The sequence below is a fragment of the Protopterus annectens genome, chromosome 5.part0, assembly GCF_019279795.1.
Source record: "Protopterus annectens isolate FY-2018-M chromosome 5.part0, PAN1.0, whole genome shotgun sequence".
NCBI classification, from domain to species: Eukaryota; Metazoa; Chordata; order Ceratodontiformes; family Protopteridae; genus Protopterus; species Protopterus annectens.
Genome location: NC_056735.1, coordinates 1,114,975,999 through 1,115,048,087, shown reverse-complemented (window position 1 = coordinate 1,115,048,087; position 72,089 = coordinate 1,114,975,999).

The window sequence follows — 72,089 nt, the reverse complement described above, 5'->3', positions numbered from 1 at the left end:
ATGGGAGTCAGTCAAATGAGTTGTCAGTCAAATGAAATTTAGGTCAACTGGGTGTCGGTCAAATGGCTGTCAGTCAAATGAGTTTTAGATGACGTGAAGTAGAGCCATCTGAAAATGTACTGTTTCTGTAGATAGATGATGCAAAGGCATTCCTCTCAACAACATGGCTAACATCTAGAAAGTGAGTAGATTGAAATCTGAAGTTGTGAGTAAATCTTAAGAAGGTTGTTGTGTCTTGGATGAACTATGTAAAATAAGTCATACGTTTTTGGAGAGGGGCTTCCAAAAAGTCTTATTAACTGATGCCCAAATACAGGTTGTTAGGGACAGGGGAGTCAAATAGAAGTTGACTACATTGTTGAGTCAAAAGTACTACTATTTGTGTAAGCTCACCTGGTTGACTCACTGGGAAATCTAAATTCCCACTCTTCATGTTAACTCCACATTCCTAGAGATTCTAAACTAATTAGCCCCAGTCAAAACAATGAGTCCATGAAGTCCATTGATTTATGGATGAAAGTGCTTAACCAGTTTTAATGCTCAGTTGGAATAAAGTGTGTTTTCATATAAGCAGCTCCTGAGGAATTTGTACACACAGTGTATTTGACTTTTTCATAAGTGTTCTTACTAAAAGATTGGGATAAAGCTTGCAAAACCTGGCAACAACACAAAACACCCAAAACTGGGCAAACCTTTTACGAACTTAGAAATAAGGCAAAAAAAAAAGCAGGTCAAGATGGACAAACAAAATCACTATATTTCCTTACAAAGGAAACACAATAACAATGCATAGAAACTCTGGGCTGCAGTGAACAACATCCTCCAGCCAAGAAAAGCCACTACACCACCACCAAACATCGAATGCACAGACCTTGACATAGCCTCCAACTTCAACAGCTATTTTACCTCTTCCATACTGAAACTCATAAATGATATAACTTCCATAACCCACCCAAAATCCACAAAATCCCAAACAAACTCTACCCCCTTCTCACTCAAACCAGTACCAACATCAATCATTCAAAAACTCTTAGCAAAACTCAAACCAACCACCCTCACTGCCGACAATCTACCAGCTGAACACCTCTAAACTGCATCTAAGCCCATTGCCTATCCCATCTCCCCACTAATAAATAGATCTATTACTGAACACACTGTTCCTTCCTTGTGGAAAACCTCATATATCATCCCCCTCCACAAGGGCAGCCCCTGTATTAACCTTTCCAACTATCTACCCATTGCAATCCTATCACCCCTGTCAAAGATTCTAGAAAGGTGTATCCATCACCAGCTCCTCACCCACCTACTATCCAACAACCTACTCTCCAAAACCCAACACAGATTTAGACCATCCCATAGCACCACCACTGCTCTAATTAACTTCTCCAATACCATAAACTCTTACAGGAACCAAGGGAAACTTGTCTCTGCTGCCTTCCTAGACTTATCCAAGGCATTCAACACAGTTTCTCATAATAAACTCTTAGCCTGCCTCTCCAAACTTAACCTCAACAATTTCACCCTGCACTAGTTCAGCAGTTACATAAACAACCGCTCACAGTCTGCCAAATGGGTCAGCTTCTTATCCCCCCCACTCCCTGTTACATATGGCATACCCCAAGGCTCGATCCTAGGCCCCCTTCTCTTTAATATATTTACAAACCAACTCCGCTTAGCAACCACAAAAGCTGACATAGTCCAAAACGCTGATGATACGACCCTAATCTGCTCTTCATCCATCTTCTACAAATCAAAGCCCAAGAATCCTTCAATGAGATAGAGAACTGGCTAAATAAATACCAACTGATACTAAACCCAAAAAAACACAACTAATGCTATTCCACCCAACAAAGCCCAATGACCTCGCCTTCTCCATTCACTCAGCCAACAACACCCTCATCCCCCCAGTATCAGAGGCCAAACTATTAGGGGTTACAATCAACCAGCAACTTAAATACAATAAACATATATCCCAAATTATCTTTAAAGTCCACAAAAAGCTAGGATGCCTCTATCACAGCAAACAGTTTCTAACCTCCAAGTCCAGAACTGCCATAGCTAGAACCCATCTCTTATCAACATTACTTTATGCTTCTCCAGTTCTAACAAATCTTAATAAAACTGACCTGAACAAACTTTCCATGTTGCAACAAGATAGCTAGGTTTGCAGCCAATGCTAAATCACACTCTCATCACTTCGCAGCCAATGCTAAATCACACTCCCATCACTGCTAATCCCTACATAAACTACACTGGTTAGAATTTCCAAACTTACTAAGCTACCACCAACTCAATATAACTCATCAAATACTATACCATCCTAATAAAACCCCTGCCCTAACAGGCATTCTAAATGTCTACAACTCCAACAGGGAACTACGATCCAGTAACAAAGCCCTGATTGAAGTTAATCCGTGTAAGAAAAGCTCTGGAGAATTTCTATTCTCCCATGAGGTTGCAAAAGCATCGAATACCCTGCCTCCTGACATCAAGTTACAAAATTTCACATCCACATTCAAAGACCTCCTTAAATCACACCTTTACACAAACCCCCTTTGCAACTGCAATGACCCCCCCAAACCCTCACCCCATTGTAGGCAGGTAATACCCTGAGGCCTCTGATGCATACTTTGCACTGTCATTTTGCTCCACCCATGTGCACTGTATATTTTGTAAATATTGTAAATATGTGCTTACTTAGAAAACCTTATGTACACATATTGTACTTAGGCTTACGCCACTATAAGACCTGTGATCACATATCTGTACTATGAGCTTATATTGCTTTTAACTGTTTTGACTTTTTTAAAGTGTTAGCATTCTACATGTTATCCTAAACTGTTCTTATCACTTAAATGAACTTGCCTCTAATTTGTTAGCTCTCTTTTGAATGTTAGCATCCTACAACATACTATCCTAACTGTTCTTATCATTCAAAGTATGTAAACATCTTCTAAATGCATTTGCCTTTAATTATTAGCCTTCTTTTTAATATGTTAGCATACCTCAACATTTTATAGGGTCTATATCATAATCGCGAAAGTTTAATAGTTCGAATGCATAAAGATTGAACTTTATTCATCGAACTATTAATCAATCAAAAGCCTAGAAAATATTTCTAAAAAAAACAAAAAAAAAACTAAAGGGTGTAGGCAAGGAGACAAGCCCCCCCTGCAGCCCCCACACCCCCAGCTACTTAAATATACCAACTCCAAGACTGCACTACATTGAAGTAAGCAGAAATCTCCCCTTATGGAGATTTCCGTTTAAACATTCGATGTTCTGCGCTTTCGCTATTCTCGTGTCGACAATATCGTATTTAATATTGTCAGACTTCGAGATAATGATATAGACCCCATGTTATACTAACTGCTCTTATTCATTAATTACCATGTATTGTGCTGAAAATGGACAGTAGCTGTCCAGTCGGATTGCCCTGGTAAAACAAATGTTAAATAAATAAATACATTTTTACTGTAAAAACATTTATCGTAAGTCCTCATTTCAATAATATAAGCACAGAGGTGATAATGGCAACAGAACAAAGGTGAATGATTCAAGGTCAAACAAAGCAATATCTCCAAAAATCAGTTAAGGAAATTTCCACTAGTGACCTCTTTCCATCCTCTATAAAGTGCACTTTGACAGTGTTTAAGTCAGACTTCTGCAGTGGCACTAGTACATTTTATGGCAACTAGATTTTATACCTAGATAGTATGGTGTTTGAATTCAACCTCCATCAACTGGTGTGTATGTCTGTGAATTGGTTGAATATTAATTACGGTCATTATATGATGTTTTGAATCTGTTGTCTTTTGACTCCCACTCAGGAGAACCTTTTACATAGCCCCCTGAATCCAACATCCCCTTTTCCACAGAACATCCTTTCTGCAGAACACTGAAAATGTCATAATCTCAAAGAAACATGAAGTTTTTCCTCTCCATGACCCTCTACAGACCATCTCCAGAGCACTGGATGTGTGATTGCTAATTCACTCATAGGGTGGTGCCATGTGCCATATGGACAGAGGCAGTCTGTAATAAAATCAGACACGTGCACATACCCCTACTATCTTCCCTCAGCTAGAGATAGTGATTTGGGTTAAATGGGATAATAATGGCTAGGTTTGTATGGGCTCTTGGCTGTTAGCCTAGTGATCTCCTATGACCCTATGAACATTGCACATGTTAATGTGTGGAAATACTGTAGTCCAATAACAGTGTATTATAATTTGGGATGCTCTCTGCTGCTATTTGGTTACCTGTTCCTTTCATAACGGCTGTAGTAATATGTCTCCTGAGAACTGGGGATATGGGATGATGCCATGTATAATGTTTCCTTTCAAAGGCATGTGCTCTGATAGTGGAGTATATCCACATTCTATGCAGTTCTGATTCAACCATCACAGTGACAGCTGCAGTATGGCACAGCTGTGCATGTGTATACTTAGCATCTGGAAATGTTATCTGACATACAGCAATATAACATCATAGTGATTACATAAGCACATACACCTGGGTTCATCAACATGTTGTAATGCTGTTATATACACAAGCATGTGAAATTTTGAGATTCACGTGCAATGTTGGCAAATTCATTCTATGCACTGTTGTGTTGCTGTTCACAAGGATTATACAGGTGTTCCCCAGCAGCACTGTGTAACTGTCAGCATTTGTGTCATTAACTGTTCTGCATGAACCTCAACCACCTCAGTGGTAATGTGTGCACATACGGTGTCAGGCCCCTTACCCATGCATTTCCACTGATAAACATATAGGCATATGATGTACAACTGGTATAATGATGAAAAATAGGTAGAGTTGTACAACTATGTTAACAGTTCCACTGTGTCGCATGTGATTCATACTCAAAATTTTATTTGGAATTGATGTACAGCTTAAAGTCCAATTGTAGCATAGGTACAGCTATATATAGTGTGACTGAATGATGGACGTACCACTACATCACATCAGCATTACCTCTTGATAAAACTCCAAGTTCCACCAGTAAAAAATAACCAATAACACAGGGCTTGAATGACTTAATTAATATTAAATGTTTTTTTAACTAATAGAAAATTAATGATTCAATAATTGTTTTATTAAGGTGTTATAGGTTCATAGGTAGGTACTAGGCTATTGGCCCTAGGGCCTAAATAAGCCTAGCCAAATGATACCCTGGATTTTGCCACCTAAGAAAATTATTTTCCTGTGTCCCTGTCAAGCAGAGCTACAGAAGTGATCCCTAGGGTGAATTTCCTATCTCCCATCCAATCATCAAGATTTTTCTTGAAGAGTGCTAATGGGGAGCATTGTTTGATATAGATAGGTAGTTTGTTCCAGAGTATGGGAAGTCTCTGAGATAGAAATCTATCCCTCCAGCATGTTCTGTTTATTGTGGTGACAAGGTTTAGGTCCCTAGAGCATGTGGCTCGGAGGGATTGGGATTTCTTTACATGGAGCATGTCCAACAGCTCTGGGTTTGACATAGCTTTGTATGTTAGGCAGAGCTTGCCTATTAGTAGGCGATATGCGACAGAGTAAAGCTGGAGTTTTTTGAGACAGTCTGCGTAGGGCATCTGTTTGAGGCCGGTACTCCTCTTTGTGAGGTATTTCTGTGGTGTTTCCGGTTGTAGATGTCTTGTGAGGTTAATAGATTTATTGGTTTTTAAAGTATTTATAAGTGGAATTTTGTATGAGCTTTGCATTTCTAATGAAGTCTACGGATGAAAGCATTGATGTGTTTACGCTCAAGTGGTGCAGTTCATCTTTTGATACAGCCTCATCCTCCAGTTTGTTGTGTTATTACTTCTTGATAGTTGGATGAACATATATGAGTGTATGTTAGGATTTCATGGCAGTATAACATTTTCACTGGCAATGTCAGGGAGACTGTGATCATGTGGCACATGTGTTGAAGTCTGACATGTACTTCTAAAGAGTGCTCCACGTACTGTTTGGTATGTATATAATATCACAGGGACAACTTTCTTGATCATTGACATTTGGTTTGCATTGTTGTAATTTCTGTGCATATGGGCATACATAGCTGATGCATTACCATAAATCTCACATACTGCTGTACCATTCATTATCATGAATCACTTCTTAATTCACACATCAATTTCTGATGCATCAGACAATATCCATTGCTATGACAGGAGGCTTGCTATTACATGCGGCAGATGCATGCAATGCACAGATGTGTGTAGTGATTCCACTCATAATAGTGTGGTGTTTGTATGTGTTGTTATCTGTATGGCCGATACCTATGTCAAGCAGAGATGCTTTAGTCAAGTGTATCACATTTGGCAAAGTGAGCTCCCACATATGGTAGGCCACACAGAACTATTCTCTGGGATGCATACCCATTAGGATTTGACAGTACAGATTTCCCTTCTACTAGATGCATCTGTGATACATCTTTCTGTGATGCACTGAGTAAATACACAGCTCACTGACAACATTGATGGTATGGGTTTGATTTTTGTGGGGGGGGGTGTGGCTTATTCATACCTCTCAAATCAACAGGATTACCCTTGATTTTAACTCCAGGTATAACACTTTCCCCCTTAACCCCCGCCAAAAAGTGGTCAGTTTTGTGGAAGGGATGGTGAATTCCTCTTAATAAATACTGACAGTCATTACATTTGTACACGTCTGTTACTGCAGAACATATATAATAAGTTACAATTGCATACTATGTCAATGCCGCAGGTTAATGGTCATAATATTTTAAGAGTCCACGATTGTGCCTGTTTCTTTCTACATTTATCCAGGAGTCTATTTCTATGTGTCCCTGATTGATTGAGAGCTATGATGATATGTCAGTCACATTCAAGGAAGTCATTTTTTGACATGTAACCTTGTGTGGCCATCACATATATACTATTATGTGTGTTTATATGATAATATATTTGCTCAAAAGGTGTAAACAGCAGTAGGCACTATGCTATCTACATATACGTATAATGTTATGCTACTGTCTTGTCTTGGAAGTGTACATACATTGATATATCCTATTTTGGGGACATTTCCATATTTACCTTGCCGTCTTCCTCTTTATTCATTCCTATCATTCATGTCTGTGCACATTTTCATCAGCACACTTTCCCTGCCTAGTGTACCTTTCCTTGTAGTTGCCATTACTGTTTACCCTCCCCCTCCATTATTTAATTGTGAAATAATTGTTTTAGTGTACATTGTACTCAGTGCACTTTTTTTGCTGTGTTGTTACTGCTGTTATTGCTGTATTTTGCCCATAAGCAAACATGAATACTTTTTCTTTCTGTGCTTGTGCTGGTCTACACAGTTTCCTGGCCAGCAACACTTTTGCTGGTTATGAAACCTTACATGTATTCGTGTAAGCATAATGAACACAATGAATATGTAATTAGCACTGCTGCTCATCCCACTAACATGTAAACTCCATGTAGGCTTCACGAGAGGTCTACACAGAGCTTATTGAATCTCCAAGGTTGTCTCCAATGTTTCTAAAATGTCTAAACATGCTTTAAAGAATGCCTTGGAAGGAGATGATACTGTTTGTAGAAATGCAGTGACATCTGTGGTGATAAGACGGTATGCTTGGTTGCACAGTCAAAACTTTTCTGATGAGTTAAAAATGAGATTATGAATGCTCCACTGGATTCTGATTGTGTATTTGGTACAGTAGCTAATCAGATTCATAAACAGTGGCAGGACAGAGGTAAACTGATGCAAGGGGTGTATAAGATGTTCCATATTCCCAAGTTTCCCTCCATTAAGCAGGATAATTTTTGGCAGCCTAACACACAGAAGTCTGAGCCAATCAAAAGAAGGCACCAAAGGGAAACCACAGGATGATAATTCCACCAAGCCTAACAAGAGGGTTCATTTCTCAAAAAGGATAACCCTACTTCCAACCTTTGACTATGCCAAGGTGTGTCATCATCTTTCTCAAATCCCCTATGGGTGCACCATCCCAAAAGTTAAATCTCAGCAAGACAGCCTGGCCATCAGTAGTTTTTGACAAAAGTGTGCCCAACATCCAACATTGTTGGCAGAGGTTAAAGGTGGCAATGTAAGGAACATCCACCTTGGCTCAAGAGGGGGTCCCCTTCACCCACTGGATCAGACTTTGTTATTCCCCTATACTCTAGCAGATGCTGGACCCATGGGCCATAGATCCAGTCCTTCCTTCAGAAAGGATGAAAGGTTTCTGATCCAGAATTTTCCTGGTTCCCAAAAAGCTGCTGTGGAGATTGGTGTTGGATGTATCCTTTCTTAATAGCTTTATCAAGGTCCCCAGGTTCAAGATGCTCTCCCTGCAGAGAGTGCTTCCTGTTTTGCCAGACCACTGCTTCATGGTGATCCTGGAAGGATGCAAATCACCATATGCCCATTGCTCATCAGTTCAGGAGATATCTGTAATTTATTCAACATTGCCCTTTGGGTTATCTACTGTACTTGAGTGTTCAGCAAATGCCTTGCTCCCTTAAGGGCCCACTGTTGGACTCTTGGCATCTTTCCTTACTTGGACAGCTTGTTGATCTGTGCAGAGTCTGCATCCAGGTGTTTGGAATTGTCAGAGAGGGTCTTGACCTTGCTCTTCCAGTTAGTAGTTTAGTTAAACCTTCAGAACTTGTACCTCATGCCCTCACAAAGACTTGTATACCTGGGGTGCTTAATCAACTCTGACAAAAGAATGGCCTTTCTCCCTAAAGAATCCTTATTATCCTAAATTATCCTTGCTGATATTTTTTCTTACAAGTTTCCTGCTTCTCATGGCCCAGCCCTCTTCATTCTCCCTTGGTATGCTCAGGCTCACTCTGCTCCCCTACCCTACCCCCATTCCCACCCACCCACCCCGATTTGATTTATACCCTCTACACCACACCCACTACTCGGCATGGTCCAATAACTACCCTCTCCCAATTAACATCAACAAACTTCCACACCCATTCCTCAATTCATCACACTTCTCATACCACAACCTAACCTACCTAACTTTAACTTAGCTACTTTACACATTCACTAACTATAGATTACTTTACATAACTTACTGTACTGTACACTTAAATTTAGTAGTTAGATCTACACAATTTAACTCCACCAACTATAACATCCCTCATTTCTCTAACAAAGCTACAACATGCTGCTCTTTCACACTCACACTTTTAACTCCTACTTTACTAACATACATCACCGCATATCACCACACTACTCTAATAAACAGCTCCTCACCATGGCACAAATGCTACACATGCTGAACATTCCACTTCACTCAAACATTACATACACCTAGGTCTCTTTCACTTAGCAAGCTACCACCACATTCTACTAAAAACCTCACCATACCAGCACTCACAAAAAACATCCATACTATACAATACGTTGTTGTTGTTGTCTTTTGGCTTTTCCCGGTTAGGGGTCGCCACAGCGGAACTCCAGTCCACTAATGATTGGCAGTAGATTTTCACGAATGCCGAGGTGCCAGCTCAATGTTCAACCTTCAATGAAGGCATGCCCATTTACGCATGTCTTTCGAATGCCCACCCAACCGCAGGGAGGACATGCAGACTCCATACAAAAGGCACTCCCTGCACTCCAGCTGAGAATGAAACGGGAGAACCTCTTGCTGTGAGGCAACAATGCTACCGATGCACCACCATGGATCCGTACTATACAATACGTACCACATCAAAATCATTAAACTAATTTTACATATTGCCTCTAGACTGTCACTCTGTGGAGACATACACCCAAACCCTGGACCTATAAATCCTTATATGAGCCTTCCCAATACAAATACACCTAATAGTCCCACATGCTTCCCCAGAAATACTACTGGTCTATTAATACTAAACATTAATATTAGAAGTATCTCAAACAAAGTCCATGACCTCCATACTAATCTTTCCCTATACTCTCCAGATATAGTACTTCTAACTGAAACATGGCTAAAACCTAACATCTCCAATACTGAGATTACTGCCCCAGGTTACACTTTACTACGCAAAGACCATTTGAACAAAAAAGAAGGTGGTGTCACAATATTATTTAAAGGCCAACTAAATGTCACAACATTAGACATATCAACTCTTGATCTAGGTACCACAAAAATCTTACTAACCTACAAATTAACACTAGAAAGACTATCAATTTAATTGGTTGCTACTTTCCACCTGGTAATAATATATCATCCCTTGAGTTCTTACTCAACTAGGCATCTAAGACACTTCTTCAGGAAACCATAATTTTAGGGGACTTCAACAGTGACTGGACAACATGCAACTCACCTATACCCACCTCTCATATAAACCTCCATGGATTCTCTCAGCTCGTCCAGACTCCTACTAGAATAGATAAAGCAGCAAACAGATAGTCCATCCTAGACTGGATACTGTCAAACAAACCATCACAGATAACTCTGTCTGGCAGCCTACATGACAGCATGAGTGACCACTTACCTACCTATACAATTAGAAATCATCCATCTGTAGAAAAACCTACCACCTATAAACAAATATGTAATAAAAATAATTTTATCCCATCAAAATTCCTTTCAGCACTGACAGCTTGTAATTGGAATCCCATCAAGCAGCTCATCCTTAATGAAGCTGTGATGTACTTCAATCCCACTTTCTTAAACATAGTAAATTGCCATGCTCCACCTAGAACCATTAGAATTAAAGCTAACTATGCACTCTGGCTGACCAAAGAAACCAGATCTCTGCTTCATGCAAGGGATAAAGCTTGGTCTAACTGGAATAAACCAAAAACAATTAACTCAAAACAATCATACCTAGAACTTAGAAACAAAGCCAAAAAAATGCTTATAACAGACAAAATAAACTATCACAACATACAAATTAAATATCAACATAATCCAAGAAAGTTCTGGACAGCTACTAATTAGGTTCTTCAACCAGGAACAAATAAAACCCCTCCCCCTGCTACTACAGACACCTTAAATAATATTGCCACCCAATTTAACAAATTCATTGCTGAATCCATTCTCACACTAGCATACTCTCAAAACTCCCCCAACCACAATGAGACACACATTAACCTTAATAATGAAAATAGCTTTACCTTTCAACTCATCCCTATAAACCAGATTAAAAAACTATTCAAAAGACTAAAACCAACTACACTTGCCGCAGATGGAATCCCAGCTGAATTCTTAAAAATAGTCACTGACGTAATAGCATATCCAGTAGCCATCCTCATCAATTCCTCTATCTCTGAAAGGTTAGTCCCTGACCTCTGGAAAATCTCCCATAATATCCCCTTAATAAAGGGGGCAACTCAGAATAACTAATTACCGTCCCATAGCCATACTGTCAACCTCTCTCTAAAATACTAGAAAGGTGTATTCACATACAAATTATGGAACACCTCAGAACAAAGAAACTGCTCACTAACACTCAACATGGTTTCAGGCCTTCCCATAGCACAACCACTGCACTCATGTCATTCACTCACTTAGTTAATGGACACAGAAATTATGATAAATATGTATCAGCCATCTTCCTGGACCTTTCCAAAGCGTTCGGTATGGTTAATCATAACACATTTTTAAAAGGTCTATCAGAATGCAGTCTTAGCTAAAACATTGTAGCATGGTTTCACAGTTACCTAACAGGTATACAGCAGGCAGTTAAATGGCACTAGGAACTATCTCCTCTGCTCCCAGTAACAATAGGAGTTCCCCAAGGTTCTATCCTCAGACCCCTGTTTACTATATTTACCTCAGTCATCCAGTATGCAGACAATTCTACATTAGTTTGTGGCTCCTCTTCACTCCATGAACTATACCAACAAACCCAAGCCTCCTTTCTCTCTGTCAAATCTTGGCTCACTGACCACTAGCTAATACTGAACCCAAACAAAACACAGCTTGTCATCTTCCAACCCACACAGCATACTAATTCTTACCTCTCATTCAACATCATATCCATTAACAAGACTATAATAGCTCATGTTACCGACACAACGTTTTTTGGTGTTGTGATTGACTCAAACATGAAATGTGATCTCCATCTCTCTCTTACCATAAAGAAGGGACACTACTGCATGTACACATCTTATCTCTGCACTACTATATGCTTCTCCAATCCTAACCAACCTTCAAAAATCTGACCTAACCAAATTAAAAGCCTGCTACAACAAAATTGCCAAATTTGCTACCAACACTCTACAGGTCAAACCACTGTCTAGCTCTCAAAAAAGCTCAACTGGCTAGAATTTCCTCATCCACTACTATATAATCAACTTACCCTGACACACAGAATTCTATATCATCCTGAAAAAAAACCCTCACTGAGACCTGACACTTCCATACGCTTGTACCAGAAAACTCCACTCCACTAACAAATTTCTCCTCAAAGTAATTAAAGATAACAATACAGCAGGTTCATCCCTTTACTCTAGCACTACAGCAAAACATTGGAACAAATCTCCCCCAATCACAGCTACAACTTCTATACTTGAATTTAAAAAGTCCTTAAAATCACATTTGTTGAACTCAAGGCCCTGCAAATGTGACAGTACAGGCTAATACTAAGACTCTCCCTTCCTTTTCTCTATCTTCTTTCATGTGACCATCAGTTATACTTTCACCCCACTTCTCTCCTCACATTTCTTATATAATTACATCTATCCATCTCTTATCCTTGTTTACCCTTTGGCAGCTGTTAGAATGTAAAAGATACTTTATAATGAAACTAAGATTGCTAATTGTTGATCCTATTATATACATTTTGTTATATGATAAATGCTACTACTCATAATTTGTACTTGACTGTGTGAACTAAGTTGTAAACTATTATTATTTATGTAAATGTTATTTGTGGAGCTTTTCTCCCCATGCCTCCTCTGAAAAAGGACCCATGTCCAGTCAGACTTTCCCGGTAACCAAATGTAAAATAAATAGATAAATTAATTAATTAATAATAAAGACAAGGTCCTGTCTTACCAGATTGTGTTTCAGGAATTCTCCAGTAGGAACTTCATGTTGGCAAAAGAATTCCTAAAAATTCTAGGACTTATGGCATCAATGATTCTTTTGATTTCATAGGCCCATCTCCACATATGGAAAATTCAGTGGTTTGTCTGGAATTCCTGGAACCAGTGCCTACATTCCCTGGAATCTCAGTTATTGATGCAAGACTTATAGTGGCAGAGAGCACAGTTGAGTATCAATCCAGGTCTAACATTCTTCTTGCCTGTTCAGGCACAATCTAGCCAGACAGATTCATCAGACATCACTTGGGGACCTGTGCCAATGAGAGTGCAAGTACAGGCCAAATGAAGGCCCAAGGACACAGAGTAGCACATCAATATCATGGAAATGTTGGCAGTAATTCATGCCTTGAAAGTCCTTCACCATCTATGGACTGTGGGTCCTCCTCTGGTAATTAAGGACAACACTACAATGATGTGATACCTCAACTAACAAGGGGATACAAGGTCATATGCTCTGTGCTGCTTTAACAGTGATAGCCTGGAAGCTGGCTTACAGCATTCTCTGACTCTTCAAGCATCATCTGAGCAAAATGTCACAGCAGGCAGACTAAGCAGATCCTGGGCAGACCCACACAAGTGGCAGCTCAAGGCAATGGTGATCCAAGATCTAGTCCAGGGGTGGGGAATGCCTCAAATAAATCTGTTCACCTCCTTTTAAAATGTACATAAGGAGAAATTCTGTTCCAGACATCCTTGCAGCCAAGTTTGTATGCAGTTCCACCCTTTCCATTGATTCACAGGGTATTTCTGAAGGTTCAGAAAGAAATACCAAAGATCCTTGTGGTGACCCAGTACTGGCCCAGGCAATCTTACTTCTCCCTTCTAATGCTATTGGTCAAGGGCAATTACCACAGACTTTCTCACACTCTGGATTTGCTCTCACAGTCTCAGTGGTAACTGGTTCACTTCCGTTTGGAGCAACAGTGACTAAGAGGCTGGATGATTCAGTCTTGACTTCATTTTGGCACTTGTGTCACATGGATGTCTGCCAAGTATTAATGGAGATCAGAAAACCTGCTACTAGAAAATCTTATGTTTACAAATTGTTGAGGTTTTCCAAGTGGTGCCTAAATGGGAATAGAGATTCCCTCGAGGTTAACATCCCTGTGGTCTTGAAATATTTGTGTGAGCTACTTCAGGATAGCTTATCATATGCATCCATTAAGGTGCCATCTCTGCTCGTCTGCTAATGGATCCCCTTTTCTCTTCTTCTCTTTTGGTAAAACAGTTCATGAGTGTTGCATATGAAGCCCCTTTGCAAGCAAATTCCTCTTTTGTGGGATCTCAAGTACATTCTGGAAAAATTGACCTTACCACCTTTTAAACCTGAAACTCAAGCTGATCTGAAAGTTTTAATGTGGAAAACTATTTTGCTTATTTCTCTGACATCTGCAGGTTTTGAGCTGCAAGCTCTCATGGTAGGACAACCTTACTTGATTTTCCACAAGGATAGGGTTGTGTTACTCACTAATCCCTCTTTCATGCCAAAAATGATCTCAGCATTTACCTTCATTCATCTATTAACCTCCCTGTGTTCTAACCAGAATCTAAGAATAAGGGAGACAGGATACGTCATACATTGGATGTGCATTGCCAGCTCAGGTGCTACCTTGATAGAACAAAATCCTTCAGGAAGGCTGAAAGGCTTTTTATTTCCCACTTAGGGTCAAAGAAGGCTCAATCTATCTTCAAGCAAACCATTTCACATTGATTGTCCTCTGGTGTTTTTTTTTTTTTTTTTTTTGTTACACCCACCATGGCAAGGCTCTTATAGGCAAGGTAAAGGTGCATTCCACTGGGGCCTTTTCCTCTTCAGTAGCTTATTGGAAAGGAATGGACTCTAGAAGTATTCTAGAAGCAGCAACTTGGTCATCTGTCCATACTTTTATGAAGCACTACAAGCCGGAAGCCTTTTCCAAATCAAGATCAGGCTTCGCTAGGACCATTCTCTAGGAGCGACTGGACCCATATACTTCCTGCTCCCAGGCTGGGTAAGTTTTGAGAGTTTATACCTGCTTGCACAGAATGCTACAGTGCTCATCGTTTAGTCTAAAAAAGATTCTTCTTTTTAAACTATAGCAAACTGCTTGATACAAATGTAGTAAACAATTACTACAGTTTATACCCTGCCTGCATGCAGTGCTATGGTACTCATAATTTAGTTAAAAATGTCTTCCTTTTAAACTGTAGGAAACTGCTTTCTAGAATTGTAGAAAACAATTGCTACACTTTATACCCTGCATGGATGGAGTGCTATGGTGCTCATACATTAGTTTTAAAAAACAAAAAGTCTTCTGTTTTAATTGTAGAAAACTTACTTGCTACAAATGTAGCAAACAGTTGCTACAGTTTATACCCTGCCTCCACAGAGCACTACAGCTCTCAAATTTTAGTTAAAAAACAAGAATATATATTTTTTTACAAGTAAAACCAGGAACCAATACAGGATAAAATCCAGAAAAACTTAAAGCACAAATAAATACCATTCAGAGAACATCACCTGACTCAGTTTAACTAATAAAAAAAATCTTACAATAAAAAGTGTAAATTAATTAAAGCTGCATTCTACAGAAAATGCATATTCTAAAAAAACACACAATAACATATGAACACCTTACAGTTCTAAACAAACACAAAAAAAATAAAAAAAAAACTGTAAGGCAGTTAATTTAAACATGTTGAAGCTTAAAAAATACTAAATTTTGGTTTAATTAAGTTTAACTAAACTACATAAGACCACAATTTTAGAAGTTTGCTCAGACTAAGACTGTCATTGAGACCTGGGAAAGTGAGAGCATTTAATCTGATTTGCCAACATAGTTCCTTAAATTCAAGGAGATCTTCCCATGGTCCCTCTCTAGGATCTTGGGGATATTTTCAACCACCAAAAACTTAAACTCATGGTTGGGATTTTTTTCCACCTGCTTAAATAAAACACTGTTGGAATTATGATTTTTAACATCCCTCCCATGTTCATAGATTCTCTCTTTTAGTCGCCTCTTAGTTTTCCCGATGTAAAAACTTTTACATTTTGTGCAAAGGGCAGCATAAACAACTCCTTGTGTATTACAGGAGAATCTCCCTGATGGTCTAATAACAGTGTGGTTGTTATGGGTTAAGTTGTTGACGTCACTTTCCAACAAATTCTTAATGGTGGCCCCTCTTCTAAAAATTAAATGGGGTTCATTTGCCACCTTCTCCAAAAAACCCTCTTTTCTAAAAAAAAATCCACCAATTTTTCTTTAAAATATTATAAATACCCTGATGATCTGCTGAAAATCTACTAATAAAGGAACAGGAATATTCCTTATTATTGCTTCTTTGAAAGGTAGAATGGATACTAAAGTTGGGGTCCAGATCCGCATTTAGTAAGGGCTTGAAAATACTTTCAACCCTCTTTTTGCAAACTTCATTGTACACATTCTCAACCAAATTAATAGGGTACTCCCTAGAAATAAGCATTTGCTTCATTGTAAGTGGAACTCTTCATCCCTACTGACCATCCTTGAGATTCTCACATATTTAACTTTAACTGGACAATTTTTGATGTGTGTTGGATGGTTACTTTGGTAATGAAGGAGACTGTTACAGTAGGTAGGTTTTCTATAAAGACTACTCACAAATTGTGAATGCTCCACATCCTTCTTAAGCTGTACATCTAAATAATTAGTGTCATGCAGTCTATGTGAGTGGGTAAACTTTAAATACTCGGTAGTACCATTTAAGTAAACTAAAAATTCATCTACATCATTACTGTCCCCATTCCACAAAAAAAACAAAAAAAAAACAAATCATCTATGTAACGTAAATACAGATTCCACTTGTTAGAAAAGGAAGATGTAAAAATGAACTTTCTTTCCCACATTAGCATAATGATGTTAGCAAAAATGGGGGCACAAGAGCCTCCCACGGCAGCCCCTGTTTTCTGTACAAAATACTGTCCTTCAAAAAAAGACAAAATTGTATTTTAAAATAATTTCCATAAGTGTCACCAATACTGCCACTTGATCATTGCTAAATACCTGGCTTTCATAAAGAAATTCCTCAAACCATTCAATCCCTACTGAATGTGGGATAACATTAAAAAGGTTGATCATGTCAACAGTGAGGAAGGATGTTCTATTGTCACAGGGAAGTTTGTTTAGTTTACTTAAGAACTGCCAGGAATCACCATTTAAGACATTGTTGAGTATGAAATCAATATATTTCCATAAAGAATGGGTCTTGGATCCATGTGCACTCACTATTGGTCTCATGGGTGGGTTATTCCTATCTAGGATATTTAGTAAAAAGAAAATTAGCTAGACCTACATCAGTTTGTCTTTGGTCCTGCATGTCTTTCAAAAATAAATCTATTTTATGATAAGAAATGTTGACAAAGTTTATAGAAACTTCTTCATAAACCACCCCATCAAGAAGTAAAACATTCATTCTATTGTTGTATTCCTGTTTAGTCATTATTACAACCCCACCCCCTTTATCCGGCTTCATAACTCAAATAGATTTATCCTGACAACGTTTCTTTAACAGAATATTTTCGTTCCTTGACAGATTAAAAATAACATCTTCAGATTTGTGTTTGAGTAAAGCCCTGAATTTAAATTCACACATACTTTCAAAAAATACTAAAAAGTTAGAAAGGGGAGGGTTAATAAACTCCTTTTGCGTAACACATTGCTACTTTCAACATTTGGCAAACATTTACAAATAACACATTCCAAAAGGATGCAAATTCAGTGTCTACTATATTGTCATCTCTTCTCAGAACAGGTCTCTTCTCAGAACAGGTAACACTATAGTCAGGACTAGCCTAAGGCCAACTATATCTATTTGGTTCAATATGGACCCCCTCCCACTGGGGTCCCCACATTAGGCTTTGACAAGGTTATTATGCCTTATGTGGTTCACAAGTCTTTCCTAAGAGATATTACAGCAAAGTACAAGGCATTTTTGTACTTGCTGGCTTGCTTCTGCAGTAGCTATGAGTCTCTTCATAGAATAGACTACATTTCCTATCATACACTGTACTAGTGACTTCTCTAGAATTATCAATATTACAGTTTCACATCACTTGTATGGTTTAAAAGTGTTAATTGGTTATTATACCATAGTAATCAGCTACTACTGATAAGTGCTTAACAGGATTGTTTTTAATTTAAACATCTTTATTGAATTATCACTTGTGACAGGCAAATTTACATTTATATAAAAGTAATTAAACTGTATTAACACATCTGCGTTTATAAACATTATACTTCACATATAGTGCTATATAGTGTCGACCCTAAGTGACATTACATAAATTATTCAACTCCTGCCCTTTTTGATTTTTGTTTTGTTTTGTTTTAAACAAGAAACATCCTTTTGAACGATCACTTATGACATAGGCAATCATACATACATACATATACATGAATCATACATACATATAAATGAAAACAAAACACACAGACACAGTCCTAGTTGCAAGCATTTACATCACAAACCATACCAACATGCTCCCAGTTGCAAATATTATACAGCACTTATAATCTACCCAATTATTTTCAGGAAAACATTACATAACATACATACATAGTGGTGCAGCTGTTAATGCTGTCACCTCACAGCAAGAGGTTTTCCGGTTCGATTCTCGGCTGGGGTGCCTTCTGTGTGGAGTTTGCATGTTCTCCCTGTGTTCGCGTGGGTTTCCTCCGGGTACTCCGGTTTCCTCCCACATTCTAAAGACATGCTTCTGGAGCATTTCTCCCCGGGCCTCCACTGAAAACAGGATCTGTGGAACCTAGTCGGACTTTCCCGGTCAACAAATGTTAAATAAAAATAAATAAATAAATAAATAAATAAATAAATAACTCATTTAAGATCTATCTTCTTTTAAACCTTATTCCTCCCCTGTATGTATTGTTCTCACAATTCCCATTTTTCTTATGTAGTTTGCGGGTCTATATCAGCTTATTTGAAAGCTGATAACATCGAATGCTGGTTGATCGACCTCTAAAGGTCGAACAACCAAAATAGCGAAGACATGGAACAGTGATTTTTTTCCCAGGGGAAAAAAAAATCACTGGGCCTTTGTCGGGAGTTTGCCATTTCCTCCACTGTGGTGCGATCCCGGAGTTGGTATATTTAAGTAGGAGGGGTGGGGGGGCACAGCCCCCCCCATTGTGGGGTGTGAGGGGCAAAGCCACCCACTTAATGTTGTGTTTTATTTATTTATTTTTTGCAGAACAACAATTTTTTTTTCCCCTGGGGGAAAAAGTTGCTGTTCTGCAGTGTCTTTGCTATTTTGATTGCTCAACCTTTAGTGGTCACTCAACTAGCATTCGATGTTATCAGCTTTCGATAAGCTGATATAGACCCATAGTTTGCTCCTAGCCTTTTCTAAAGATCTCAATTCCAGTTGTTTTATTTCTGTTACTATATTCACTACTTCTAGTATAGTTGGTGTAGATTTTGATATCCATTTTCTAGTAATTACTTTTTTGGTAGCTACCATAATTAGACACAGCAAGGCCTTACCATGTCTAGGCAATTCTGGTTCTGTATCATAGCTCAGAAAAATCATCTCGCTCTTCACACCAATTTGCCCACTCAGCATCTCCTACAGTGCATCCCACAGGGAATCCTTAAAGTCCACCAACTTACCACACTCCCAGAAAATATGTTCCGAATTACCTCTTTCTTTCCCTTCGCACCTCCAACATTTGCTGTCTACCAGAGGAAAAATTCCATGGAGTCGACTTTGGGTATAAAAATATCTATGTAAACATTTCCAAGCAAAAATCCTAAATCTTCTAGACTTTGTTGCATATTTGGGATACATACATATATGCTCCCATTGTTCTTTGGAAATTGCTTATCCAATCTCTCTTCCCAATCCTTTCTAAACTCCTCTGACTGATTCTTATAGTTATCATGTAATATTTTATATGTTCTACCAATTATTCTTTTTTAATAGCAGCATCTGTAGTAGATGCTACTAAAAACTGTACCAGTGTTGGTCTTTTGTTTAGTGCTTAACAGGATTTTGAACCCAAAACTGAGACTGCAATTAAATATCTGGTTTTATGTATCACTGCAGTTACTGTCATGGAAATAATAATATCAAGTTTAATTTGAAGAATGACAGTGGTGCTGTGTTTTCTTATGCTTCTCTTGCCAATGTGTGGTACATGACTGGTTGCTAATCAACACAATTATAAAAAAAATAACTGTGGAATAGTCAACCTCAGCCAGTAAGAAAACATATACTAGTAAAAAAATGAACAGACACTGTGATGTGTGGCAACTTCTTTTCAGCAAGAATTGTGAAATTCTTCCTAGTTCAATGATATGGCACAGAAACAATTGATTCAGTTGCAGATAGGGCCAAAATAACCCAGTAAAGTAAAACATGCGGTGTATACAATGAGAGGAGGAAGGCAGTGGTAGATAGAAAAATGACTCCACATGGCTAAAAGAGGAAAGGCAAAGAAACAAAAACACAGAAACAGCAACTATTTGACTCACTAATGTAGTGCTGGGATACCATGGCTTCAGAGTCACATAAAGATGGAGTGGGGGGTGATGAGCAGAAACTTGAAGATAGAAATGACTGGACTGGATTGTGGAGGAGCTATGGATTTGTAGGTTCTCCTTACATCCATGTGGGTTTTCTTAAGCAGTCTGATTTCCTCCTACCTGCCAAAACTTGCTGCTTAGTGACAACTCATATTATCCGTGTATGTAATCTTTACTGTCATTTTACTTTTTAATTTATCCAAGTCTTTTGGGTTTTAATACCATGACGGGAATGGACCCCATTCCTAAGTCAAAGTACGTTTAAAGTTCATGAAATTAGTATTGTTTCACTCTTTGATGTTAGCCAAAAGTGCTCTTCTCAGCACCTGCAATGTGCCCAGTAATAACTCCTTCTGCAGTTCGTGCAGTGTTGCATGAATTGGTAACATATCTAAATATGATTGTAAATTATTTTTAACAAGACCCGTTGCTCCTACTACTATTGGAACTGTCTGGGTATCTTTCTTCCACATGGCTCTCATTTCTGCCTGCTGATCCAGGTATTTTATGTGTCTCTCTGTACGCAAGACACTATAGTCACTAGGTGTGATGATTTTAATGATCAATGCTACTTTTGTCTTCTTTTCTTGGACCACTATATCCATTTTTCTAGCATCTATCTTTAGAACTGTTGGTACTGGGTGATCCCATGTGATATAATCTTCATCATTTTCTATGATTCTTTGTGGCTCATGTTTCCAGTGTTTTTCAACCACTTCAATGCCATAATGTTTGCACAATCTCCAGTGCAACAGTCTCGCCACATTATTATGCCTTTCAGTATACAGTCCCTCTGCCATTAGTGCGCAGCAACCAGCAACAAGGTGTGTGACTGTTTCCAATTTGGTTTTACAAAACCTACATATGTCTGTTTCTCCCACATGTTCAATGGACTTTATAAACCAGCACGCACATAGCCCACTATCTTGGGCTGCCAATATTAACCTTTCATTTCTTGATGTGAATTCACCTCTCCTTAACCATTCCTGCATTCATTCTTGATCAACATGAGGGTCTTCCAAAAGTTTTCTATACTTGCAACTATATTTATGTTTTTTCCACATTTCTTGCCTTCTCATCTGGTCCTTCACTTTGTATTCTTTCTTTTGTTTTTTGGCACATTCAGTTGCTGCCTAGTTTTTATCCACTTCTGGTTTGATTTCCATTCCTGCTTGACGTCGATATGCTTCTGCTAAATTAAGCAGAGATGTCATCTTAGATTTATTCTCCTCATGTTTCAAAACTTTCACTACATTTGGATCTTGTGAGGTCAGTAGATATGTGTGGCCCCGATTGCAGATCTATACATGTAATCAATTTCAAGAAGGCACATCCCTCCTTCGGAACGGGAATATATAATCTTGGTATACACTGATTTTTATAAATCATTTGGTAAGCATGAAGCATCCTTCTTGTTTTAATATCCAGTCTGTCCAGCACTTTTTGGGGCCAGTCAATCACTCCAAAACTATGTTAGGACAGGAAGACCAAATTGATTTATAGCTTGGATCTTGTTCCTAGATGTCAATGCTGTTTTCAGGATTAATTTAAGTCTTCTAAAGTACTCATTACTGAGTTTTATTCACATTTGTTCATGTTTTATTGTTGATCCTTCATCAGTTCCCAAGTATTTATACACTCCCTCTTGCTCAAGTTCTTTTATATCACATTCTTGCCCCAAACTGATGTTTTCCTGGTGCTGCAGTTTTCCTTTTTTAAAAGTTGCTTATGCACATTTATCAAGACCAAATAACAGTCCAATATAATCTGAAAAATTTTGACAACCTGCAGGTGTGTTTTCAGTTCCTCATCTGATGAGCTATACAGTTTTAAATCAACGACAAAGAGAAGATGAGAAGTCATTAGACTTTGTTGTTTTCTAGGAGCCAAATTGTAGCCATGACCTAAGCTGTTAAGTAAACACTTACTGCCACCCTTGTGGCTGGGGCTATGGCTGAAAATGATCTTCAAACATTAGCCACTTGCTCACTTTAGCAAATAATTAAATAAATAAATAAAACTTTCAGAAATAATTATGAATCGGGTGGTGTGTAAGTAATGACATTTGAAAGGAAAGGTCTAAGATTCTTCCTATTCTTCTTATTAACCATCCTGTGGCTCTTCAACAATTTTATGTGTTTTTATAGAAATACATTGACTGTAACAAAGTATGACTTGTGAATGAGCAAGGGATTCCAACAATTCAGAGCAGGTGCATGAAATGACCGGAAGACCATAAATGAAGTAACAGGTAATATGAGATGAGAATGCATAATGGAGTTCAGAAATTGTTTGCATTTTTGGAGCCCCAATCTCCCCACAACCAAAAAGCCAACTCCCACTGACTCTTTAATCCCAATTTTCCTGGTTTCCAAGGAAATTGGACATGGGAGGCAAGAGATGGGTATTGTGATGTGCTGGAAGATTTTACCAAATGAGCTTACTTCAGAGTAAGGTGGTCTGTTGGTACTGTCTGCAGCACATTTGAACAAAGGTGGTTTATAAAGGGTACTTAACAAACCAAGATAGGTTGACAGGCCACTTCTCTTTTAACATGCTTGTTTTTGGATAAAATATAAGTTAATAAATATATTCCCTTGTCTTTCACACATGGTATATGTGAAGATATGTGAAGGCTGCCAGCCTAGCTTAGAATTTTGTAGATAATTCTATGTCATTGTAAAAATGAATATAATCCACAGGCTTGTCCTCTTAAATATAAGAAAACTGTGTTAAATGTTGACTTCAAAAATGTAACCACAGTTCACTCTGCTGGAAGAAAGCTGATAAGTCAAGCATTGTATGACTGATCTCAAAGCTCACAGACATAATGTCTGGACTGAGGAATTCCTTCTATTGTTTTGAGACCAGAGTTAATAGCTAGATTTTACATATATTCTTCTTCTTTTGGCTTTTCCCGGTTAGGGGTCACCACAGCAGATCACCCATCTGCTCATGATTGGCAGTGGAGTTTTATGGTGTCGAGTTGCCAGCCCGGCGCCCAACCTTCCACGGAAGGCACACACATGCACGCACTCACGCCTAGGGCCAATTTAGAGTATCCAATCCACCTACAGTATGTCTTTGGGATATGGGAGGAAACTGGAGCACCTGGAGAAAACCCATGCAACCACAGGGAGGACATGCAGACTCTGCACAGAAGGCACCCCAGCCGAGGATCGAACCGGAGAACCTCTTGCTGTGAGGCGGCAATGCTAACCGCTGCGCCACCTCGGCCGCCCTCACTATATTTTACATATATAATGTCTTTTATTGCTGTAGTTTCCTGGCTAGGTGCAAGATCAAAGAAAAGTTAAAACTCTGAGTTTCTGTTAGCCTGGGAACCAGAGAAGAGTGATGTAATCTAAAATGAGTCAGCAGGGATGTATTATTTTTAAGACTTTCTTAGAGTGAGCATCAGAGTATTTTGCATTTTCTGTATTTTGCAAACAATTCTGGACCTACATAAACTCCATCCTCCACCCAGATAAAGTCAGTACCCCTCCTCCTAACATCCCTCACTCCTCTAAAAATATTGCTACCTCATTCAACACACACTTCACACAAACCATATTATCACTAGCTAAACAACACAACCCCCTCCCCTCCAACCCACACCCACAACTAGTAATCTCCCCACTGCCTTCTCTTTTTCTCCTGTACCTACCTCCAACATAAAAAAACTCTTAACTAAACTTAAGCCCACCAAATTAGCAGCAGACAACCTCCCAAGTGAATACCTACAAATTGCAGCTGATGCTCTGGCCTATCCAGTATCCATTATGATTAACCAATCTCTGTCAGAAAGTTATGTTCCCACACTGTTGAACGTATCACATATAATTCCCCTCCACAAAGGCGGCCCCTCCACAGAACTAACCAATTACCACCCCATAGCTATTCTCTCTCCACTCTCCAAAATACTAGAGAGATGCATACACTCTCAGGTCTCAGACTACCTCCTTACTAACAACTTCCTTTCCAGTACTCAGCATGGTTTCCAACCAAACCATAGCACCACCACTGCCTTACTCACCTTTACTAACACTATCCTTCAGCATAAAAACAATGGCTATCTCTCCTCTGCTAATTTCCTAGACCTATCTAAAGCATTTGACATGGTCCCACACAAACAACTCATCTCTGTCCTCAATTAACCTATCCTTCTCTCAATCAGTCACCATCTGGTTTCAGAATTACCTGTCTGACCACCAACAATCCGTTGTATGGCAGAATGACATATCTCCCCAACTACCTGTCTCCATAGGAGTTCCCCAAGGATCCATACATGAACCCCTACTCTTCTCTGTTTACACCAATAATCTAGCCTCTGCCACCAAACATGGCACACTCATACAATACACAGATGACTCAACCATCATCTGCTCAGCCCAGTCCCTACCCAAACTGCAAAAAGTCACGCAGGAAGCCTTTCCTCTGTTGAAATTTGGTTATCCGGTGCCCAATTAATACTCAACCCAAACAAAACTAAACTACTCATCTTCCAACCCACCAAACATACTCAAAACAACTCTCTCTCTTTAACATCACAGCAAAAGACAACACCACTGTATATGCAACTGAACACACCAAATTGCTAGGAGTGGAAATAGACAATAAACTAAAATCTGACATTCACATATCCATGACCATAAAAAAGTCCACAAAAAACTAGGGGCATTATACAGAAATAAGCAACTTCTCACCAAAGCAACAAAGATTTCAGTAGCAAATTCCCACCTTATCTCCACCCTACTTTATGCCTCTCCAATAAATACCAACCTAAGGCAATGCGATCTAAACAAGCCAGAGACCTGCTACAACAAAATCACCAAATTCGCCACAGGGGCATCCTACCATAGTCACCACTGTCTCTTACTTGCTGAACTGGACTGGCTTGAACTCCCTCACCTCCTTCAATGGTATCAACTCTCACTCGCCCACAAACTAGTAAACCATCCACTAAATGTCCCATCCCTCCAGAATCTACTCCAACCGTAAAGCACCGCCAGACCACTAAGATCCAGCAAAAAAAATCACTTGCAGAACACTAAAGCCAATAACTCTGCAGGTGAAGCACTATTCTCTTGTGCCATAGCCAAATTATGGAACTCCCTCCCACCCACAATTACCTCTGTACCATCATGCACCCACTTCAAAACTTTACTAAAAGCACACCTAAAAACATGCTGGCTATGCCCTTGCATCTCCCACTCTAATATCACCCACCCCATCCAACCACTACCTTTCTTTCCACCCCACTAACTACCTTAATTATAGCAAGCTCAGATGCTCATAAGCCTAGTACTTATTATACAGCAGGAACTTCTTATTGTAACATTTGTTAATGTCTGTTATATACTTCGCAGATAAAGATTCTAGTTGTCTATTGATGTACTATGTTCTTCATCTGTAAATATGTTTGTAATTAATTGCTATGTTAATCAAATTATTAATCACTATGTAATCCAATGTAACTACTGTCTGTTTATTTTAACTGTGGAGCTTTTCTCCCTGGGCCTCCGCTGAAAATGGACCTACATCCAGTCGGACACTCCCGGTCAACAAATGTAAATAAATAAATAAAATTTGTCTTCAGAACAGACCACTCACCAGCACTCACTTTTCTCTGTCTATATTTAAGTAGGCTCTTAGACTTTAGTGTTTCTCTTAAGAAATAGACAGGAAATAATAAGTTTAGATTAGTTGTTTTCTATATTTAATGTCAGACTATTATACAGTATTATTTTAAGCATTTACTTGTGATTTCTGAACTCTTGACTAGCACTGTGTTGAATTGAGAAGATTTGCCTTGTGTTTTTATTATTTATTATTAAATATTTTTAAACCTTCCAACTGTGGCTGTTTTGTGCAGAGATAATCAAAGCTCTAGAGTACATTGCATGTATATAGTAATACTGTACAAAGCCATTCCAATAAGCCTTGCTGTTCATCACACTGGCTAATTCGATAATAATATTGCACAGTAATAATTGGACACCTTTTGGTAAGGGGCTTTTTAGTAGCTGATAAGAGTAGTTGGTGGTAGTGATTACTACCTTATAGCCTGGCAGGAGGGGGCATAGCTGGAGAACCTGTGCCAGTCTTACCCATGAGTGTCTGTGTGTTTGTATATAAACCAAATCTCAAAGTGTGTGTGCATGTCAGCTACTTGGGTAGGGATATGAAGCTCTGGTTGGACAGAAAGGGCACTAGAAATTTTGGCTTGACTACTTGGCTGAGATCTGTACCCAATAGGTGTGCCAGTGGGGAGTCTTATTAGGGATCTGGAGAGAAAGGGAGAAACCAGCCCCAGACTGACTGCGATCTCTGTGTGCTCTACTTTACTGTGTGTGTATTTGTTATCCTTCTCAATGTGGAAGCCCCTCAATGGTGTTAGTGGTGAGGATTGAGGATCCTTGATTATTGGGCCAGTGCACGGGCATCATAGTATATACCATGTATTCTTAATACTCTGTCTGAAATATCCTTAAGTCTAGGAGGCTAGCAGAAAGAAGAAGGTTGAAGGTGAGTATGGGGTAGTTGGTGAGGGTCAGCAGTGGGTTCCCACCAAAATAGTCCAGAATGGTCCCCAAAAGAATTGCTGAGGCCAGCCCTGACTATAGTAATTTATACTTGTACCAGGGCATCAGGAAACAGTCATTCATTCTGCATGTTTCTCTTTTAAAAACAGTATTCTTTGACAAGTATCTGACAAGTACTTTTTGACATTCATATTTACTTTAAACTGACTCAAACCAATTATAATATGCTTTCCAAACATTTAAATTTAATGTAAATTTAATATTCATCCAACCAAAGCAGGTGATTATCTACTACAGCGTTTTCCTTCCATACACTATCAAGGAAGAAAGTAAAGGAATATCAGTTCAACAATCAGGCCACTAAGCTAAGGATTTTTTTGAACAAGCAGCCCAGCTTCATTCTTGGTCAATTATATCAGACTACCTAATGATTTATTGCACTGAATTATTTGCTGCAATTGTCATTTTGCCTGCTTTTTTCTACTAGGAGCACACACTTGCAAACACCCTCAGTGCTACTGCTTTGCCATCTCTTTTTAAGTCTGTTTGACTCAGCTATCCTCATATTCAAAGGCTTGCACATAACCTCTGAACAAATTTATCAATGACTTGCTGTCAGTGTGCCAACTAATTACAACAGTATAGCAGAGAATGGAGCCAAGTTACATACAGGACATTTGTGATCACCATCATTTTCACTGCAACATTTTTCCCCAGTGGATAGAAAGAGCTTATCCCACTTTTGCATTTTCTCTTGAAATCCCCCAGCATTGATTGTAAGGCTAGCTCAGACACAGATAACATAATGGGGGAAATTAAAATGCTCAAATAATTAGCATTTTTTGATTGCAATAAAAAGGACTGAGTTCTAACCCTCAACTTCAGGGCAGTTTTAATCAATGGCATAGTTTCTGTTTTTTATTTAACAGTCAGTCCTGAAAGTGCTTGAATTCATTCTGTCAGAGGAGCTATTTCACACTCAGAAAGGTTCCTAAAAGGTTATCTATAACAATCGTCTTAACATTTTGACAAAGAAGCATGATTATTATTTTGAAGGTTTTTGTCCTCACTGCCTGCCAGTCATTATTTCCCTGCCAGCCAGTCAGCCTATTCATTCCTCATGATCAGGACAAGGGACAATTGGGAGGAGCCATCATTAAGGCAGCCATTAGAGGTGCATCAGTTTTTTCTTTATTAAGCCCTACCCCTGGCACTATCCTACTGGTACCCTTGGGTGGGTTGTGCAATGGGTGACTGTGCTGCACTACTCCTCTCTGGTGCCAACAGCTGATGCCCTTTTCACTCATACAAAGCATGTGTGCCAGTTTCTTTGGTCTCCACCAGGGAAATACAATTATTTGAGTGTGCGCCTGGGTGTGCACATTCCCATTCTCCAGTGCCCCTGGGTGTGCACACTCCCATTTTCCAGTGCCCCTGGTTGTGCGCACTCCTATTCTCCAGGATAGATATGCCCATCCTCACCTGCCTGCATAAATGCCTGTGCTACTATTCAAACTGGGATTGGCTGGAGTGTGGTCAGGGCTCTGTCCAACTAAGCCACTGCTGTCGGCAAGAAGCATAGAGGCCTTAATATTTTCAACCGTGCATATAGCAGCAGCCCTGGGACTTTTTTGCTAATGTTACAGATAGGGTTGCCAGATGTCCATTTTTTGACCGGACTGTCCGGTTTTCTGACAAATTGTCCAGCTACCAATTTAATTCAAAACCAGACACGTGAAGTTCGGGTTCTGTGCCACTGATTTGTGTTTAACTTAACTCAAGTTTAAAAAGTAAATAAAAATGCCTTCAAGTTCTGATCAGGGATTAAACAAACAACACCACCAATGAAATAACACTCCAATAAAAAGAATCTAAAACATTCTTCCCTTTCTAACCCCCCCATGAAGAACCAAGGCAAGGGCATACCTTAAGACATTACCTGGCTATATACCGGTGGATAACTTCAACTGTATATTAATGTAAGATGGCACTAGTGTTGTTTAGGTGGAACTTTTTATTTTTTTAAAGCAGGTGATGCGCTCATTATTTGGGTTTGTACTTTCCACTCCTGCTTTGGTGGATAGCCCTTTAAGAGTCATGTGTGTCGGAAAACGTTGTATGATGTCAATGGGAGACCTATAGGTGGCTACATCTGTAACAACAAGTGAGCTTAATACCTGCTCCCAGCGCACGAGAGACTGGTGTTGGGTGGCAATTAAAGGGACATAACGTGGCCGTCTGGTATCTCCCCAAAGCGGATGTTCTTACTCTGAGGTTTTATCGAAGTTTGGTCAAGTCTTTCTGTGCTCGGTCCTGAGGCTTGAGTAAGTAGAATGTACAATAAATGGTTACAATGGTATATGTTAAAGCATTAGATGAATAATTTTTGCCGAGCTGTGGATTATTATCTTTTAAAATGATGTATGTATTTTTGGTTTAGGTTTTTCTGGAGGGGGATCTGTGATCTTGGTGGCCTTGAAAGTATGCACTTGTTTTCTTACTTTCTGAAGAGTGGTTTTGTTAGTTTTGTAGGCATTAGCACTGGCATGCGGTGCAAAAAAAAAATCCCCCTTGCTGAGCTGTGTCTTGGTGTCCATCTCACTGTATGAGGCAGTCTGAGATACTGTAGCCTTGACCAGTTTATAGTTAATCAGAGGCAACCAGCTTGACCACTCTGCTGGAATCCCATTTAGCAGCACACTGTGTGAGCATGGTTAAACTTTAAGAATGTGGAGCAAAGGAGCAAGAGACAGAAACGTTGTGACTCTTGACAGAATTAATACGGTATGTGCTAACATGCATTTATTTTCTGGAGCATGAGAAGTCTGTAATTTTTGGATTTACTTATTTATTGGAATCTTGCTTTTCTAGTACAAATATTCCACTTGGAGGAGAAGCAGTGCAGAATATTAGGGACAAAGTCAAGACACATTTGAGAGGTATGCATGCTAAAAGAGATTGTGTACATGCGGTGTGTAACTAACACGGCTGAAAGGTGCCTGTTCAGTGTGTTTTTAACCCCCATAAGGGAACAGATCAGCGCACACCACCTACAGTGCAAGGGTGCTGCTTCAGTCAACAGGAAGTATTGCTGAAGGGGGACCCTAGCACACACTACCACTCTTACTAAATGTATACAGTTACATTAAAAGCAGCATTCAGCCAACATACCTTTTCCCCCTGAAGCTACAACTTTTCTTATTAGTTGCAGTTAAGTGTATCTCTGTTTGTTTGCTTACTTACTTTTGTTTACCTGAGAAGTCCAAATGGGCTAATTAAGCAGCCCTTTTTTATTGGAGGCCCGGGGAGAAAGGCTTCAGATATGTACAATTTAAACTAAAAGGAAGAGCTTTAGTCATGTGCAACTATGCAATGAAAGGCACATGTGAAAAGAACATTTTATTAATTTGATAACTAGATAAAAAATATACATATGTGTATGTTGAGCATATGTGTGTGTGTGTAGACACACACACACACACACACACACACACACACACACACATACACACATTATTATTATTATTTAACATTTGTTTACCAGGATAGTCCTACTGGTGTAATCAAGTGGCGTGGAACTCGCAAAAGTGTCCAAACTCCAAAACTCTGTTTCACAAAAGGAAACAGACTATCAGTGTTTGTTAAATTGACTGATTTACTATGCTTTTTTACAGAAAAGCATAGTAAATCGGCTGAAAGCAGGCATCCGGAACAGAAAAAGAGGCCGTTCCCATCAGCTGATATCACGATGATGTCACAAAATGGGCGAAGCATGGATGGGAGTGGGAATGGGTGGAGTTATGGGTGATGCGAGGGGTGTGACTTTAGTCCAGTTTTAGCCACAAAGAAAGATGGCAACCCTAGTTACAGAAGATAACCTTGCTAGGTTTCCCTCTATACAAAATGATTCTGAATTGCACATATTCACCATAAGTGATGAACTGGAGATATGAATTTGAATAATTTCTGCTTTATTATTTTCCCCCTACTATCTGCCAACTGCCTGCCCTCCAGCAGTCAACTACCAATTCTTTCCTCAGTGGGGTGGGGATCAGTCTTGAGAGGCCATCATCTAAGCAGTCATCAAACTCATCCTCTCCCCTGACAGCTAATGTGAGTTCTTGCATATGTGCCAGCTTGCAGTGTTTTCTTATGTGAAGTTTCGTGTTCCTATACATGCCCATGAAAGCTACTGTGTGAATGTGCTATGACTGAGCAAAGCACACATCTCTTGTTAATGTCATGTACATTTGTTCCAGTAGATGGCAGCATTTCAGTGAGCCAAACAACCATCCTCCCCACAGACTAGAAAAGTCAGTGTCAGTCACTTGCAGAGTCTCTGAGCAATGGGGTTTCCGCACATAGTCCACTTTTCCTCTGTCAGTATAAAGGTTGTACAATAGATGTAACTGCCACAAATAAAATAAATACAGAAACTACAACTTAGTTACTAATGGATGCCTCCTGTAGCAATCAGGTAATTACATTATCCGGAACTTAACATAATCAACTTAATGTCTGTATTCATTTTCTAATCAATGATAAATCCCTAGGCATCAGAACACACTGAAAACACACACGCACACACACACACATACATGCATACATATATATATGTGTGTGTGTGTGTGTGTGTGTGTGTGTGTGTGTATATATATATATATATATATATATATATAAATATATACATAGACACACACACACATATGTATGTATGTATATATATTTATATATATATATATATATATATATATATATATACACACACACACACACACACACACACACACACACACACACACACACACACACACACACACACACACACACATTATATATATATATATATATATATATATATATATATATGGATCCAGGTTACTACATCGACAACTAAGAAGATCGACAGCCACTTCCCCGACACGAAAACACCAACACAGAAATAATCGAAACTGCAAATCACGGACATTTAACAGGTAACGGGTTTAAATTTCGCTAATCATGCCTACCATGTTTTAGTAAGTGTGGCAGTGTTATGCATGTGTTACGATCATTGTATTACTAAGTCCTTATGGTAGGCATGATTAGCGAAATTTAAACCCGTTACCTGTTAAATGTCCGTGATTTTCTTACCATAATGGCTTTGATATCCATAATATATTGGAATGTAAATGGCCTGACAGGTATGGACAAAAAGATAAGAGTGTTGTAGTATACCTTGAATTGCAGAGTGCAAATAGTAATACTGCAGGAGTCACATTTGGAAAGAAATGAGTATGCAAATGTGATAAAGAAATGACTTCAGAATGGATGTTCAGCAGAATATCAGGGACAAAGGAAAACAGGAGTAATTATCTTAATTGCTAGAGGAGCTCCAATAGAGATAGAAAAGAAAAAAGATAATAATGGTAGAATTGTGATAGTAAGGGGCTACTGGCAAGGAAGGAAGATTATGCTGACATGTATTTATATTCCACCAAAATTGCTATTATGGAGCTTAAGAGAATTTTGGAAGAAATAATCAGCTTTCAGCAGGAAATATTAGTTATATTTTGGGAACTGGAAATTGATTTACAACAGTGAGGAATTATCTGGGGAATGAAGAGAGGGGAAAATATAACAAGAAAGGATAGAGTTTTGGATATATTTATGAAAATATTTGGTACAGAAGACATGAATTCAGTAGTAGGAATTCACAGAGAATTTACATATTATTCCCCAAAGTACAGTAACTGGACTAGGCTAGATAGACATTATATTTCACACAAACATGTGCATTTAATTGACAGCTTTCAGACATATCCAATAACTATTTCAGATAATGCCCCAGTAAATCTAAGATAAAAATACAGGGTAATGAAGTAAAAATAAGACAGTGGCTACCTGTTAAACAGAAAGAAATTTAAGGAATGGGTAGTGCAAATTATTCAAGAATTGTTAGGGGTGATAGAATTTTCCTTAGAAGTTATAGCTAGTGATCAGGATAACATGAAAATGGAATTTAAAAGAGAGTAGAAATAAAATAAACAAATAAAAGAAAGAAGAGGTGGTTAAGAAACAATAGCAATTATTTGGAGGACCTGACAAAGGTTAAAGTATTGTAGAATAAGGGGAATCTCATGGAACAAGAAGAAGCACAACTGCAGAGTGCTAAAGAGAAAATAGGGTGTACCTGTATAATATGCATGTGTTTAGAAAGTTTGCTGTTAAATAACTGTTTTTTGATAATAACTCTAGAGCACAAAGCTTTAAGCACAATGACTTTGGTAACAGAAAGCATAAAGGACTGTTGCCAAGTTTAGGGAGCCTCTAATAAAAAAAAAATCAGAGATCCTGTAGAGATATTAGAGATATAGATGATAGTCCAGTGAAGTTTGGAAGCTAGGAGGAAAGAAAGTGATAAAGGTCTGGAAGGTTTTGTTTCACAATATTTTAAAAGCTAGTGAAGTACTGACATCCTGGAAGAAAGCTGTGGTGGCTATAATACCTAAAGATTGTAAAGACCCATTAGACCCAGCTTCATACAAACCCATTTCAATTTTAAACCATGATTATAAAGTGTTTATGTCTATACTAGCTAAAAGAAAAGCACAGATGTTGCCACAATTGATACATATGGATCAATGTGGAGGGAAGGCAAACACTTGACAACATTAATAGAACAATGATGATCCAGAAAGAAGCACAATTTAAGAAAATACTGTTGTTGCTATCGGTCCTTGATGCAGAGAAATCAACAACATCTGGGATTTTATGAGTAGGGCAATGGAAGCATTTGATTTCCCTGATAAAATAATAAGGTTTAATGGATGTGATGGAGAAGAAAGAATTAACTGGAAAAATATCTTTTAGAAGTGTAATGACTTGGCAGATTTTACAAATTCCATACAGAGTACTCTGTAAGAAGTATTGGGTGAGCAAATGGGTGTAACTAAGGAAATACTCAGCCCTCATTCGGCCAGTCATTGAATATAATGCTCCTTTGGCATGTATCTGTCCAGATACATGCAACAACTGGAACACCCACGAAGATACCTTACTAAAAGGATACAAGGTCTAAACAACATATCCTACATGAACTGTCACTATACTCAGTAAGAAGTGACCTGTGTCTGGCGTACAAGGCATCTTTTGACCCATTACTGATGGATTTAGTGCACATCAGTATATCAAATGGCATCAGAAATACTCAGTGTAGGGATTTAAACCTTTTCTGCAACATCAACATAACTGTTTGGAGGGGATACCTGTGCTGGGAACATACTCCCCATCAACATAAAACAAAGCTAATTCCTGTCCATATTCAAGTGCAACTTAGATATATAGATAGGAAACAGAAACTTTACTGCAGAACTGCCCCCTGTACTACTAATAGACAGAGGCAACTCCTAAATGCTTTATCCCATGCATGTGTCCCCTCAAATTACCTATGGTATGATGCCAGTTATTCTCAATAGGGGTAATGTATAATTATTGACCATGGGAGGGGTGAGGCCAATCTATTACCAAATGGGATAGCTTATTTCATGCACAAAAAGGGAAATTTGCTAGCCTTAAAATGGCCTGCAAGAGCAGCTAGCCTAATACTTACCATTGACCCTATGAAGCTAAATGATATGAACTTTTATTTTACATTTGTTGACCGGGCTAGTCTAGCTGGAGATATTTCCATTTTCAGTAGAGGCCCGAGGAGAAAAGCTCAGCAGAAGTACAAATTAATACATATGTAAAAATCAACATACATAGCAAGAAAACAATTAGTACATAGGTTAGTAATAGTTAAAAACAGCAAAATTCTTAAAACTCTTCAAACAAATTAGTACAACAAGAAAGAGTTACTACCATACACAGAGAAATTCAAACAACATTATACAGGATAAAAATTCTTATAGATAAGAATACAAAATAAGAGGAAATAAAAGTAGAGTAATAAGAATTAGGTAAGGAATAGGATGGGTTAGATGAGAAGAGAGCACGTTAAGATAATTAACAGGAAAGGAAGAAGGCAAGGTGAGAGGGGAGAAGAGAGAGCTAGGTGGAAAAAAGAGTGAAACAAGAAGTGAGAGAGAAAGTTTGGGTAAGTAGTAGTAATAGAAAATTAATCGGGTTTACAACATGAGCAAAGCCAGTGATTCTGGAAGTGTAGTTTAATATTTTGTTTGAAGAGAGGTAAAGAGGAAATCATTGTTATGTTTGTAGGTAACATATTCCATTTTATACCTACAGAATTGGTGAATAGGGAGTCACCAGCAGTGTTATTAGATTTTATAGACCTAGTCAAGAGTTTACTAGAAGAGCGGAGACAGTTTAGGTTGTTATAGGGGATTATGAGTTGGGAGAGTATAGGAGTGTTGTTTGGATGGTACAATATTTTATGGGCCAAAATGAGTTGATGGAATGCAAGAAAGTTTTGAATTTCTAGCCAGCCAAGTTGTTTCAGGTTAAGACAATGATGGGTTCTGTAGGGGTTGCTAGTAGCAAAGCGGGCAATGTTATTATAGCAGGTAGCCAATTTGTTAAGGTTGTTTTTCTTGAGGTTGGTAAAGATGGGTGAAGCATAAAGAAGAGTAGAAATAAGATGGGAGTGAGCAATCCTAGTTCTAGTAGTTGGTGTAAGAAATGGTCTAATTCGATACAAGGATCCTATTTTTCTGTTGACTAGTTTTATGGAGTTGTTAATATGTTGGTGAAAGAGATTATTATCGATGGTAATACCGAACAGTTTAGTTGTAGAGTCAGGTGAGATGACAGTGGCACTGTTGGAGGAGATAGTGAAGTTTAAGGGGAAGTCCTGGAAGTGGGGGTAAAGAGAAGAAGTTTAGTTTTTTTAGCATTTAGTAAGAGGAGTCGACTGGAGAACCATGTTTCTACGGTATTAAAAACTTTTTGCATAAGAGAGATAAGTTCAGGAGTAGAAGATGCTGAGCAGATGAGGGTAGAATCATCGGCATATTGAATGCATGTTGCTTGAGGGATTATTGTTTGAAGATCATTAATGAAGAGGGAAAAAAGAAGTGGGCCAAGGATAGAGCCTTGTGGAACTCCGATAGAAACAGGCAGAAAAGAAGAAATGTGGTTATCCCAGAGAACTGCCTGTTTTCTATTTGTGAGATAGGAATTAAACCATTTAATGGTTGGGGAATCAAAAGAGAGAGATTCAAGAGTCTTACTTAATAAACTGTGGTTGACCATATCGAATGCTTTAGAGAGGTCAATGAAAATGGCAGAAGAGAGTAAGTTGTTGTTACGGTTCTGATTAATAGTGTCTACAAAGGAAAGCAAGGCAGTAGTAGTACTATGATGTGGTCTAAAGCCATGTTGACAGTTTGCTATAATGCTATGAAGAGAGGGATATTGTAAAAGTTGATGATGGATACATTTCTCCATAATTTTAGCCAAGGGTGAGGGGAGAGCAATAGGTCTATAGTTAGAATAGTCAGTGGAGTTTCCACCTTTATGAAGTGGAATAATATGAGAGGCCTTCCAGATATCAGGGATGATTTCTTCTTTGATGGTCCTATTGATGAGAATAGATATAGGGTATGAAATGACCTTGGCAGCCTTTTGAAGAAATAGTGAAGGGAGCTTGTCAGCAGAGGGGGTACAAGGTTTTAGTTTAAGAAGGAGTCTGTAAATGTAAGATGTAGAGATAGGTTGTAAAGAGAATTTAAAGGAAGAGTTAGTTAGCTTACTTGGTAGGCAGAAGTTGTCGGCATTTAGTTGTTTTGCTAAGGCTTGTATAGTTTCAGTGAAGAAGGAGTTAAAAGTGTCTGCAGTTTGTTGAGGGATATCAGGGTCAGCATTAATTGGGGAAGGTGTTTTAGAGGTACCTGGGGAGAGAAGTTTATTGACTGAGGACCAGAAGAGTTTAGAGTTATTAAGATGATTTTGTTGTAGTTTGAGGTAGTATTTCTTTTTGTCAGATATTATTACTGCCTTTTTAGTTAAATTTCTCAGCTGACGGAAGTGTAGAAAATCAGGGTTATTTCTGTGGGATCGCCATGAGGCCCAGACTTTATTTCTAGTAAGAATAAGTTTTTTTGTTTCAGGGGAGAGCCAAGGGGCTGAATTAGATTTCATTCTAATAATGCGTTCGGGAGCATGTTTATCAAGAATGGATAGAAAAGTTGTGTTAAAATAGAGTACTGCATTTTCAAGAGGAAGAGTTTTAAAGGGGTTCCAGTTACATGCACCAAGTTCAGTCTGAAACAGGTCTGGATTAAAATGTTTGATGGTACGTAATTTTCTTATGGTGTGGGGAATAACACAATCAGCCTTTTCCCTTGTTATGAAAGTTAAAGAGTGATCACTAACATCATCAGGCAAGGTTCCTGTTTTGTAGTTATGTTCAACTCTGTTTATAAGTATCCAGTCTAGAATGCTTTCTCTATTACTATGTTTATTGAGCCTGGTAGTTGAAGTAATAGTTTGGGTAAAACTATGAAGGTTGATATGAGATGAGGGGTTTTCAGCATCAATGCTAGTCCAGTCTATGTTAAGGTCGCCTAATATAATGGTTTCTTGAGGATAAGTGGCAGATACCCAACTAAGATAATTTTCTAGGATAGGTATATTGTTACCAGGTGGCAGGTATACACAGATGATATAAAGGGATTTTTTGGAATTTAATTGAAGTTTAGCAATAATGGCTTCTATCTTGTTATCTTGAGTTGGAGAGACTGGAAGGGTAGTAATATTCAGCTGATTTTTAAAGAGAATTGCAACACCACCACCTTTGCGGTTGGGACGGTCGAGTCTTACTATATTGTAGCCTTGTGGAATAATTTCAGTGTCTTTAGTGGTAGGTTTTAGCCAGGTCTCTGAGAGGCAGAGAATATCAAATGAGTGTATATGAAGGAGGGCATGTAGGTATGGTACTTTGTTGTTTAAGCTTTGGATATTAAGATGGCCTATTAAGAAGGTGTTATTAAGTTTAGGTACAGACACTAGTGGAGAAAGGGAAGTAGGACCAGGGTTAGGGTGGATATCTCCATCTAGAAGAGAAGGATTAGTAGGTTTGTGTATGAGGTTAATGTTAAGAAGGGATTGTATTTTAGTTTTGTTCTCAGATGGTATGGCATAGTTGAGGCTGTGAGAGTCTGTGGAATTTAGGTAAGTGATAATTAGGGGTAGAAGGAATATATGGGTAAGGGATTGGTGGATAGAGAAGTGTTAAAGTGTGTTTGTTAGGATGGAAGTGTTGGACATCAAGTGGTTTTTCATAGAAGGACAGTAGGTAAACTGAGCATAGGGTTGAAAAAAAGTAGGAGTGAGAATAAAAGGTGGGTAGTTAGGTAGGAAGTCATCATGAGAGTAGTAGGAATAAAAGAGGAGGGTGTGAGAATGTATAAGTGGAGAGAGTAGAGAGGGATATACTACCGAAGATTTAAAAATAGAACTAGGAGGGGAGAGGAGGAAACAGAGAAGAGGAGTTAAGAAAGGGGTAGTTTTAATAGGAGGGGTAAGTATAGGTAGGATAAGAGAGAAGAGTATGGAAGACAGTGGGAGTGTAAGGAGGAGAAGGGGGTGAGCGTGGGAGTGGGAGGAGTAGGAGTGGAAGGAGCAAGATTGGAGGGTTAGGATGGGGGGGTGTCCAGAGAGCTATAAGGTTAGGACCCCTGGGGGTGGGAATTGGGGGTAGGGAGGGGAGCGGAGTGAGCCAGAGGCGAATGGGCGGTAGAAACAACCAAAGGTGGGCTAGAAAGGAGACTATCAGAAAGGCAGATAGGTATGGCAGGAGCAAAAAGTGTAAAAAGGAAGGGCTGAGAAAGAAATCAAATAAGCACCAGTGGGATGAAAAGGAGTTGAAGAGGATTAGGACAGTATTTGATACAGTAGGAGGAAAGAAGAAGAGGTGAAAGTGTAGCAGGTAAAGGATGGGCAGGTTACAGGAGTAAGAAACACTACTGTTAGCAGGGAGATAGACAACAAGGTCTGTGGAGGGACTAAGGGAGGTCAGAATGCCTAAAAAATGACCTTACAGACTAAAAAGTCAGAGGCAGACTTAAATGATTTCTTTGTGCTGTGATACAGGTTTTGAATTGTATAGACATAGTAAGGCCTTCTTAAGTTTAATTCTGGTGGCTGTGAAAAATAGCAATTAATAAAAAATGGAAGTCAAAGTCTAAACAATTGCATTTGAATTATTGCATATTGTAACAGATATAAAATAATTGGAAGTGGGATCTTTAGAAAAGGGAAGGAGTAGATTACATAGAAATAAATGAAAATTGTGGCAACAATACAAGTAGCAGAATGTTCTGGAGGAGGAGCAGTGACATTTATGGAAGGCAGGAGATGATAGTTATACAAAATAACTTGTATGATGTCTAATGTATGTAACTGGAAACATGTTAATAAAGTTTGTTTTCTTTTATATTAATGTATGTTGCCTATGTCTTAAGTGATAATTTAATAAATGTGTTAAAATATATTTATTTAAACTGGAACTGCTACCAGGCACCAGGATCTGTACTGCTAGCATGCAGCCAGTATTTTTAAGTTCAGGCTGTCACCAGATAAAAATGGTAAAAAATGAGCTACTTAGTAGTACTGCATTTCAGTCAGTCATCTCATGAGCCTGAAACAATTGTTCACAGAATCATGGTCCAGACGTGATAGCTATGATAAACCGATGCAGGATTAATTACATGAGACTGCAGGGGCACTTAATATCAGAGCCCACAACTATACTCATGTTATGGACATTTGAGCTGGTGTGACTTCATTGCACTTTTTGTTCCATTTGTGAATTAGAGGTGTGGACTAAACAGTTGCTCTGTGATGCATGTTTAAGGCAAGCTGCTGCTTTGCTGCTATTTACTGCTACCTTGCACCTCTGAATGTCAAGCTTGTTTGAATTATTGACAATTTCTGCTCAGTCTCCCAGACCAAGGACAACCACAAGGCATTCTTTAGCTATGTCCTCAACCTCAAAGGCAATACACAATTGTGCGCAGACCTCATTGTAAATGCAGCCATGTATACTGATACAAAACATATAGCATACTTACTGGCCGATAAATTCAGATCCAGTTCTCTCCCCCTCAAACTTTCCTCAATAAATACCATCAAATATAACTCCTCCTGCTATCACTAGGGAAAAGATTCTTAATGCTCTAAGGCCAAGAACACTGTATTAATGGTCCCAGACAATATCCCAAGGTGCCTTCTAAATAGCATGAAACATGACGTATTAGGCTGTCTGGTATTGCTATTTAACTGTAGCCTTCAAAAAAGCTTCATGCCTCATGAATGGAGAACAGCAACAGTCATCCCTCTGTACAAGGTGGGCCATATACAGACCCTGGAAACTACAGATCCATAAGTCTCACTGGTCTTATATGTAAAGCCATGGAAAGAATTATCATGGAAATGATCACTAGTGCTATAGTAAATGTCCAGACACTGGATCCAACCTAGTTTGGTTTCATCAAGGGCAGGTCATGCCTACTCAACTTGGTGGACTTTTCTGAGAAGTTCACTAAAGCAATGGATGAGGGTAAAATGGTTCACACTGACTATCTTGACCTGCCCAAGGCATTTGACACAATACCCCACTCGGACACTGTTGACAAACTCAAGAGATTAGGTACAAACCTGTATGTCACCTGGTGGATAGCCAACTGGCTCACAGACAGGACCCAGGAAGTTAGAGCTGGGGGAGTCCACTACTACAAAGAAGCCAACCACAAGTGGAGTCCCTTAGTGATTGGTCTGTGGACTGATCTTTTTTAGCATTTACTTCTCTTAAGTCAAGGCCAATGTCAGTGATCTCTGGCTGACTAAATTTGCAAATGCAATCCCTCAGAGCTACACGCTCCAGGGATCTAAACCTGGTCATCACAATGAACAAAACATGCAGGAGGGATAGGTTCCTGACCCAGAGACTCCCCATACTCTGGAATAGACTGCCCATATATGTCAAGCTGAGTGTCTCTTTGGCCCTCTTCAAAAGGAACCTTGACGATTGGATGGGAGATAGGAAATTCACCCCGGGGATCATGTCAGTCACCCTGCTAGACAGGGAACCAGGGAAGTAAATATTCTGGGAAGAAATAGCCAGGGAAGTGTTAAGGCTAGGCTTGTATAGGCCCTAGGGCCGATAGCCTAGTACCAACCTATGAACCTATGGACCTATTAGGAGCTGTCACTGAATCCCAAACTGACAGAAATGCTCTCCAGGAAGGGCTGACATGATGTCAGAGCCATGGACTATAAAACTAAATGCCAAGAAATGCAGAATAGTGTCCTTTTGTGAAGTTATCCAACCCTGGTAACTATCATATTGACAACACACCCCTTAGAATTGACCCACACTGACACAACTGTTCTCCAGGAAGGGCTGACATGATTTCAGGGCCATGGACTAAAACTAAATGCCAAGAAATGCAGAAGAGTGTCCTTTGGAAAGTTATCCACCCCTGGTAACTATCATATTGACAACACACCCCTTAGAGTTGATACAGTAGAGAGGGACTTAAGGACACACATAGACAGTAGTCTAGCCTTTGACCATCATGTATCTACTGTAGTGAGGAAAGCATGCTATGTTGCGCAACTTATAAACAAAGGTATGGCATCTAGGTCCAAGGAAGGCATTGTTCCAATGTATTTGGCATTCATCAGACCCATCACTGAGTACAATGCCCCCTTTGGTATGTACCTAACCAGGCATATCCAACAATTCAAATGTCCACAGAAGTTCCTCATTAAAGGAATACAGGGCGCAAGTAAAATGTCCTATACAGACCACCTCAAGGGTCTATCTCTGTATTTGCCTCCTGCAGGCTTTTGAGGGGAGATCTATGCAATACAGGGCATCGTCAGATCCCACTCTGGACCTCAGAACAAACAACCTGTGAACAAACAGCACCAGAGTTACCCATTCTAAAGACTTAAACCTTGCCTGTGATATAAATAGGATTTGTATGTATCCCAGAAACTACCCCGTCTCCGGAACATGCTCCCCATCCATGTGAAGCAGAGTTCCTCCCTAACCCAATTCAATTGCGACTTGGACAACTGGATGGGGAACAGGAAATTCATAACAAGAAAAAAGCACAATGGTCCCACAGGGAGTAAAACTCAACAGGCTTTAATGAATACATGAACAAACATCCAATATTAACACTGACAAACTCAATTTTACGTTTTCGTCCCACAACTTCCTCGGATAAATGTTCTTCTCAAAGCCACCACCTTTTGTGGGACAAAAACATAAAATTGAGTTTGTCAGTGTTAATATTGGATGTTTGTTCGTGTATACATTAAAGCCTGTTGAGTTTTACTACCGGTGGGACCATTGTGCTTTTTTCTTGTTACTGGTCTACTGCAAGCACTTTCCGCCTTTTGAATAGGAAATTCATCCCTAGTTTGGTACTTATGTCTCCAAAGGACACAGGCAACCTGCAAATGGTTCATCTCACAGACCCTTGCTTGTAAATGTTTCATCTCCCAGGCCCCTGCTTACACTTATCAAGGGTATCAGAACCTGTTAGAGATTTGGGATGCATGGCTAGGCTTAAAAAGGTCCTTGTGGTCATTAGCCTAGTAAACACCTATGAACCCATGAAGCATATTAGTCCTGCTGGTAAAAGTAGAGCACTAAAATGTCAATGATAACAGTACAGAGTACACCAGTATTTCATATTTCCTCACTGTATAGTACAAGCTATTGTACGTGAATTACTACAGACTATGAGGTCATAAGTTTCTATCACAGTATAACTAATGTTCTACACAAAATAATAACTTATGTCAACTGATAACTCAGTTATTTTTGTTAACAATTAATTCTAACATTATGCATTCTACTTTAAGTGGTATACAAATGTAGTGATTGCCAATTACCTAGGGAGTAGTATGCAAAAAATCTACATACAACAAATGATAAAAGCAGGGGTAAATATTATTCTCCAGTGTTCTTATACAGTGGATATAAAAAGTGTACACACCCCTGTTAAAATGCCAGGCTTTTTGATATAAAAAAATGAGACCACAATAAATAATTTCAAAACTTTTCCCACCTTTAATGTGGCCTATAACCTGTACAATTCAATTGAAAAACAAACAAATCTGTTAGGGAAAAAATATAAAAAATAAAACGTACAATAAGCTGGTTGCATAAGTGTGCACACCCTTAAACTAATACTTTGTTGAAGCACCTTTTGATTTAATTACAGCATTCAGTCTTCTTGGGTACACACCTGCCATCAATTAAAGAGACTCTGATTAACCCCAAATAAAGTTCAGCTGTCCTAGTAGCATTTTCCTGACATTTACTCAGTTGCCTGCTACAGCAAAAGCCATGGTTCACAGAGAGCTTACAAAGCATCAAAGGGATCTCATTGCTGAAAGGTATCAGTCAGGAGAAGGGTACAAAAAAATTTCAACAGCATTGGCTATACCATGGAACACAGTGAGGACAGTCATCAAAAAGTGGAGAAAATATGGGCAACAGTGATGTTGCAAAGAACTGTACGTCCCTCCAAAACTGATGAAAAGACAAGACGAAAACTGGTCAGGGAGGCTGCCACGAGACCTACAGCAACACTGAAGGAGCTGCAGGAATTTCTGACAAGTACTGGTTGTATACTATATGTGACAATGTGACAACAATCTCCCGTATTCTCTATATGTCTGGACTATGGGATAGGGTTGCAAGACGGAAGCCTTTTCTTACACAGAAAAACATTAAGGCCCATCTAAAATTTGCAAAACAATACATCGTCTCCCAAAAGCATGTGGGAACATGTGTTATGATCTGATGAGACTAAGGTTGAACTTCTTGGCCAAAATTCCAAAAGGTACGATTGGCGCAAAAACAGCACTTTGCATCACCAAAAGAACACCATCCCCACGGTGAAGCATGGTGGTGGCAGTATCATGCTTTGGGGGTGCTTTTCTTCAGCTGGAACTGGGGCTTTAGTCAAGGTGGAAGGAATTATGAACACACGTGCGTATCATTGCTGGAGCCTTCCTGTGTCCTGACAGAGTGCTCTTCAAACTATCTGGAGATATACAGAGCTGAGTATATTTTTCTGGCACTTCAGAGTTATGTACTGGTAATTGTTGTTTGATTAATGTTATATCATTGCTGGCTAACTTCAGAGTTGTGCACTGTTATTTTTGCTTCACTGTATAGTTTTTCAGATCTCTGCTGAAGGTATTTTTCCCCCCTCACTCTATTTCTCTGTGTCTTAAGTTGGTATAACTGGTTTTACATCTTGTGTGTTATCTAACTATCTCAAGGATTACTTGCATAAAATTAGACCCTCTTAGTAAAAGTCTGCATATCATTGCTGGAACCTTCCTGTGTCCTGGCAGAGTGCTTTTCAAACTATCTTGAGATATACAGAGCTAAGTATAATTTTCTCGCACTTCAGAGATGTGCACTGTTAATTGTTGCTTGACTAATTTTATATCATTGCTGGCTGACTTCAGAGTTGTGCACTGTTATTTTTGCTGCACTGTATAGTTTTTAAGATCTCTGCTGAAGGTGTTTTTCCCCCCTCCCCCTATTTCTCTGTGTCTTAAGTTGGTATAACTGGTTTTACATCCTGTGTGATCTCAAGGATTACTTGCATAAAATTAGACCCTCTTAGTAAAATCGGCATATCATTGCTGGAGTCTTCCTGTGTCCTGACAGAGTGCTCTTCAAACTATCTAGAGATATACAGAGCTGACTATATTTTTCTGGCACTTCAGAGTTGTGTACTGGTAATTGTTGTTTGACTAATTTTATATCATTGCTGGCTGACTTTAGAGTTGTGCACTGTTATATTTGCGTTACTGTATAGTTTTTCAGATCCCTGCTGAAGGTGTTGGTTTTCCCATACCCACCTTCCCTATTCCTGTTTTATTTAAATTTGGAGGCTTTTACAGTTGCCCGTCCCCACTGTAGATTTGATCTGGGACACTCCCCCCAGTCCCATCTCTTTACCTCATTCTTCCTAATAGACTCCTTCTGCACTTGTTTTTAGTAATTTTTAATTTCACTGCATTTTTTAAACTGTTTGGTCTAACATTGCTACATACTCAAGTGTGCTAGCTTGCACTGCATTTGAATTGTTTTACTGCTGTTTTAGCTACTTTTCTGTATATATATATATATATATATATATATATATATATATATAATTTAAATTTCGTGTAACTAGTGTAGTCCAGATTCAGATTTGCTGTATCCAGGACTGTATGTAAGCTTCTGACCCCCCCCCCATGCTTTCTGTGTTGGAGGGAAACCTTCTAGCGTATCAGTGGGAGTGGTAAGCACTAGGTAACCTATCTACCACATAAGGAGTGGCTCTGGCCCAAAAATTGTAGTTATTGGCTGTTTGGGCAATTTTTCCATCTCTCTCAACTTTCTGATTTAAAACCCCACATTTGCACTTGTTTCCCCCCTTTCCTGTAACTAGTTTAGTCCAGATACAGATTCTTAGTTTTTGCACTTGAATTTGCTTATTCGTAATCAGCACTTGTTCAGAACTTGTAAGCACTAAATAACCTACTAATTACTACAACACTCAACCTTCCTCATTACCTAGAGGAAAACAGTTTTGGTACTTACTTTCCTCACTTGCTTTGAGAAAAACAGCTCTTGTACTCACTTTCCTCACTTATCTAGAGGAAAATATTTTTTTATTCAGGCATGTCCAAGGGTCAGCTCCCAGTGTTCTCTCCTATCTATCTGATGGATCTGGGCATCTTGGGGCAATGTAGAAATTTCCTCATGTACACAGACAACCCTCTCCTCCTACCACCCAACACTACAACCTGTGAGAGATGCACTTATCTAGCCAAACTGGAGGTAAAACTTTCTCCAATCAAGACTGAACTTGACAGTCAAGAGGAGAAGGTAAACACTTGCACCACACCACACTCATCACATAGTCTCACTAAATCTACACCACCAAAATCCACACATAGAAACACAAAAACATTCGCAGAGGCTCTCAGTAATAATCTGCTCAAGCAGCAGAGACCTCCAAAGCAGAAATGCAAGCAACCTCCACCCCCCAACACAACCCAAATGACACATAGCCCGCAGACTCAGTGTGCCACTCAACCACAGCCAATAGGGCAAAACAACATACCCAACACACTAGTCATAGGTGACTCTATAGTCAGGCACACTGATGTCCCACTCACCAGGCTAAACAAGGAGAAGGTTACTGTCAGCTGCCTGTCAGGTGCCATGATCCGCCACATAACCCATGCACTCAGGTCACTCCACAACAAGTACAAATATGACTCTGTCATTGTCCATGTTGGTGTGAATGACCTGAGACGTACCTCCCTGGACTACATGAAAACAGACATGGAAGAGCTCTCTGATCTTGTAGCCCAGGCAGGTATGATCCTAGCCCTGAGTAGCATTCTGCCATCACCCAGAATGATGCCGCAGTACAAGGACAAAATGATTGACTTCAACAATTGACTATGCTTCTGGTGCCATTCTAAAGGGATCCAGTATCTGTCTGCCTGGGCTGACATGATCGACAGACCACGATGTTTTGCCAGAGATGGCCTGCACCTGTCACCCCTGGGATTCCGGATACTGGCTAAGGTTCTTGCCGCCCCTATAGTGCCTTTTTTAGGCAAGGTTCAAATGACAAATTCACCACCGTAACAGGAACAGGCAAGCAAAAACTGAGGGTGTTGCCACTCAATGCTAGAAGTCTAAATCTCAAAATGCACTCACTCGAGGCACTCCTTAAAATGGAGAACATCGATATCTGTGCAGTGACTGAGACCTGGTTCAAGGCTCCAGAGAGCACTCCTGCACTACCAGGCTATAACTCATACCACACTTTTTGGCCATGTAATCTGGACCGGAACACCAAAAGCAGAGGTGTGTCCATATTCATTAAGGATATCCACACCTCCAGGCTAGTTGCTCAGCATAATGCAGCCGAGGTTATCCAAGTGCAACTTACTCTGGGCAAAACTGCAATCCAAATTGTAGCTTGCTACAAATCCCCTACCATGCCCCAGGATTCCCACTCCTCTTTTCTTGATGTACTGGAAAATATTAGGGTTCAACCAAACACCCTAGTAATAGGTGATTTAAACTACCCCACCATTAACTGGGAAAACTACTCATGTACCAACTCCTTCGTTCAACGCTTTCAGGAATTCATAAACTCCAATGCCCTGAATCAACTTATCCACACCCCCACCAGGGGCAACAATATCCTAGATCTAGTCATTACCAACATGAATGACCGGTGTTCCACACCTAAAGTTAACGCCTTATTGGTCCGATCCGACCATAAGCTAATTACCCTAGATATCCACATCCTGCCTCCACCCCCCCCCCCCCCCATTAAGGAAACCATGGTAAAAAAATTCTCCAAAGCCAACTTCATGCTTCTTAAGACAGAAGTGGTGAACTTTATGATACCCATGCAGATGGACAATACAGTTATGACTACTGAATCCTACACAATTGCACTGAGTGCATGGATCGTGCTATCCCAAACAGAATCAAGACGCTATCCTCCAAAAAAAGGAAGCCAATCTGGTGGCCCCCTGCCATAAACAAACTGTACAACAGAAGGAAGAAACTGTTGCAAAAGAGAGTAAAATCCCATGAGTAGAGGAGCTCCCTGATCAGCCTCAGTAAGAAGCTGCGATCCCTGATAAAATCCTCCAAAGCTAGTTATGAAAACAAAATTGCCACTGATTCTAAAGACAACCACAAAGCATTCTATAGCTATGTCAAGAATCTCAATGGCAACACTCAGATCTGCTCTGAGTTACAGCACAATGGCACTAAATATACAGACCCAACTGATATTGCCAGCATCCTGGCAGATAGGTTCAGTGCTAAGAATGCAAAGTTCCTGTAATCACGGCTGCACAGGTAAAAACCACACTCTCCAAAGCGAAGAACACAGCATCCATGGGACCAGACAACATCCCAGGCTGCGTTCTACATGAACTACAGAACGAACTGACACACCACCTAAGTACCATGTTCAATTATAGCCTCACCTCAGGCTTTGTGCCTGCTGAATGGTGCATAGCGATGGTTATCCCACTCCACAAGGGGGGAGCCACCACGGACCCCAGGAACTACCACCCCATTGGCCTGACGAGCCTGGTCTGCAAGGCCATGGAATGTATCATCATGGAACTTATAAACAAAGACATTGGTAATCTCCAAACTCTGGACCCCACCCAGTTTGGGTTTGTAAAAGACAGATCATGTCTCCTAAACCTGATAGACTTCTTTGAAGCAGTCACCAAAGCTGTAGACAAGGGTAAGGTGGTTCACACAGCTTATCTAGATCTTGCCAAGGCTTTTGATACCATCCCCCACTCTGGAATTATAGATCAACTCACTAAACTAGGTATAAATCCCTATGTCACAAGATGGGTTGCCAACTGGCTCACTGACAGAACCCACACTGTGAAAGTAGCAGACTCCAAATCCGACTTCAGACCAGTGACAAGTGGAGTACCACAGGGTTCAGTCCTGGGTCCTCTCCTGTTTTGTATCTACTTCTCTGAAGTACAGGCTAACACAGAAGGTCTTTGGCTAACAAAGTCCACAGATGACTGCAAACTAGGAGCCATAATCGAAACTCCTAATGATGTGGACATCCTACAAAAGGGCCTCACTGAGACAGATGCCTGGTGTCAAAGCCATGGCCTCAAGCTCAATGCTGAAAAGTGCATTGTCATCACCTTTGGTAAAAACTCTGTACCCATGAACGACAGCATAGGCGGTAGTATACTTAACACTGAAAGTGTGATAAGAGACCTTGGGACACAGGTGGACAGTAGTCTCTCCTTTGATAATCACATTGCCATAGTAGTCAGAAAATCCTTCTACGTGGCACACCGCATCACAAAAGGTTTCTCATCCAGAAAAAAAGAGGTCATTGTTCCCCTCTACTCATCACTCATTAGACCCATTATAGAGTACAATGCCCCTTTTGGTATGTACCTCACAAGACATCTACAACAACTGGAAAGGCCACAGAAATACCTCACAAAGAGGATTACTGGCCTCAAACAGATGCCCTATGCAGACTGTCTCAAAAACTCCAGCTTTACTCCATCGCATATTGCCTACTCAGAGGTGTTCTGTGCCTAACATACAAAGCTATGTCAAACCCAGAGCTGTTGGACATCCCAATCCCTCCGAGCTACACGCTCTAGGGACCTAAACCTTGTCACCACAATAAACAGAACATGCCGGAGATAGATTCCTGTCCCAGAGACTTCCCATACTCTGGAATAAACTACCTATCTATATCAAGCAAAGCTCCTCATTAGCACTCTTCAAGAAAAATCTTGATGATTGGATGGGAAATAGGAAATTCACCCCGGGGATCACCTCTGTGGCTCTGCTCAAAAGTGGCACAGGAAAATAATTTTCTTGGCTGGCAAAAGCCAGGGTACCTTTTTGGCTGGGCTTGTATAGGCCCCTGGGCCGATAGCCTAGTACCTACCTATGAACCTATGAACTTCCAGATACCAGTCACTTTTGGCCAAAAACCTTCAGGTGTCTTCTAGAAAGCTGAAGATGAAGAGAAATTTCACCTTTTAACACGACAATGACCCCAAGCATACATCCAAATCAACAAAAGAATGGCTTCATCAGAAGAAAATTAAAGTTTTGGAATGGCCCAGACAGAGCCCAGACCTAAATCCAATAGAAAATCTGTGGGGTGACCTGAAGAGGGCTGTGCACAAGCGATGCCCGAGCAATCTGACAGATTTGGAGCGCTTTTGGAAGGAAGAGTGGGCAAATATTGCCAAGTCAAGATGTGCCATGCTGATAGACTCCTACCCAAGAAGACTGAATGCTGTAATTAAATCAAATAGTGCTTCAACAAAGTATAGTTTAAGGGTGTGCACACTTATGCAACCAGCTTATTGTACATTTTTTATTTTTTATATTTTTCCCCTAACAGATTTGTTTTTCAATTGAATTGTACAGGTTATAGATCACATTATAGGTGGGAAAAGTTTTGAAATGATTTATTGTGGTCTCATTTTTTTATTTCACAAAACCTGGCATTTTAACAGGGGTGTGTACACTTTTTATATCCACTGTACATATGAATAGTTACTGCCTCATTTATGTGTGTTTTACTACATTCAGGCTTGATTTCTTTGCCTTTACCAATATAAATTATGTGTAACACAACAGATCCAGCCATGGACCCCTTCCCTTTGCTGTTTTACCAACAATATAGCTATCCACTTGCAGAACTGTTTAGTGGCTTTCTGTATAAGCAAGTTGGCCCACTATCAGGTAAAAAGCATTATATCTGTCATTAGATTCACAATATTAGACAGCTTCAGATATTCTCTAAACTGTATAGCAGTTTGTTACCCTGTATTTAATACAGCTAACTACAGAATTTTCAGCTTAGAATAAAATACTACAGCGCTACACTTCTATTGAATGCCTTAATCCATTATGCGACAGATAACTACCTGAAGACTATCCCCGGGATTCATGAAGCTCGGCGCAAGGCCGGCATTAGACTTGCGCTGACTGTGCGGCGTGTAGGTGGTGCAGTAGCGCCATATGCATATTAATGAAGGCGCTCTGCCACCACAGCCAAGTGCATAGGAAACGAGCGCGAGTGCATGGGGCTTGTCGAAGTGCAGCAGGGAGATGTGGAAATGTCGGCTGTTGACGTGCAATCTACAATGCTGAATATTACAGTCTGCCTGCAATAGTAATCACACCTGTAAGTGTCTGTGGATACTGAAACATATGCAAAGAATGCAAGACAGTTCTTGTGAACACAAGAAGCAAACACAAATGCACGTTAGCGAATATCGAGTCTCCATTCCTCGAACAAATGACAATTAAAACCGTGTGCCCGTAGTCTAATGCAGTGTACATAGTTATACCAAGTGGAAGTGAAATGCATCATGTTAGCGCGCCAACAATAGCTACGCCTAGCGCAATGGTCAGGGTTAACACCTATCCCACATTGAGAGGGATAGTACACAGCTGGGCAGTTGTATCCATACCAAAACCATTCTAAGTGTAAAATATCCTGCGACTGTATGACATAATTATATCCCACATTGCATGTAATAGTCACGTACAATAGTTATATCCATATGTAACATACCACGTTACAAGAAATAGAATAAGCAAGTATACAAAACAGATGGAGCATATAAACTGCTACAACAATAAGCCAACATGTAGGCATAAAACAAAAGTAGTATCCATAGTACTGACTGTGGGTATGTGTTGTCCTGTAGAATCCGATTTGTGTCCGGAAAATATCCCATGCTGGCAATATGAAAAGGTGGCAACCCTACCAATGGTTAGAGCAGTTGGCCAGAAATCCGCCCATATGCGGCCCAAGCCGTTTTTGTCAGGATGTGTAAAAGTTGAACGGGTATTACCCAGGTGTACCTACCATGTCATGAAAGATAAGTACTGGTGTGTATCTATGTGCGTGATGTACAGCATGTGGAAGGTGAAAAATGCCAGGGTAGTCCTCACACCCATACAGGTACCTGACATATGTAGTGTATGCAAATGTGTTCCCTTGACCGTGCCATGGTCCATCAACCAAAGAAAGGATGGATGGAGTGTCTGGAATATGTGTGTGGGGGTGATGGATAATGTTATAATCCACAAAGGCGAGACTGTGCTGGATGCACAATAGGTGAACTGGAGGTGTATGAGGGAGCAGCGTGTGAATCAGAAAGAAACACATAGAACAAGCATACACATCTGCAATACAACCTGACAGGCCATACTGTAGAACACAATCACACAAACATGTGAATATTAAAATGTGCAATACACATGTACAGAAACGTCACTGGCACATACCCACAGAATGTTCTGTACGGAACTGGGCCATCCAAATGTAACACACCTGGATGCATAATTGAATACCCATCATCCCCTCTACAGCACACAACCCGCCCCCATTCTAGAACATCCACCAAATCCAGCCATACTCCTGCTACTAGCTTGGCGCAGCCATAGCTACACATACTGACCACTACTCATATGTAGTAGACAGTGTCACCCTGGGCAGTGTCAGGATTGAAAACTATGTATCCCTTGCATGTAAAACCCTAACACATTTTCGTACATCCAAAAGAATGGGCAGTTATTTCCTTGTTCAATTTTTGGATATCCCTCATGGGATACATATCCTATGTAAACATCAGACTTGGTATTACAACATGATGTCCACTCCTGTAGACATCTGGACAGAAGTTGTATGTGCAGTAGTGGTTTACGAAACTGTTCAGCCTCTAGATGGTCATGCAGAACCTACTACCCAGGATCAAACACCTGCCCGTGATGCACATCTCTCCACAAGAATTATTGAGAGAATATATTGTACACAGTCGCATAGTGCCACTTGGAAATAGGGTGATTAAGGAGCTGACCTAAGCAGGGTACCTCCTGACCCACTGTGTGAGGGACAGTCACTGTTTGGGTAGGTGTGTCCTGACCAAGAATGATACAATGGCAAATGTCCTGTGATTGTAGGAAATAACTATGTACCATACATCATGTAACAGTTGCCTAAAACTGTTATTTCTGGATGTAAAATACGTAAATTATACAAGAAACAGAATAAGCAACTAAAGTTCTACAGGAATAGGCTCTCATCTAGGAAAATAATGAATGTTCTAAACCCTGTACTGACCATGGGTATGTGTTGGCCTAAACAATCTGGTGTGTCCAGAATATATCCCATCCTGGACATATGAAAATGTGGCAACCCTACAAATGGACAGAGCATTCGCACAATAACTGGCCAGCCTCTGAATCACCCATAAAACCAGTGACCTTTGGAGGAAAGGTGTTGAATGACACTTGAATGACCAATGACAATAATTAAGAGTAATAGATGCATTTAACTGCAGAAAACAAGTATTAATACATATGGCTCTGAATCTGTCAACATGTTTCAAGTTAATAGTACTAATATTGTAGAAGTGTCCATGATTGTCCCTGATTTGTCATTGCCTTGTCCCTGTCACTATTACAGAGGTCCGTACACATATGTACACCAACCAACTGTCACATTTGTAGACAGTACTATTGCATACCTGTAGTGAAGTCATAAGTGATGTCCAGAATAACATTCATTTTATATGTGAATGAAATAGTCAAATGTGAATGGAAACACCATTGGAAACACCCCCCACCCTGTATAATGTAGTGGAACCACCCCCCACACTATATTATGTAGTGCCAACATAATAATCTGGTCAGATGTGGCCAAACCCTTGCATCTGTAAACACAGGTAGAATGTTAAAATCGGGACAAACTCCATCCATGTGCTAAGTCTGACATTAGAACAGAGTCAGGGATGTTCCGGTCACCAGTCGGACAAGCCTAAGCCCAAATCACCACATGAACACCCTGACAATCAAATACACGTATGTGCCAGGACTATAAGCTTTGGAGTTCTGAATATCCTTGGAGTGAGTAAACATGCAGCACGGGTCCAGAGCAGTAGGGAATAGGGAATGTCGTATGTGTAGTACCGTGGTTTTCCCAGCAGGAGAATGGATGCCTGTTGTGTAAGTGAAGTGGTGAGGCATATGTTAGGGTAGCTATGAACCATGGGTATGCATATAAATGAAGCAGAACGCCAATAGTGTAGTGGTTAGAGCATCTGCCTAACGTAAATGCATTCCCGGTTCAAGTACGACTATAGCACATATTACTTTCTTGTGTAATGAATGCCTCTGTGCTGTAAAGCCAACATTTAAACATGTAAAGGTGAACGTGTGTTTCGCATGGGGACGTTAACTGGATTCCATCAATCAAAGTGGAACTGTCATAATGAATAAGGCACACCTAAGTACAAAGAAGTGGCAGTAAACATATGTAACTCACAATAAGGATATGCAAGTGCACCTGCGTGTGTGTAAGCAGCTCCCAGCATAAGAAAAGTATGTTGTTTTGTTCAGATGTAACTTACATATGTATATATAGATATATAGATGTGTGTATAGATATATATCCACAGACATAAAATAAAGAAATACATGAAAAGAAAAAACAATTATATATATATATATATATATATATATATATATATATATATATATAGAATGAATGCCAAAAGGAGAAAGCATACACAAGGGTTGTGAAGGGAATCTAGAGCAACTAAGGTATTATACAGTGCTTGCAGCATATGTCAGATAAAGCTGCCCAAGAGTGAGCAGAGCACCGCTATTCACACCAGAGGCAGGGTTATACCAGTGGGCATAATATCGTTGAACTGCTACGTCAACATTACACACAGACGGAATGTAGTTCATGTTGTGACCACCTACACTTGTAACCCGCAAATGGCCATAATCCATAACACCAGGAAAGGCACGTATGTGCAAATAATACACGAGGTGGTACAAAATGTGTGTAGGGCCCCTAACGCTCTGGAGAGGGCAATGTGTAAAGGTGTGTCATGGCTGCGATATCATGCGGATAATGGCTGTTACACATGGAAACTCAACACGGGTGGGTTGGAGGAACTATGGCTATGCGATTATGGATACAGAAGTGCCAGGGTTGGTTGCGCCGGTTCCAATGGAGCAGCCCGTGTAGGTCAGCTAGTACGTAGGTGTGATTCTCAGCTAGAGCATCTTCTGAGTGGAGACATGCATGAATGGGCATACCGTCATTGAAGGTTATGCATCAGGGCTGGCAACTATGCATGTAAATGTCTATCAGCCAATCATTAGCGGACCGGAGTTCCGCTGTGGCAATCCCTAACCGGGAAAAGCTGAAAGACACAACAACATGCAGACATCAATATGTTGACGTACATTCTCTGTAACACATGCACTCCATTTTATTGACATAAATAGTATGAATGTGCACAGACACAAATACAGTAGCAGGCATACTAGGCTGTGCAGACGAGGAATAGGTCAAATGACACTGTATCACACTCCACACATGAACAAAGTGCAACATCTGTCCGCTGTATAACGTGCTATATACCAATTACAAGTTAACCGGAGTGAAGTGTCGGTGTCATAATGACTAAGGCAATAGTATGCTGTTGAAGCAGAGATAAAACCCAATACGCATATGTAAGTGTGTTTGTACGGGAAATGTATTGGTCGACGGACACACAGATGTGTATATATAAATATATATATATATATATATATATATATATATATATATATATATATATATATATACATACATACATGCATGCATACATACACACATATACAAATATATATATATATATATATATATATATATATATATATACATGCACATACAACATTTATTGATATATACACATGGGTTCATGTCACTACATCGACATATTATTATGTCGACAATTACTGCAGCGACACGAAATAATCGACAATTGAAACCGTCGACAACTGGAATCACACACTTTAACTTTACCGACAACCCGAAAGCACTTTTAAATGGAATGCTACCTTGGGCCGAGTACTAACATGGGTCAAGATGGGGGTGAAACACCAGTAATGTAGACGTACAAATCACGCCCCCATCTTGACCCATGTTAGTACTCGGCCCAAGGTAGCATTCCATTTAAAAGTGCTTTCGGGTTGTCGGTAAAGTTAAAGTGTGTGATTCCAGTTGTCGACGGTTTCAATTGTCGATTATTTCGTGTCGCTGCAGTAATTGTCGACATAATAATATGTCGATGTAGTGACATGAACCCATACACATATACACAAAATAAATATATATATGTCATTGTAGATATACACATGTACATAATTAGTTTACTGTACAGCAAGCAATTATGGGTAACATATGTTCAGACTGGGCATATGTTACTGGGAGGTCCAATAAACAAACGTTTACCCCCCACACCGCCCAGCTAGGCCGGTCAGACATACAGCCATGCAATAAAGGTAAATACACTGCTGCTTTCCAAACCACCAGCAGAAAAGTACCAGTGGGAGAGATCTGCAAGGTCTACACTTTAAACATGGATAACGGGGTCCCTTGCGGGACACCAAAAATTCACTATACAAGCAGCCTATGGTCATTGAGGTGAGCAGGATGTAGCTGTACACAGAACAGTAGGTTGTGCAAGTGTGATAACACATGGGTTGACAAAATGTATGACATGTGTCCCAAGACGGGGAGAGTGGGCAGTGTGTAGGGGTTTGTTCATACCCCAGCTGCGCTCACATTATGTATGAGTCATGAGTGCTGTAGAGGGGTGTCAGGTAGGGGAATCATGGGTATGCAATAATGGTCCTAGTGTGCAGGTGTTGGTTGGCAGAGATGTATTAGGCACACCCCGTGGAAGTAATTAATATTCCTATGTGGGCATAGCAGATGCCTATACCTCCCAAACCTGAAGAGCACATCTACTGGATAATCCGTAAACCATGTGGGGAACACATAGGGACTATATCAGTGCGCAGTACCCAATTATCATGGCCGTCCATGATTATGAATCAGAATCTAACACAGTCCTAAATAAACCCTTCCAGAACTACTGATAGTAGGTCAACAGATGGCAGAATACATGTAATGACTGACAACATTATATATATATATATATATATATATATATATATATATATATATATATATATATATATATATATATATATATATATATATATATATATATATATATATATATATATATATATATATATATGTTACTGTAGATATACACATGTACATAACTAGGTTACGTTATAGCAATTACGGGTCACATATGTTCAGACTGGGCATATGTTACTGGGAGGTCCAATAAATAAACGTTTACCTCCCACACTGCCCAGCTAGGCTGGTCAGACATACAGACACGCAATAAAGGTAAATACACTGCTGCTTTCCAGACCACCAGCAGGAAAGTACCAGTGCGAGAGATCTGAAAGGTCTACACTTTAAACATGGTTCATGGTGTCCCTTGTGGGACACCAAAAATATGCCTTGTAGGCGAACCAGTAATGGCTGAAGCGACCAGGATGTAGTTGTACACAGATCAGTAGGTTGTGCAAGTCTGATAACACATGGTTTGACAGAAGGTACGACATGTGTCCCGAGACGGGGAGAGTGTGCAGTGTGTAGGGGTGTGTTCATACACCAGCTGCACTCACAGTAAGTATGAGTCATGAGTGCTGTAGAGGGGTGTCAGGTAGGGGAATCATGGGTATGCAATAATGGGCATAAGTATGCAGATGTTGGTTGGCAGAGATGTAGTAGGCCCGCCAATGAAAGTAATTAATATTCCTATGTGGGAACTGCTGACGCTCATACTTCACAAACGTGAAGAGCATATCTACTGGATAGTCTGTAAGCCATTTGGGGAACACATAGGGACTTTATCAGTGCCCTGTACCCAATTAACATGGACTTCCATGATTACGAATCAGAATCTAACACAGTCCTAACTAAACTCTGCCAGAACCATTACGTCTGTTCCGCCATCTGTTGACCTAGTATCACTGGCAGCATATCTATATATATATATATATATATATATATATATATATATATATATATATATATATATATATATATATATATATACAGACACAGAAATATAAATATGATATTTTTATATATATATATATATATATATATATATATAAAATATATCTATGTTACTGTAGATATACAGACCGGGCATATGCTACTGGGAGGTCCAATAAACAAACGTTTACCCCCCACACCGACCAGCTAGGCCGGTCAGACATACAGACCCGCAATTAAGGTAAATACACCACTGCTTTCCAAACCACCAGCAGGAAAGTACCAGTGGGAGAGATCTGCAAGGTCTACACTTTAAACATGGATAACGGGGATATTATGGATAATAGGGACTATATCAGTGCCTTGTACCCGATTATCATGGACATCCATGATTATGAATCAGAATATAACATAGTCCTAACTAAACACTTCCAGAACTAGTAAGTTTAGGTGGACATGTGGCGGAATACACGTAATGATTAATGACAACATGTATGAGTCATGAACAGCATGTACCTCGACAAATGTGAATGAATACATATGCCCTGTGACTGTCAATGTGTCAGGTTAATAGAACCAATCATCTAAATGTGTCCCTCAGGGTGTTATGCAGTGTCCCTAATACAGTGTTCATTCTCGCCCATTTGTATGTGAGGTCTGCTAGTGACGGAAAGCGCATATTCCGCCGATCATCTTAGGTAGATGATAGCATAATAGTGTGGGGTTACCACCTGTTCGCCTTTGTGAGGGACACTCTACTCTGGGCAGCTGTGTCCTGCAAAATGAATGTTACGGCACATGGCCTGTGATATCCGGAAAAGAGGTCATATATTGTGTGTAGTGGTGTCATAAAATGATATTGTTGTATCTGAAACAGGTACATGTTATAGGAAACAGTATTAGCAACTATAATGCTACAAGAATAACCTTAACCTATGCAAACTGGTGAAGTAGTCAGTATACTACTGGCTGTGGGTATGTGTTGCCTTGCCAAATGTGACAGCTCTACATATAGGTCCTATAGGGCTGCCACCTTTCCAAATGGCCAAAGTGGGAGCTGCTCTGTAAAAATGTCAGACGTACCAGGTCAGAACATACCTACAGCCGTGCATAGTACAGACATATACATAGTTGCACAAATCAAAGCCTAGTCTAGCAGCAGTCAAGTTGCTTATGCTACTTCGTCGCACAAATCAAAGCTTAGTCTAGCAGCAGTCAAGTTGCTTATGCTACTTCGTCACACAAATCAAAGCTTAGTCTAGCAGCAGTCAAGTTGCTTATGCTACTTCGTCACACAAATCAAGGCTTAGTCTAGCAGCAGTCAAGTTGCTTATGCTACATCACATAACATATCGACGTGTCATGTATACAATAACCATTACATGCAACTACTACAGACACGTAGAATATAATATTGTCCTGTAATCGGGACATTAGCTATGGCTAGAGTATTGTCACATGACACATATGCCTAATGAGGGACTGTCCTATGCAAAGTGGGAAAGGTGTTACGCCTAGAATGTGGACAATCTAAAAGGTGGAAATCCTACAATAGGTATGCGGTAGCATGACCCGGACGAGAGACGCATTTCCCAAAACACATTTACATGTCAGCATTGCAGAGTATCAGTTCCCATGTATCAGCCAGATGGGAGCAGAGTGTATGAGGAAGACGCATATCATATGATTATGTCACTGGACAGGCCGCCGAGTCCGTACAGTCGAATACCTGCCGTCGCCTAATGTTTAGCCATACTCGATACTGTAATCATGTAGTCCGATGTAATAGGCATCACAAGGGATTGCGCCCACCCAGCATGAGTGACAAATGGAAGCACCAATGTCGGTGCATGTGCAAGTGAGTGAGCGAGCGGGAGTATGCGTGTTTGTCTACCAGTATGCGAGTATTGCACTGTTAAAGAAATGTGGAGTCTAAACAAGTATAAGGAGCTGTAACCAGAGGTCAGCAGTGCTTAACAATGTGCAAACCCATGCACAACCACTCCCACCTGCTGGAATGTGCCTTACCCACTCCGTATCCAAAGGTGTCGTTCTGGACGAAAACAAAGAACCGTCCTTTGCACATGTTGGTAGCAATACCCTGCGCACACAGCTCATGTGAATTACCAATACACCATGGCATATATACAGACAATAGACAGTACCACACACATACCATACAGCACAGTCATCCATTAGCATAGCAATGTACTGGCAGATATGTCCGGACCACTGGTGTTTGTAGACCTGGCCATTCTGTGTTTCAGTGTGTGTGCATGCCCAGTATGACTGTTACGCATGTTGTCAACTCACATTACCGTCATACCATCATGTGTTTGAGCATGCCCAGTACGGTCAACTGGATCGCATGTGTCACATGTCCATATAGTCAGTACTGTGGTGCCAACCCCTGCGTTGTACACCGACAGGTGGCATGCTGTAGCTACAGGGTAGCTAACGGTCATGTGGCATTGACTGTTGCTACATTTCTGCACAGCGTGGGGATACATTCAACTGCATCCACAGTCCTACACAGCACCGGGGGTGGCGCACCTGACTCTCACATGTGTATGTTGGAAGGGGGGCACAGCTGACAGTTGTCCACATTTGCTACTAATGTACTGGTATGCCAGGTACTCCATTTCAGTGTGTGGACCTACCTAAATTGCTGGTTGGAGGCATACCAGTGTACATCAGATCCTAGCCTGAATTACCAGCATAGTGGTTTCAGACGTCCTAGCCTTCACAACCTGCATCCAGCTGCCTGGCCTGCTGTAGTCTATGTGTGTGTTTGTGGGGGTTGGGGTCATCCATTGGGCATCTCCAGAGGCCATTGTATAGCATTTCTCTGTAGTGGTCTACACCTGTCCAACTGTATGAGACTTGTGTGGGCTGTATGTACAGACATGATGTTCAGCCCATAACCTGCAGTGGGTTAGGACACCCTGTGTACTACTGGCTACTAGTGTGACCCCGGTTTGTGCTACAGATGTCATGGTGCCACTATGGACATGCACTGTCTGCTGCCCTAACAGTCGGCCACCATATTCCCTTGTATGCTCACATCCATACCATAGCTACAGGTAAATACACATTCTACTACAACTGCCAATTGGTAGGTTGATTGACTTACCTTGGGGGTGTTCCAGACTTGAGGATGGTGCTGGAGGGCTACCTATGTTGGATGCACACAGTGCACTTCCTGTACATGGCTGAGCACAGGTAGTGTCATGTTTTGCATCCCTTGTACTGTCTGTGCGAGTCAGAGAGCGTGAATTTCCCTGGGTACCTACTGTGTCAGTGCATATGCCATGTGTTGCCTCTTTGCCAAGGGCAGGTCATACTGTGCATGCCTCCTTTCGCCGACTGGGTCCAGCTTAGGTAGTTCCTCCTCCAAGTCACACTGTGCCTGTACAGGCCTTGGCATTGGTGGGGGACTGTGTGGCCCTGCCCCATGCTGTTCCTGCTGCAACTGTTACCGCAGGATCAGATTGTGTAGCATAGCACATACCATAACAATTTGTGTGCATGTAGCTGGTGAATACTGCAAGGCTCCACGGATGTGTCCAGACACCAGAACTGTGACCTCAGGATCCCAAACACACACTCAATTATATGTCTTGCCTGTGCGTGTGTCTCAGTATGGTGTAGTTGCTCAGGTGTGTGTGCATTGCTGATGGGTGTCATCAGCCATGACTCCAGTGGTTACCCAGCATTCCCCACTATGTGACTGTAGGGGATGTCCATATTGGCAAAGGTGTGGTACAGCTATGTCAGATGCCATATATCAGAATCGTCATAGCTTCCAGGGCAGACAGCACACACATTCAGTTTAATCCCTGTCCATCGCATACGGCCTAGCCGTTGGAGGGTATGCCCCTGCAGTGAATGTAGGCCCTACCCTGCTCACCAGGTGGTGCTTTGATTTGTATGTGCATGCAGGCTATAGCACCCAGTACCCCAGGGTAGTCTTCCATTTGGTGGGAGAGATGCATATTGCTGGCCAACAAAGCACGTGTGTTGAGGACATGTACATGCTCACTGGCATGTGGTGACATGGCGTCTGTGAATTTGTGCAATGCTCTGGATGCAGATGCCTGTGAGATCCCCATGATATCCCCAGTTGTGCATTGTGAGGTACCTGTGGCTAGTATACCTAGGCCAACACATACCTTGGTATCCACTGGGATGGGTTTCAATCGGCCTGTTTGATGTGTCAGGTGTGGCCGGCACAGCTCAACAAGCTGCTGTAGGAGGTCTCTGTCCACCCCATAGTGCTCCATTATCTCCAGCCCATGTAGCCCCTGGTAGGTTACCCTGGGTCTATAAAGTCTTCTGTCACCTCACTAAGGGTTGTTCGGCAGCATTCACATCCTCACCACCCTCAGCCTCTTGCACATATTGGTCCATTTTGCCTGCTGCAGCCCTTCTCATTTGGTTGGGTTGTGTCGAGAAATGTCCCCGCATGTATACACCGGTGGTGTAGAGTGTGGGAGAAACCTATGTGTATGGTGCTTGGTCACTTTACTGTAGTGTTCATTGGCGGGCTGGACATGTAATCTGCTGATTGTGCTAATTATCACCTGTCTGTGCAGCCTGTTCACCTTGACTACTCCACTACTGATGTTGTCCCTCCCAATTTCACAATGCAGGTATAGACACACCCCTAGCTTAGGCATGCTAAGGCAGGAGCAATCCCGAGGCTCAGGGCTCCAATGTATGTACAGTATGCCTAAAACCCCTCCCATGCCTTCACCTATATTCCAGTCCTGCACCCGGCTATCTACACACATACACTCTTGGGATCTGCATCACACCCTGGGGATTAATGGGATTCACTATTGTCAACCTCATTTGCATAGTATTGTCTTCTAATGCATAGTTATATGACCCATACTGATCCTCCAAATTAATAACCATTGCTTACTGTCGCTCAGATCCACACACAACTGGTTAAAAGTGCCTTACTATCACCGTATTCGATGTCCCTTGTTCTTCCCAACAACAAAATAATTGGTCTCTACACAACTAGAACCCAGGACCCTGCACACCACAGACAGTGTTCTTTACCACTAAGCCATGGCAGATATACATACATCTGAGGTGATCACATACAGATCATCCAGCACAGACATTCAATAGTGCTAATGTCCACATACATATATATATATATATATATATATATATATATATATATATCTATACATATATATATATATATATATATATATATATATATATCTATACATATATATATATATATATATATATATATCTATATCTATATATATCTATATATCTATATCTATCTATATATATATATATATATATATATATATATATATATATATATATATATATATATATATACACACACACACACACACACAAACATATACATATACACACACAGACGTAGATATTGAATTTATATCACAACAGCGGACCACATGACACCAAAGCATTAGACAAGAATGAAAGGGAAACCACATGTGCCACCTGCATTATGTAGTGGTGTTACTATCAAGGCAAGTTTGTTACGTTGCATCACACGGGTCAGATTGTAGTAAGGGTAAGAGTAGGGCTGCTGACATTTACCCACCAGACCTATTGGCGAATGTATGTGTATGTGTTGACAACCCAGTCTCTTGGCCGATTATGACATTTGTGGACACTATATAGGAATGCAACAAAACACACTCAACACATCCTGGAGCAAGCCACTCACAGATACCAACACATAGGATACATCTGCCAAACACACACCTGTCATGACTTGGAATCGAACACCTACTTGTCTATTCTATAACACTACAGCATTACGCAGTTACAGAATGTGCTACCAAGATTACTGGAACACAGCAGTCCCTGAGGCATACTTCTAGGTGGGTGACATCATCAGCAAAGGCAAAGACTCTGATAGGGAATATATGGAGAGTGAGCAGTCTAAAAGCATTACTCTGTCTCCAGGCAGCTGGAAACACACACACACACACACACACACACACACACACACACACACACACACACACACACACTTGGCAGGGCTGGGAGTTGAACACAGACCTAACTACCTTATCACACTACAGCATTACGCAGTTACAGAAAGCACTACCGAGATTACTGGAACACAGCACTCCCAAAGGCATACTTCTAGGTGGGTGACATCATCAGCAAAGGCAAAGACTCTGACAGGGAATATATGGAGAGTGAGCAGTCTAAAAGCATTACTCTGTCTCCAGGCAGCTGGAAACACACACACACACACACTTGGCAGGGCTGGGAGTTGAACATAGACCTAACTACCTTATCACACTACAGCATTACGCAGTTACAAAACACGCTACCAAGATTACTGGAACACAGCACTCCCAGAGGCATACTTCTAGGTGGGTGACATCATCAGCAAAGGCAAATACGCCAATAGGGAATGTATGGAGAGTGAGCAGTCTAAAAGCATTACTCTGTCCCCAGGCAGTTGGAAACACACACACACGGCAGGGCTGGGATTAGAACATACACCTAACTACCTTATCACACTACAGCATTACGCAGTTACAGAAAGCGCTACCAAGATTACTGGAACACAGCACTCCCACAGGCATGCATCTAGGTGGATGACATCATCAAGAATGGAACAAACGCCAATAGGGATTGTATGGAGTGTGAGCAGTCTAAAAGCGTATTACTGTCCCAAGGCAGACGGAGACAAACACATGGCAGTGGTGTGAGCAGGACAACTGCCTATCTACGGAGCACTATTACAAGACTACATAGCTACGAGACGTGCCACAGACAGTACACCTTTCAAGACAGTCAACCAGTGTGTTCAATGTAGGAATCCATCCTGATGTGGGGTATGGATATCTGTTGGCTGGATGACCACTATCGCTATACAGGATTACAATGGTCATGCCCATACACAGAGGCACATAACCGACACAAGGTGTCACTGGGCATGCTCACACACTCAGTAGCACACGTCCGTTTGGAATGTACTATGTGTCCATCTACACAACGGCATACTGGGCATGCTCACACACTTAGTAGTAGTGAAGGGCTGTCTTGTATGCACATGGATTCTAAACACAGAAGGGCAGAGTGTGTCGATAGTCATCATTGTTAGCACGAACGCTGCACTACATATATCTGACACCGGTCTTCTACACAACGTCTGCTGCTGTCCATCACCTTAGCTGTACCAATCTATACCTGGCACTCTAATACCACCCGTGGTGATGTCCTGACACAGCGGCGTACTGGGCATGCTCACACACTTAGTAGTAGTAGCAAAGGGCTGTCTTGTATGCACACAGATTCTAAACACGGAAGGGCACAGTATGTCAATAGTCATCATTGTTAGCACGAACACTACACTACATATATCTGACACCGGTCTTCAGTGCTAGATGTGTAGCGTTCGTAATCACAGCTGACAATCCAGATCCAACAATGGGGAATACGGACATCTCTGCAGTGAGGAACACCTGGCATATGGTACAGCTGTGCACAATAGCACTACCACCGTATACCTCAGATACAGACATGTGGGCCATAAGACCATTACGGACCGCTCCAGGTGTTAGTGTCCCCACGTACATGAAGGCCATTCACATGTACTGACCAGTACACACTCAAGAGTCATCACAAATGTGTCAGGTGTAGATCACAGTGGTAAATGCTGCATTCTACTATGTAGCCCTCAGACATCATCATGTCCTTGGACCAGCAACACACATCCATACATTAGTACAACACCATGTTACTCATGACCAGTGGACTGTACATAGCTCTACAGCAACTGTGCAGACTACACATGTACTGACAGGGTTCCATCATGTGTTATGAAATGCAATGATACCACTGTTCATAACCAGGTCGGCTCTACACATAACAGGGGCACTGGGTCTTATACCAGATAACTGTCAGTCAGATAACTGTTGCTGTACACCAGACAACACACTCATGTTTGGATATGACATACATGTAATTGCCGTGGATATGTACATGGTCCACACACACACAACACATATGTACATAGCATAGCTTTTGCTGTCCTCCATGCAGACAAGTGGCTACAGCAATCACACGCATGCAAATGGAAGGTAAGTCCATGGCTATTGAATGCTAACAGTACATAAGGTAGCAATGTTGAATGAGGTAACATTCCCTCTGTACTAGTTACCCATGACAACTATCATATCATACAACAGTCCATGTGTCATGTATGTCATCACACATGTCCACCAATTGTAATGCATACAAACATGGCTACATGACAGGAATGTAGGACCTACACACATGTACATGTAGTGATGTGCATTCAGCTACCATGCATGTGCAGCAGCTGATGTATGCAGTTCATCTGTGTCTAACTACAACATGCAGTTGCAATGCAGCTCCATCATTGACACCTGTATATGGTGAAATACTGACAGTATGGTAAGATGTACATCAGGTATGGATGGATGTGTGTACATAAAGTGGTGGACTACCTTTGCAGATGGATGTTTGCTGAAGACAGCTCACAGGTGTGTCACAAGCCATCATACCATAACATGTGCAAACAGTACGCTATGTTACTGTTACTTGAAGCTGAAGACATACAACCTACACAGCGGTCAGGGTGTCACTGACTGTAAATCACTTGACACCTGTAACACTTACGTCCTCCTGTGTGCATATAGCAGCACAATTGCCGAAGGTAGCGTCGGTACACATAATGCGGGCAATACTGCTGCATGTCTGTCAGACATATCATCAGATAGCAGGTGTTTGATTCACAGTACTGCCATGTGTGTTTGCTTGTGTGACCATATATGTCACGTATGGCGGGGAATACATCCCAATTGTTACACACCCCTGTACACTGTTGTAGAGATCTGTACATACTGCAGTGTAGAAAGCAAGACATAGACAGGGGTGGTGTGTGTATCACACACATGTTAGCTATCTGTATGTGAATGACATTTGTGGACTCCACAGTTTGTGTGCATGTATGTATGGCTGTCTGGTGCATGGAGTGAGGGTGTATGCTACCATACAGAACAGATAGGATCCCTAACCCCTCATGGTAATGCAATCTACTACCCTGTTGATGCCATCGGTCTCAGGCATTACTGCCTACCTGTACATGTTCATTCTCTGTGTCGCATCATGTGGGTGCACAGTACTGTGGTGGTGATTACCACATAGGCAGGGGTCCTCACCTCAACACTATCAAGTGTGCGTTATAGTGTCGTTGACCCCATGAGTGTGAGCGTGTTACTGTGTGTGTGTCTGTGTATGTCTGTGTGTGTTCTCATCCTGTAATGTGAAAATGTATTACTGCTACACAGTGAGGCTTCATGCTATCAACTGGCCTCTACCCTTGACATCAGCTAGACTGCTGTGTAAACCCCCCGCACCATGTCACTGTACCTGTGATGTGACCCGGTATGGATGTCACGTCTCTAGCCACTGTAGCCTAGTACACAGCTCACATGCTTCTGGATCAGTAGATGTGTGGACATCTGTGGAATGTTAGCCTTTCTAACAGTGAGGTTGAGGCTACGTATATCATGCTGGTATTGCCATACATGCTATGAGTACTCCACATTTACACATGGGAAACTGCAAACACTGGTACTTATTGGCACATGCAATTAGACCTCAAGGATGGAAGCAGGGCATCATTACCAACATGCTGTCACTGTTGTCACCAAGACACATACTGTGAACATAAAACAATGCATTCTAACCGCAAACACTGTTATGTAATGGCACATACAATTAGACCTTAAGGAGGGAAGCAGGGCATAATTACCAACATGCTGTTACTGTTGTTACCAAGACACATACTGTGAACATATAACAATGCATTCTAAACCTGTACTACATGGTATGTCTGCTGCGTGTCAACAGTACACAACAAATGTAATATACACTTATCTCACTATTCTGTTCACCCTGTGCATCAGACCATATGAGCATGTCCCTACACCGATGGTGTGGATGACAGGAATGCAGCACAGGCATCATCATATGCACAGGGTGATAATGTTTTCCAGAGGCCTAGGCTGCACCAGTGGACGACATCATGTGTGTGGGTTAGGGCCGGTGATCTACTTGGACATGTGTGGTTGTTATGCATGTGGGTGTTGTGGTGCCCTACAGATGTTTCTGCTGTGTGAGTGTATGTGTGCACACAGTTCTGCCATGTGTCTGGCCTACACAGGGGTATTATTGACAGCTCCAGATTGTACAGACCAGGATGTACAGCTCACTGTGTCCGGCCACGGCCATGTGGACCTGTGCCTGCCAGGGGTTGCATGGGCACTACCAGGCAGGGGTAAAGATTGGCTACTGTCCGATGACACATGTCCACTGGAACTGTGTCCCTGCTGGGAATGTCCAGGGCCACGTCCACGTGGCCTGCTGTATCCTGGTGTGGACAGCGCCGCACCACCTGCACTGCTACTGCTACCAACACTATGGGAGCAGGCATGTGAGGTAGCTCGTTCACGTAGACCTGCACCAGGTGGTGTAGCTGGCCTACATCCACGTGGCCTACACCTCACTCCTACCAGATGTTCCAGCACAGACAGCTCACGCTCGCAGATTACCATGCCATGGTCAAGGATTCCAACCATGTTACCCAATCGCCTGTCCAAAACGTCAGCAATCTGCTGTTGAGCATTTGCCAATGCCTGGATGTTGTCATTTAAATAATGGATAGCAGCCCTCTGAAGCCTCTGTCCTTCTCTGTTCTGCCATTCAGCATGTGCCTGTGCCACCATTACAGTTTGAAACATGTGTCTGGTGACATCAGCTGCTGCGCTCTGTCCTGCAAGTGCATGTCTGCCAGAGGTCCTCCTATGAGCTGCACTGGTCACATGCCTGTGTGGCACATCTGCAGACATTTCACTGTCACCATGGTGTGATGACACACCTTCTGTAGCCACCACACATTCCTGTTCCGAGCTAACACACGCTGACTGTCCTTCCTCTATGGCCACTGGTGATGGGGTATGTGTTGGCATGAGAACTGTGTGTGGGGAAGAGGGGGATATAGCTGGGATGGCAACCATTGGCACAGATTCAGCCCCTGACAACCCTGCCTGTACCTCAAGCATATGTTTATCACTGCTAGAGTCTGTGGGGACACTAGCATCAGATGGACCGCAGGAGGGTAACGCACCTACATCACCTGTGAATGCAAACAAAGACTCTACATTACAATAGAGACACACACACACACACACACACACACAGACACAGACACACACACACAGAGACAGAGACAGACAGAGACACAGACACACACACAGAGACAGAGACAGACAGAGACACAGACACACACACACACACACACACACACACACACACACACACACACACACACACAGACACACACACACACACACAGACAGAGACACACACACACACACACAGGCAGACACAGACAGAGACACAGACACACACACAGAGACAGAGACACAGACACACACACAGACACACACACACACACACACAGACAGAGACACAGACAGAGACACAGACACACACACACAGAGACAGAGACACAGACACACACACACACACACAGACAGAGACACAGACACACACACACACACACACACAGACAGAGACAGACACAGACACACACACACACACACACACACACACACACACACACACACACACACACACACACACACACACACAGACACAGAGACAGACCATGCATGTGATTTGACAGAAGGCATGCAGCATGCATGTGATACAGCAGACAGCATACAGCTCAGACATTAATAGTGATAGTTAGCATACATCCCTGGGTTGCACACAACAGCAAGCAGGTGTCATATCAGAAGCCATGCATTTCACACAATCATGGTAGTAAGCATGCATCCCTGTGATACACCATGTGGACCAGCACAGGTTAACAGTACACATGGCTGATGTGACCTTGACATTAACATGTAGTATGACATGTAATCTACTGACGTGTGCATTGACATGCATACATGTTTGACACAATGGTGTCCTGACACATGTACAGCAGTGTAATGGGTGTCACATTGCAGTGTTGTCTGTATGCCCTACAGATAGAATGCACTTTTAGCAGATGTGCATGAGCATTGAAGGGTAGTATGCGGCGTCTACATTGCTATACAGTGTGAAGTACAGACACAGTGCCATTGCATGGCATCATGAGGCATCTATATTGCTATACAGTGTGGAATACACACACAGTGCATAGCCGTGACTGCGTGCATACACATTACATAAATACTGTGGATTGTGACCCACGTCGCTGAGGTGTATACACACTAAACCATGCTGTGTCATGTGACAGGTTACCGGAAGACTTACGGATGATACCCCTGCACAACTGCTAAAATGTCTTAGCTGCCTGGCAACCATGTCCACACATGGCAGACTTGTCAATACACCATGTCCCACATGACATTTATGTACCACACACACGAGGTGCATGGCTGACAGTGATGTCCAACAGCAGCAAGGGAAATATATGGTATCTGTGGCCTGATGTGGTGTCTATGTATGTGGAAGCTGTACAGGTGACTACTGTCATGCTGTGACACAGTCATGATGTTCAACACATCTTATGTGGTCAAATTAAGTGACACCTCCACAAGCTGTGCACAGGCTTTTAGGATGTCCAGTGTTCCACATCTACTATATAACCATTCAACAAAGGCTATAGTTGGACCATGTGTGGACAATGTGCAACAGGGTGTACACACATACACATCACATCTACTGTGTGTTGCTACATGTCTCTGGCCATCCTCCATGTCCGTGTGTGAACATGTGTTGGCCAAATGTTTGTGATGGCAGTCTATCTCACATGTCTGTGTTGTCCCATATGACATACACCCATAGATGTCAGATACTTCACTGTCCACAGGGTTATACAGACAAAGGGTTGTATGTTTGGTATGTGGGGTATGTTTTATGGGATAGTGAGACAATGTTGCAGCCGGACCACTACATGTCCGGGACATGTCAGATGGCACATCACAATGTGTGCACCCATTGCAGGGGCATATTCCACAATGGTGAATCCTGTGAGCTGCCCATATCCCAGCTCATTGTGTGGTGCTGTTTGCGTACCACACATGTGTTGTTCCAATGTATAGTACATATTCCTACATTGAACAACGCCTCCACCGTTGTATGCACAGCTGTCCACACATCTAGCAATGACAGATACTGTGGTTTCATGTCGGTGTTTCATTTAGTTTGTATATATTGCACATGGGTAGCCAGTGTGATTGATGACAGATGCGACCTGTATATCATGACTGGAACATACATTATGTGTACATGTGTTAACTGGCCACATGGTGAGTAGATCTGTGCATTAACATGCCTAATACTGATAACTGTCTCACCTGCAATGGACTGCTGTCTGTGTGGCACGCCAGAGGTACCTGTATAGGGGTGACACAGCAGTTTGATCATTATCCATGACTGTATGACAGCTACAGGGTGCACTGTGCATGTTAACACATTCACCTGTACAATAGCATATAGTATGAAGTATGCACATGTGTGCATACACAGGGTAGCATACTATAGTATGCGGCATGTGTGTAAACATACCTTGCATATGATGTTACATTACATATTGTACAGTGACACATGCAACTAAATGGGATATAATAGTTATATGTGCAGTAGTGACTTACTAGGCAACTCCAGGCTCGGTGGTTAGGAGACACCCACCTCCACGATGGCAGCTAGTGTTTGTGGATGCTGTTCTGATGGGGTCCCCAGGATGGCCAGTAGCTCCTCGGTAGGTGTGAGTGGGGGCTGGGTTGGTGGCCCACCACCTGTTCTACCTTGTTCCCTGGCGATTGCATTGGCACGCTGTTTTGCATGTCGGATCAGGTCCATGCAATGTCTGCGCACCTGCTGGTAGGTGCGGTTATGGCCACGCACATCATTAACCCTCCTGCGAAGTTCCTGCCACAAGTTATCATGCTGCTGGGCATGCTGTGGGACATGGCTGAACAATATCTCATAGTTATCATGGAGGTATGGTATGAGGGCATCATCCTCCAAGCGGCTATATGCTGGCAGGCATGATTGAGGCATTATCTGAAAGACATAATGATGGAGACAGGTCACAGTATCTCAGAGATGCACAGAGATACAGCTGCACATGTGTATTAAATCTAGTACATATGAACAGTTATCTTTGCAAATCGTCATGACACTGACATGACTGACATGTTTGTGTCACACACATGTAACACCCGTTGTGCATTGGATATTATCACCATATATGTGTGTCACCTATTACATTGCTCATACTCCATGTGAATGCTGTCTTGATGTGGGCAAGTCTGTTTGCCTGTACTGGTGTTCTTACCTATCAGCACATGCCTGGATGTGTCCACTGTAATGCTGTTGACCTTGATGCTGTGTATATGTCACATATCAACACATACACTGCCTTAACGGACATGAGCAGTGACAATGCAGA